This window comes from Bubalus kerabau, chromosome 19 (genome assembly GCF_029407905.1).
Source record: "Bubalus kerabau isolate K-KA32 ecotype Philippines breed swamp buffalo chromosome 19, PCC_UOA_SB_1v2, whole genome shotgun sequence".
Lineage (NCBI taxonomy): Eukaryota > Metazoa > Chordata > Mammalia > Artiodactyla > Bovidae > Bubalus > Bubalus kerabau.
Window position 1 is genome coordinate 254,744 of NC_073642.1, and position 71,193 is coordinate 325,936.

Sequence of the window (71,193 nt, forward strand, 5' to 3'; positions counted from 1 at the left end):
GAAAAACCCGCCGATTCCACTCACAGCTCCAAATGTGGACTGTCACCCCGTGAACAACTCGAGAGGCAAGTGAAGTTGCATTCCTTCACACAAGACGAGGCCTTACTCTCCTGTCCCAACTCTTCAGGGACCCTGCGATCGGAGTCAGAAATGGAAAGGAACCCTGAGGTTCCTGCCTCCAATCAAGATGAGGCCCTCTTTCATTTCGTCAAACCTAGCAGAGTCCCGAGAGGCCCCTCTAACTCCTCAGTATCCCTCACCACTCAGAGGCACCTGGAAAGTTCCCTAAGGTCCCCGGTAGAGGTCGAGGGAAACGAGTGTTTCCCGCCCCAACCCAAGAAAAACCTGGAGAGTCCTTCTTAAATGCGTCTTGAGGTCCTAGTCCCTCCCATGACTCGAGAGCAATGACGCGATCTGCCTGGCCACACGCATGGAGGCCTGACTTCTCTGGCGCTGCACGAGAGGCTCCCTGAGCTCCCCATCATATCTCGTGAGAAACCCCACACTGGCGCCGCAGCTCGAGAAAACCCATGAGACGCCCCCGTCATCACGAGAGGAGGGCCATCTTTAACTGCATGGTATGCAGATCAAGCGTGAACCTTCTGTCCAAGCTACACAGGACGCTTGAATCCCTTTAGGCCACTCATATGGCTCCAAGAGTTACGCGTCGGGACTCGAGAGGATAGTGGAGTCCTTTGCTTCCACTCGAGACGAGGCGTGACCCACCGGGTGAGACTGGAATGCGACCCCGATATCCCTGTCGCCCCTGGAGAGGAACATTACGTCCTGGACCCAAGCCTAGATGAGGACTCTTTGCCTTGAAGTGACTCGAGAGCAACCCCCAGCTCTCTCTGACAAGTTGAATGGAAGATTGGACTTCCTGGGCCAACACAAGAGGAAGCCTGAATTCCCCGTCGTAACTCGAGAATCCCGCCTCAACTCGAGAAAAACCACGTGTTTCCCTCGTCATCGCAATATGAGGCCCTTCCCCGCTAGAGCATCTCCAGAGAATTCCCACGTTCAGTCTTGAAGTGCGAAACTGTACTTGGCACCCTTGATGCGACCTCAAAAGTGCCGTGACATACCGGTCTCACACGAGGGGACCACCGAGGTTCCCGGCACCACTTCATCTGAGCCCCTTCTCCCCTTCTGATCGCGACCGGTGGGTCGATTCCCCTGCTTTGTCTGCAAGGGGTTCCCAACCTTCCCGGCGCACCTCAGGATGAGGCCGGTCTCCCGAGGAAATTCGAGACATAGCCTCGTGGGTGGTACCACATGCTGAAAGACCCCAATTTTCTGGTACGCTCTTGAAAAGAAGCCGATGCCCAGACACCTCTTTGAAGGCAACCCTTTGGATGAAGGCACAACACGAAGGGGCACTGACACCCCCGTGCATCGTCCGGAAAAACCCGCAGGTTCCAAACACAGGTCAACAAGTGGCCTGTCACTCCGTGAACAACTCGAAAGGCAAGCGGAGATCCATTCCTCCACAGAAGACGAGGCGTGACTCTCTTGTCCATACTCTGCAGGTAGCCTGCGACCCGAGTCAGAAATGGAGAGGACCCATGAGGTTCATGCCTCCATTCGAGATGAGGCCCTCTTCGATTGCACCAAACCCAGTTGAGTAACGAAAGGCCCCTCCCAAATCCACAGTGTCCCTGACTTCTCAGAGGCACCCTGAGAAGTTGCCTGAGGTCACCGACACAAGTTGAGGGAGCCCAGGGTTCCCTGCCGCAACCCGAGAAAGACCTCGTGAGTCCTTCTTCAATGCGTCTTGAGGCCCGACTCGCCTACTATGACTCGAGAGCAATCACGCACTCCCCTTCACCACACGCACGGAGACCTGACGTCCCTAGCACCACACGAGAGGCTCTCTGAGCTCCCCGTCATACCTCGTGAGAAATCTGATACTGGCGCCACAGCTGGAGAAAACCCACGAGACGCCCCCGTCATCGAGAGATGAGGGCCTTTTTTCCTGCATGGCCAGGAAAACAATCCCGAGTCATCTCTCCAAACTCCATAGGAGACTTCACTCCCTTTAAGCCACGCAGTGGGCTCCAAGAGATACCCGTCGCGACTCGACAGGAGAGCGGAGTCCTTTTTTTCCCCTCAAGATGAGGCCTGACTCTCCGGGTGAGTCGAGAATGCAACCCTGAGATCCCTGTCGGCCCAGTAGTGGAACACTAGGTCCTGGACACAAGCGTAGATGATGTCTATTTTGCCCTGCAGTGACTGGAGAGCAATCCCCAGTTCTAACTTGAAACTCGAATGGAATACTGGATTTTCCTGGCGCCACACAAGAGGCTCCCTGCGATCCCCATGGTACTTCATGAGACACCCCACACTGGCGCCGCAGCTCGAGAAAACCCACGAGACGCCACCGTCATCTCGAGATGAGGGCCTTCTTTTCCTGCATGGCCTGGAGTCCAATCCCGAGTCCTCTCTCCAAACTCCACAGGAGGCTTGACTCCCTTTAGTACACACAGTGGGCTCCAAGAGATACCCATCGCGACTCGAGATGAGAGGGGAATTCTTTGCTTACCCTCGAGGTGAGAACTGACTCCCCGGATGAGTCTGGAATGCAAACCCGAGATCCCTGTCGCCAGTGGAGAGCAACGTTAGATCCTGGACACAAGCCTAGATTAGGTCTCTTTTGCCCTGCAGTGACTCTAGCGCAATCCCCAACTCCCCCTCGCAACCTGAATGGAAGATTGGATTTCAAGGCCAACAAGAGGAAGCCTAAATTCCCGGTCACGACTCGAGAATCCCGACGCAACTCGAGCAAAACCACGTGGTTCTCCCGTCATCGCAAGATGAGGCCCTTGCCCGCTACAGCGTTTCAAAAGATGTCCCAGGTTCCGTCTTGAAATGCGAAACGGTACTTGGCACCCTTGATGCGACCCCAAAAGTCCCCCAACACGTCGGTCTCACTCAAGGGGAACACCGAGGTTCCCGTCACCACTTTCATTTAAGCCCCTTCTCCCCTCCTGATCGTGACCGGTGGGTCGATTCCCCTGCTTTGTCTGCAAGGGGGCCCGACCTTCCCTGCAGAACTCAGGATGAGGCCGGTCTCATGGGGAAATTTGATACGTAGCTTTGTGGGTGGTGCCACTTGCCGAAAGACTCCAATTTCCCGGTCCGCTCTTGATAAGAATCCGATGCTCGGACACCTCTTGGAAGGCAGCCTTGAGTATGAAGGTACAACACGAAGGGGCACTAACACACCTGTGCATCATCCGGAAAAATGGGCAGGTTACACACACAGCTCGGCAAGTGGCCTGTCACCTCGAGAACAACTCGAGAGGCAAGAGGAGTCCCATCCTCCAGAAAAGACGAGGCCTGACTCTCCTGTACCAACATGCAGGGACCTTGCGATCTGAGTCAGAAATGGAGAGGAACACTGAGGTTCCTGCTTCAACTCGAGATGAGTCCCTCTTACATTCCACCAAATGCAGAGGAGTCTCGAGAGGCCCCTCCCAACTCCACAGTGACCCTGACTTCTCAGAGGCACTCTGAGAAGCTCCCTGAGGTCACAGGCACAAGTCAAGGGAACCCTGGGTTTCCTGCTGCAACCCAAGAAAGACCTCGAGAGTCCTTCTTTAACATGTCTTCAGGCCCAATTCCCCTACCATGACTCGAGAACAATGACGGGCTCCCTCTCACCACGTGCATAGAGACCTGACTGCCCTGGCACCACGTGAGAGGCTCACTGAGCTCCCATTCTTACTTTGTGAGAAACCCCACACTAGCGCCACAGCTCGAGAAAACCTACGAGACGCCCCAGTCATCGGGAGATGAGGGCCTTCATTTCCTGCATTGTCTGGAGAGCAAACCCGTGTCCTCCCTCCAAACACCAGAGGAGGTTTGACTCCCTTTAAGCCACTCAGTGGGCTCCAAGACATACCCGTCTGACTCGAGAGGAGAGCAGAGTCCTTTGCTTCCCCTCGAGACGAGGCCTGACTCCAAGGCGAGTCTGGAATGCAACCCCGAGATTCCTGTCGCCCCTTGACATGAACATTAGATCCTGCACACAAGCCTTGGTAGGGTCTCTTTTGCCTTCAGTGACTAGAGCGCACCTCCAGATCTTCCTCGAATCTCGAATGGAAGATAAGACTTTTGTGGGCCAACACAAGAGGAAGCATGAATTCGCTGTGGTAACTCAAATATCCCACCGCAACTCGAGAAAAACCAAGTGGTTCCCCAGTCATTCCAAGATGAGGCCCTTGCCCGCTGGAGCACCCCAAGAGAAGTCCAACGTTCCATTTTGAAGAGCGAAACGGTACTTGGAACGGTTTATGCGACCCCAAAAGTTACCCGACATACCTGTCTCACTTGAGGGAAACACCGAGGTTCCCAGCAGCACATCATCTGAGCCACTTCTCCCCTCCTGATCGCCACAGGAGGGTCGATTCCTCTGCTTTGTCTGGAAGGGTTTCATGACCTTCGCGGCACACCTCAGGATGAGGCCGGTTTCATGAGGAAATTCGAGACAACCCACGTGGGTGGTGCCAAATCCTGAACGACCTCGATTTCCCGGTCCGCTCTTCATAAGAACTCGATGCCCGGACAGCTCTTCGAAGGCAACCCTGTGGATGAAGACAAAAACGAAGGGTCACTGACACCCCCGTGCATGGTCTGGAAAAACCTGCAGATTCCACACACAGTTTTACAAGGGGCCTGAAACACCATGAACAACTCGAGAGGCAAGCGGAGTTCCATTCCTCAGAAAAGACGTAGCCTGACTCTCCTGTCCCAACTCTGCAGGGACCCTGCGGTCGGAGGCCGAAACGGAGAGGAAGCCTGAGGTTCCTGCCTCCCCTCGAGGTGAGGCCCTCTTCCGTTGTGCCAGACCCAGCGGAGTCCCGAGGGGCCCCGCCACCTCCACAGGATCCCTCGCCTCTCAGAGGAACCCTGGCAAGTTCCCTAAGGTCCCCGGCATAAGGCGAGGGACACGAGGGTTTCCCGCCGCCCCCCGAGAGAGACCTCGAGTGTCCTTCTTCAACGCGTCTCGAGGCCCTAGTCCCCTCCCGTGACTCGAGAGCCAGGACGCGCTCCCCCTCGCCACGCGCATGGAGACCTGACTTCCCTGGCGCCGCACGAGAGGCTCCCTGAGATCCTCGTCGTGCCTCGGGAGAAAACCCCCACGGGCGCCGCAGCTCGAGGAAACCCCTGAGACGGCCCCGTCCTCGCGAGCTGAGGGCCTTCTTTTCCTGCATGGCCTGGAGAGCAATCCCGGGTCCTCTCTCCAAACGGAAGAGGAGGCTGGACTCCCTTGAGGCCGCTCAGGGGGCTCCAAGAGACCCGCGTCGCGACTCGAGAGGAGAGCGGAGTCTTGGCTCCCCCTCGAGACGAGGCCTGACTCCCCGGGGGAGCCTGGAATGCAACCCCGAGATCCCTGCCTTCCCTGGAGAGGAATATTAGGTCCTGGACACACGCCTAGGTGAGGTCTCTTCGGCCCTGCAGTGACTCGAGCGCAACCCCCAGCTTTCCCTCGCAACTAGAGGGGAAGATTGGGCTTCCCAGGGCCAACCCAAGAGGGAGCCTTAGATCCCCGTCGTAACTCGAGAATCCCGCCGCAACTCGAGAAAAACCATGTGGTTCCCACCTCATGGCAAGATGAGGCCCTTGCCCGCGACCGCGTCTCAAGGGAAGTCCCCTGTTCCGCCCTGAATGGCGAAAAGGTCCCTGACAGCCTTCCTGCGACCCCCAAAAGTTCCCCGACACGCCGGGTTCCCTCGAGAGGAACACCGAGGTTCCCGGCATCACCTCATCTGTGCCCCTTCTCCCCTCCTGATCGAGAAAGGAGGGTCGATTCCCCTGCTTTGTCTGCAAGGGGTTCCGACCTTCCCGACGCACCTCAGGATGAGGCCGGTCTCACTAGGAAATTCGAGACGTAGCCTGGTGGGTGGTGCCATATGCGGAAAGACCCCGATTTCCCGGTCCGCTCTTAATAAGAACACGATACCCGGGCACCTCTTCGAAAGCAAACCTGTGGATGAATGCACAACACGAAGGAGTACTGACATCCCCATGCATAGTACGGAAAAACACGCAGATTCCAAACACAGATCGACAAGTGTCCTGTCATCCCTTGAAGAACTAGAGCGGCATGTGGAGTTCCGTTCCTCCACACAAGAGAAGGCCTGACTCTCCTTTCCCAACTCTGCAGGGACCGTGCGATCGGAGTCAGAAATGTAGATGAAACCTGACGTTCCTGCATCAACTCGAAATGAGGCCCTCTTCCATTGCGCCATACCCAGTGGAGTCCCGAGAGGCCCCTCCCAACTCCACAGTATCCCTGACTTCTCAGAGGCACCCTCAGAAGCTCTCTGCGGTCACTGGCACAAGTCGAGTGAACCCAGGGTTTCCTGCTGCATTCTGAGAAAGACCTCGAGAGTCCTTCTTTACCGCGTCTTGAGGCCCGATACCCTACCATGACTGGAGAGCAATGACGCATTTCCCTCGCCACGCCCATTGAAACCTAACTTCCCTGGCGCCACACGAGAGGCTCCCTGCGCTCCCCGTCCTACCTCATGAAAACCCCACACTGGCACCTCCGCTCGAGAAAACACATGAGACGCCCCCGTCATCGTAAGATGAGGGCCTTCTTTTCCTACATGACCTAGAGAGCAATCCCGAGTCCACTCTCCAAACTCCACTGGAGGCCTGTCTCCCTTTAGGCCACTCAGTAGCCTCCAAGAGATACACGTCGCTACTCTAGAGGAGAGCGGAGTCCGTTGCTTCCCCTTGAGCTGAGGCCTGACTACTTGGATGAGTCTGGAATGGGATCCCGAGATCCGTGTCGCCCCTGTAGAGGAAAACTCGGTCCTGGACACAAGCCTAAATGAGGTCTTTTTTGTCCTGCATTGACTCAAGTGCAATCCCCAGCTCTCCCTCGCAACTCGAATGGATGATTGGACTTCCCTGGGCCAACACAAGAGGAAGCCTGTATTCCCCGTTGTAATTCGAGAATCCCGCGGCAACTGGAGAAAAACAATGTGGCTCCTCCGTCATCGAAATATGAGGCCCCTGTCAGCTATAGCGTCTCCAGGGAAGTCCCATGTTCCATCTTGAAGTGTGAAACGGTACTTGGCACCCTTGATGCGACCCCCAAATTTCCCTGACACCCCGGTCTCACTCGAGAAGAACATGGAGGTTCCCAGCACTGCTTCAGCTGAGCCTCTTCTCCCCTCCTGATGGCGACAGGAGGGTCGATTCCCCTGCTTTGTCTGGAAGGGGTTTCCAGACTTCCCGGCGAACCTCAGGATGAGGCCAGTCTCACGAGGGAATTTGGGACGTAGCCTCGTGTGTTGTGCCACATGCTGAAAGACCCCGATTTCCTGGTCCGCTATTGATAAGATCCCGATGCCCGGTCACCTCTTCGAAGGTAACCCTGTGGATGAAGGCACAAAACGAAGGGGCACTGACACCCCTGTGCATCGTCCCCCAAAACCGCAGGTTCCACATACAACTCGACAGGTGGCCTGTCATCCCGTGAACAACTCGAGAGGCAAGCGGAGTTCCATTACTCCACACAAGACGAGGTCTGACTCTCCTGTCCCAACTCTGCAGGGACCCTGCTCTCCGAGTCAGAAATGGAGAGGAACCCTGATATTACTGCCTCAATCCGAGATTAGGTCTTCCTCAATTGCACCAGTCCCTGTGAAGTTCCGAGAAGCCCCTCTCAACTCCACAGTATCCCTGACTTCTCAGAGGAACCCCACTAAGCTCACTGAGGTTATGGGCACAAGTCAAGGGAACCCACGGTTTCCTGCCACACCCCAAGAAAGACCTCGAGAGTTCTTCTTCGAAGCGTCTTGTGGCTCGATTCCCCTACCATGACTCGAGAGCAATGAGGCGCTCCCCCTCGCCACGTCCATGGAGACCTGACTTCCGTGGCACCACAGGAGTCTCCCTGAGCTCCCCGTCCTATCTCGTGAGAAACCCCAACCAGGCACTGCACCTTGAGAAAACCCACGAGATGCCCCCTTCATCGTGAGATGAGGGCCTTCTTTTCCTGCATGGCCTAGAGAGCAATCCCGAGTCCTCTGTCCAAACTCCACAGGAGGCTTAACTCCATTTAGGCCATTCTTGGTCTCCAAGGGATACCCGTCGTGACTCGAGGGGAGAGCGGAGTCCATTCATTCCCTTCGAGACGAGGCCTGACTCCCCGGGTGAGTCTGGAATGCAACCCCGAGATCCCTGTCGCCCCTGGAGAGAAAAACTCGGTCCTGGACACAAATCTAGATGAGCTCTATTTTGCCCTGCAGTGACTCGAGAGCAATCTCCAGCTCTCACTTGCAACTCGAATGGAAGATTGGACTTCCCTGGGCCAACACAAGAGGAAACCTGTATTCCCCGTCGTAACTCAAGAATCCGGCCGCAACTCGAGAAAAAACACGTGGGTCCCCCGTCAGCGCTAGATGAGGCCCTTGCCCACTACAGCGTCTCAAGAGAAGACCCAGGTTCCGTCTTGAAGTGCGAAACGGTACTTGGCACCCTTGATGCAACCCGAAAAGTTACCCGACTTACCAGTTTCACTCAAGGGGAGCACCGAGGTTCCCGGCACTACTTCATCTGAGCCCTTTCTCTCCTCCTGATCCCGAAAGGAGGGTCGATTCCCCTGCTTTGTCTGGAAAGGGTTCCCGGACTTTCCTGCGTGCCTCAAGATGAGGCCAGTCTCCCGAGGAAATTCGAGACGTAGCCTCGTGGGTGGTGCAACATGCTGAAAGACCCCGATTTCCCGGTCCGCACTTGAGGAGAACCCGATGCCCGGACACCTCTTCGAAGGCAACAATGTGGATGAAGGCACAACAGGAAGGAGCACTGACACCCCCGTGCATCTCCGAAAAACCCGCAGGTTCCACACACATCACGAAAAATGGTGTCATCATTGAACAACTTGAGATGTAAGCGGAGTTCCATTCCTCCGCAGAACACGAGACCTGACACTTCTGAGCAAACTCAGCAGAGACCCTGCAATCTGAGTCAGATCCGGCTCCAGGAAGTCAGGAGCAGAACCCTGAGGTTCCTGCCTCAACTCGAGATGAGTCTCTCTTCCATTGCACCAAACCCAGAGGAGTCCCGAGAGGCCTCTCCCAAATCCACAGTATCCCTGATTTCTCAGAGGCACCCTGAGAAGCTCCCTGAGGTCACCGGCACAAGTCAAGGGAACCCAGGGTTTCCTGCTGCAACCCTAGAAAGACATCGAGAGTCCTTTTTCAACCCGTCATGAGGCCCGATTCCCCTACCCTAACTGGAGAGCAATGACGCGCTCCCCCTTGCCCCGCCCATGGAGACCTGACTTCCCTGTTGCCACACGAGAGGCTACCTGAACTCCCCGTCGTACCTCGTGAGAAACCCCACACTGGCGCCACAGCTCGAGAAAACCCACGAGACGCCCCCATCATCTCGAGATGTGGGCCTTCTTTTCCTGCATGGCCTGGAGAGCAATCCCGAGTCCTCTCTCCAAACTGAAGAGGAGGGTTGATTCCCTTTAGACCACTCAGTGGGCTCCAAGAGATATGCGTCGCAACTCGAGAGGAGAGCCGAGTCCTTTGCTTCCCCTCGAGACGAGGCCTAACTCCCCGGGTGAGTCTGTAATGCAAACCCGAGATCCCTGTCGCCCTTGGAGAGGATCATTGGGTCCTGAACACAAGGCTAGATGAGGTCGCTTTTGCCCTGCAGTAACTCGAGAGCACTCCCCAGCTTTCCCTCGCACCCAAATGGAAGATGGACCTCCCTGGGCCAACACAAGAGGAAGCCTGAATTCCCAGTAGTAATTCGAGAATTCCGCCTCAACTCGAGAAAAACCACTTGATTCCCCCGTCATTGCAAGATGAGGCCCTTGCCCGCTCCAGCGTCTCAAGAGTAGTCCCACGTTCTGTCTTCAAGTGCGAAATGATATTTGGCACCCTTAATGCTACCCCAAAAGTTCCCCGACATACGGGTCGCACTCGAGGGGAACACCGAGGTTCCTGGCACCACTTCATCTGAGCCCCTTCTCCCCTCCTGATCGCGAAAGGAGGGTCGATTCCCCTGCTTTTTCTGCAAGGGGTTCCCGACCTTCTCCACGCACCTCAGATGAGGCTGTCTCGTGAGGAAATTCGAGACGTAGCCTCGATGGTGGTGCCACATGCCGAAGGACCGCGATTACCCGATCCGCTCTTGATAAGAAGGCGATGCCCAGACACCTATAAGAAGATAGTGTGGATGAAGGCACAACACGAAGGGGCACTGACAACCCCGTGCATCGTCCAGAAAAGACCGCAGGTTACTCTTACAGCTCAACAAGTGCCTGTCACCCAGTGAACAACTCGAGAGGCAAGCGGAGGTCCATTCCTGCACACAAGACGAGGCCTGACTCACCTCTCCCAACTCTGAAGTGACCCTGCGATCGGAGTCCGAAATGGAGAGGAACCCTGAGGTTCCTGACTCCACTCGAGATGAGGCCCTCTTCCATTACACCAAAAACAGTGGAGGCCCGAGAGGCCCCTCCCAAATCCACAGTATCCCGACTTCTCAGAGGCACCCTTAGAAGCTCCCTGAGGTCACCGGCACAAGTCGAGGGAACACAGGGTTTCCTGACGCAACCCGAGAAAGACCTCGAAAATCCTCCTTCAACGCGTCTTGAATCCCGATTCCCCTACCATGACTCAAGAGCAATGACGCGTTCCCCCTCGCCACTCGCATGGAGACTTGACTTCCCTGGCGCCACACGAGAGGCTCCCTGAGCTCCCCGTCATACCTCGTGAGAAATCCCACACTGGCTCCCCAGCTCGAGAAAACCCACGAGACGCCTCCGTCATCGCGAGATGAAGGCCTTCTTTTCCTGCATGGCCTGGAGAGCATCTCGAGGCCTCTCTTCAAACTCCACAGGAGGCCTGACTCCCTTTAGGCCACTCTGTGGGCTCAAGAGATACCCGTTGGGACTCAAGAGGAGAGCGGAATTCTTTGCTTCCCCTATATACCAGGCCTGACTCCTCAGGTGAGTCTGGAATGCAACCCCGAGATCCCTGTCGCCCCTGGAGAGGAACATTAGGTCCTAGACACAAGCATAGATGAGGTCTCATTTGCCCTGAAGTGACTCGAGAGCAATCCCCTGCTCTCCCTCGCACCTCGAATGGAAGAATGGACTTCCCTAGGACAACACAAGAGGAAGCCTGAATTCCCCGTCGTAATTCGAAAATCCCGCTGCAACTCGAGAAAAACCACGTGGTTCCCCCGTCATCGCAAGATGAGGCCCTTGCCAGCTACAGCGTCTCAGGAGAAGCCCCACGTTCCATCTTGAAGTTTAAAACGATAATTGGCAACCTTGATGTGACCACAAAAGTTCCCCGACACCCTGGTCTCACTCGAGGGGAACACCAAGGTTCGGTGCACCGCTTGTTCTGAGACCCTTATCCCCTCCTGATCACGACGGGAGGGTCGATTACCCTGCTTTGTCTGGAAGGGGTTCTGGACCTTCCCGGCGCACCTCAGGATGAGGCCGGTCTCACGAGGAAATTCGAGACGTAGCCTTGTGGTTGGTGCCACACGCCGAAAGACCCCGATTTCCGTGTCTGCTCTTGATAAGAACCCAATGCTAGGACACCTCTTCGAAGGCAATCCTGTGGACGAAGGCACAAAACGAAGGGGTCTGACTCCCTCGTGCATCGTTGCAAAAGCCCGCAAGTTCCACATACAGATCGACAAGTGGCTTGTCACCCCATGAACAACTCGAGAGGCAAGAGGAGTTCAATTCCTCCACACAAGACGAGGCCTGACTCTCCTGTCCCAACTCTGCATGGACACTGAGATCCGATTCAGAAATGGAGAGGAACCCTGAGGTTCCTGCCTCAACTCGAGATAAGGCCCTCTTCTACTGCACCAAACCCAGTGGAGTTCGGAGCGGCCCCTCCCAACTGCACAGTATCCCTGACTTCTCAGAGGCACCCTGAGAAGCTCCCTGAGGTCACGGGCATAAGTCGAGGGAACCCAGGGTTTCCTGCCATAACCTGAGAAAAACCTCGAGAGTCCTTCTTCACGCGTCTTGATGCCCGATTCCCCTACCATGACTGGAGAAAAATGACGCGCTCCCCCTCGCCACGTGCATGAAGATCTGACTTCCCCGGCACCACATGAGAGGCTCCCTGAGCTCCCCATCGTACCTCGTGAGAAAGCCCACACTGGCGCCGCAGCTCGAGAAAACCCACGAGACGCCCCTGTCATGGTGAAATGAGGGCCTTCTTTCCTGCATGACCTGAAGAGCAATCCCGAATCCTCTCTCCAAACTCCAAAGGAGGCTTGACTCCCTTTAGGTCACTCAGTGGGCTCCAAGAGATACCCGTCGATACTCAGGAGGAGAGCGGTGTCCTTTGCTTCCCCTCGAGATGAGGCCTGACTACGAGGGTGAGTCTGGAATGCAACCCTGGATCCCTGTCGCCCCTGGAGAGGAACCTTAGGTCCTGGACAAAAGCCTAGATGAGGTCTCTTTGGCCTTGCAGTGACTCAAGCGCAACCCCTAGCTTTCCCTTGCAACTCGAACAGAAGATTGGCCTTTCTGGGCCAACACAAGAGGAAGCCTGAATTTCCAGTCGTAATGCGAGAAACCCGCCGCAAATCGAGAAAAATCATGTGGTTCCCCGTATTGCAAGATGAGGCCCTTGCCCCCTACAGCGTCTCAAGAGAAGTCTCACATTCCGTCTTGAAGTGCAAAACAGTATTTGGCACCCTTGATGCGACCCCAAAAGTTCCCCTATATACCGATCTCACTAGAGGTAACACCGAAGTTCCCGGCACCACTTCATCTGAGGCCTTTCTCCTCTCCTGATCGCGACAGGAGGGTCGATTCCCATGCTTTGTCTGCAAGGGGTTCCCGACGTTCCCCTCGAACCTCCAGATGAGGCCGGTCTCATGAGGAAATTCGAAAAGTAGCCTCATGGTTGGTGCCACATGCTGAAAGATCCCGAATTCCCGGTCCACTCTAGATAAGAACCTGACGCCCGGACATCTCTTCGAAGGCAACCCTGTGGATGAAGGCACAACACGAAGGGACACTGACATCCCCATGCATTGTCTGGAAAAACCCGCCGATTCCACTCACAGCTCCAAATGTGGACTGTCACCCCGTGAACAACTCGAGAGGCAAGTGAAGTTGCATTCCTTCACACAAGACGAGGCCTTACTCTCCTGGCCCAACTCTTCAGGGACCCTGCGATCGGAGTCAGAAATGGAGAGGAACCCTGAGGTTCCTGCCTCAACTAGAGAAGAGGCCCTCTTCCATTGAACCAAACTCAGTGGTGTCCCGAGAGGCCCCTCCCAACACCACAGTATCCCTGAATTCTCAGAGGCTCCCTGAGAAGCTACCTGAGGTCACTGGCACAAGTCGAGGGAACCCAGAGTTTCCTGAAGTAACCCGAGAAAGACTTGGAGAGTCCTTTTTCAACGTCTCTTGATGCCCGATTCCCCTACCATGTCTCCAGAGCAAGGACGTGCTCCCCTCGCCACAAGCACGAAAACTGACTTCCCTAGTACCACACAAGAGGCTCCCTGAGTACCCCATCGTACCTCGTGAGAAAACCCACAGTGGCGCCGCAGTTCGAGAAAAACCACAAGATGCCCCCATCAAGGAGAGATGCGGGCTTTCTTTTCCTGCCTGACCTGGAGAGCAATCCCTGGTCCTCTCTCCAAACTTCACAGGAGGATTGACTCCCTTTAGGCTACTCAGTTGGGTCCAAGAAATACCCGGTGCGACTCGAGAGGAGAGCGGAGTCCTTTGCTTCCCTGGAGACGAGGCCTGACTCCCCGGGTGAGTTTGGAATGCAACCCCGAGATCCCTGTCGCCCCTGGAGTGGAACATTATGTCCTAGACACAAGCCTAGATGAGGTCTATTTTGCCCTACAGTGACTCGAGAGCAACCTCCATCTCTCCCTCACAATTTGAATGGAAGATTGGTCTTCCCAAGGTCAACACAAGAGGAAGTCTGAATTTCCCATCGTAATTCGAGAATTCAGCCTCAAGTCTTAAAAACCATGTGGTTCCCCCTTCATCGCAATATGAGGCCCTTGCCAGCTAGAATCTCAAGAGAAGTCCCACGTTCCATCTTAAAGTTCGAAATGCTACTTGGCATCCTTGATGCGACCCAAAAGTTCCCCAACATACTGGTCTCACTCCAGGGGAACACCGAAGTTCCCGGAGTCTCCAGGGAAGTCCCATGTTCCGTCCTTAAGTGCGAAACGGTAATTGACAACCTTGATGCGACCGCAAAAGTTCGCCAACACACTGGGTTCCCTCGAGGGGAACACCGAGGGTCCCGGAACCACTTCATCTGAGCCCCTTCTCCCCTCCTGATCGCGACAGGAGAGTCGATTCCCCTGCTTTCTCTGGAAGGGGTTCCCGGCCTTCCTGGTGCACCTCAGGATGAGGCCGGTCTCAGGAGGAAATTCGAGACTAGCCATGTGTGAGGTGCCATGTGCCGAACAACCCCGATTTTCCGGTCCGCTCTTGATAAGAACCCAATGCCGGGACACCTCTTCGAAGGCAACCCTGTGAGTGAAGACACAACACGAAGGGGCACTGACACCCCCGTGCATCATCCGGAAAAACCCGCAGGGTCTACACACAGCTCGACAAGGGGCCTGAGACTCCCGGAACAACTCGAGAGGCAACCAGAATTCCATTCCTCAGACAAGACGAGGCATGACTCTCCTGTCCCAACACTGCAGGGACCGTGCAGTCGGAGTCAGAATCGGAGAGGAAGCCTGAGGTTCCTGCCTCCCCTCGAGATGAGGCCCTCTTCCGTTGCGCCGAACCCAGCAGAGTCCCGAGAGGCCCCGCCAACTCCACAGCATCCCTCACCTCTCAGAGGCACCGTGGGAAGTTCCCTAAGGTCCCCTGCAGAAGTCGAGGGAAACGAGGGTTTCCCGCCGCCACCCTAGAAAGACCTCGAGAGTCCTTCTTCAACGCGTCTTGAGGCCCTAGTCGCTTCCCATGACTCGAGAGTGATGACCAGCTCCCCCTCGCCATGCGCATGGAGACATGAGTTCCCTGGCACCGCACGAGAGGCTCCCTGAGGTCCTCGTCATGCCTCGTGAGAAAACCCCCACGGGCGCTGCAGCCTGAGGAAACCCATGAGACGCCCCCGTCATCGCGAGCTGAGGGCCTTCTTTTCCTGCCTGGCCTGGAGAGCAATCCCGAGTCCTCTCTCCAAACTGAAGAGGAGGCTCGACACCCTTGAGTCCACTCATTGGGCTCCAAGAGATCCGTGTCGCGACTTGAGAGGAAAGCGGAGTCCTCTGCTTCCCCTCGAGGTGAGGCCTGACTCCCCGGGGGAGTCTGGAATGCAAACCCGAGATCCCTGTCTTCCCTTGAGAGGAATATTAGGTCCTGGACACACGCCTCGATGAGGTCTCTTTGGCCCTGTAGTGACTCGAGCAGAACCCCCAGCTTTCCCTCGAAACTCCAGGGGAAGATTGGGCTTCCCAGGGCCAACCCAAGAGGAAGCCTGAAATCCCCGTCGTTTTCGAGAATCCAGACGCAACTCGAGAAAAACGACGTGGTTCCAACGTCTTCACAGGATGAGGCCCTTGCCCGCTACAGCGTCTCCAGGGAAGTCCCATGTTCCGTCCTGAAGTGGGAAACGGTACTTGGCTCCCTTGATGCGACCCCTAAAGTTCCCTGAAACGCCGGGTTCCCTCGAGTGGAACACCTAGAGTCCCGGCCCCACTTCATCTGAGCCCCATCTCCCCTCCTGATCGCGACAGGAGATTCGATTCCCGTGCTTTGTGTGGAAGGTGTTCCCGGCCTTCCCGGCGCACCTCAGGATGATGCTGGTCTCACGAGGAAATTCGACATGAGCCACGTGTGTGGTGCCACATGCCGAACGACCCCGATTTCCCGGTCCGCTCTTGAAATGAACCCGATACCCGGACACCTCTTTGAAGGCAACCCTGTGGGGAAGACACAAAATGAAGGGGCAATGACACCCCCGTGCATCTTCTGGAAACACCCGCAGGTTCCACACACAGCTCGACAAGGGGCCTGAGACCCACTGAACGACTCGAGAGGCAAGCAGAGTTCCATTACTCAGACAAGATGAGGCCTGACTCTCCTGTCCCAACCCTGCAGGGACCCTGCGGTCGGAGTCAGAAATGGAGAGGAAGCTGAGGTTCCTGCCTCCACTCGAGATGAGGCCCTCTTCCATTGCACCAAACCCAGTGGAGTCCCGAGAGGCCCCTCCCAACTGCACAGTATCCCTGACTTCTCAGAGGCACCCTTAGACCTTCCTGAGATCACCGGCACAAGTCGAGGGAACCAAGGGTTTCCTGCCCCAACCCGTAAAAGACCTCGAGAGTCCTTCTTCAACGCGTCTTGAGGTGCGATTCCCCTACCATGACTCGAGAGCAATGACGCGCTCCCCCTAGCCACGCGCATAGAAACCTGACTTCCCTGGCGCCACAGGAGAGGCTCCCTGAGCTCCCCATTATACCTCGTGAGCAACACCACACTGGAGCCGCAGCTCGAGAATACCCACGAGACACCCCAGTCCTCACGAGATGAGGGCCTTCTTTTGCTGTATGGCCTGGAGAGCAATCCTGAGTCCTCTCTCCAAACTCCACAGGAGGCTTGACTCATTTTAGGCCACACAGTGAGCTCCAAGATATACCCGTCGCAACTTCACAGGAGAGCGGTGTCCTTGGCTTCCCCTCGAGATGAGGCCTGATTCCCCGGGTGAGTCGAGAATGCAATGCCGTGATAGCTGTCGCCACAGCAGAGGAACATTAGGTCCTGGACACAAGCCTAGATGAGCTCTATTTGGCCCTGCAGTGTCTCGAGAGCAATCCCCAGTTCTAACTCGCAATTCGAATGAAAACTGGACTTCCCTGGGCCAGTTGAAGAGGAAGCCTGAATTCCCCGTCGTCACTCGACAATCCCGCTGCAACTTGAGAAAAAACACGTGGTTCCAACGTCTTCGCAAGATGAGGCCCTTGCCCACTATGGCGTCTCAAGGGAAGTCCATTGTTCCGCCCTGAAGTGGGAAACGGTACCTGACACCCTTCGTGGGAACCCCAAAAGTTCCCCGACACCCCGGGTTCCCTCGAAGGGAACACGGAGAGTCCCGGCACCGCTTCATCTGAGCACCTTCTCCCCTCCTGATCACGACAGGAGAGTCGATTCCCCTGCGTGGTCCGGAAGGGGTTCCCGGCCCTCCCGGCGCACCTCAGGATGAGGCCGGTCTCACGAGGAAATTCGAGACGAGCCACGTGGGTGGTGCCACATGCCGAACGCCCCCGATTCCCCGGTCCGCTTTTGATAAGGACCCGAGGCCCGGACCCCTCTTCGAAGGCAACCCTGTGGGTGAAGGCACAACACGAAGGGGCACTGGCAACCCTGTTCATCGTCCGGAAAACCCCGCAGGATCCACATACAGCTCCACAACTGGCCTGTCACCCCTTAAACAATGAGAGAGGAAAGCGGAGTCCCCTTCCTTAGACAAGACGAGGCCTGAGTATCCAATCCCAACTCTGCAGGCACGCTTCGATCTGAGTCAGAAATGGAGAGGAAACCTGAGGTTCCTGCCTCAACCCGAGATGAGGCCCTCTTCCATTAAAACAAACCCAGTGGAGTCCCGAGAGTCCCCTCCCATCTCCACAGTATCCCTGACTTCTCATAGGCATTCTGAGAAGCTCCTTGAGGCCACCGGCAAAAGTCGAGGGAAATAAGGGTTTCCTGCCACAACCGAAGAAAGACCTCGAGAGTCCTTCTTCAATGTGTCTTGAGGTCAGATTCCCCTACCATAGCTCGAGAGCAATAATGCGCTCCCCCTCGCCACGCACATGGAGACCTGACTTCCCTGGCGCCACACGAGAGGCTCCCTGAGCTCCCCGTCGTACCTCGTGTGAAACCCCACACTGGCGCCGCAGCTCGAGAAAACCCACAAGATCCCTCCGTCATCGCGAGATGAGGGCCATCTTTTCCTGCATGGCCTGGAGAGCAGTCCCAAGTCCTCTCTCCAAACTTCACAGGAGGCTTGACTCCCTTTAGGCCACAAAGTGGGCTCCAAGAGGTGCCCGTCGCGACTCGAAAGGAGAGCGGAGTCCTTTGCTTCCCTTCGACATGAGGCCTGACTCCCTGGGTGAGTCTGGAATGCAAACCTGAGATCCCTGTGGCCCTTGGAGAGGAACATTAGGTCCTGGACACAAGCCTAGATGAAGTCTCCTTTGCCCTGCAGTGACTCGAGCGCAACCCCCAGCTCTCCCTCGCAACTCGAATGGATGATTGGACTTCCCTGGCCCAACACAAGAGGAAGCCTGAAATCCCCGTCGTAACTCGAGAATCCCGCCGCAACTCGAGAAAAACCACGTGGCTCCCCCGTCATCGCAAGATGAGGCCCTTGGCCGCTACAGCGTATCAAGGGAAGTCCCACGTTCCATCCTGAAGTACAAAACGGTACTTGGCACCCTTGATGCGACCCCCAAAGTTCCCTGACATACCGGTCTCACTCGAGGGAAACACCAAAGTTCACGGCACCACTTCCTGTGAGCCCCTTCACCCCTCCTGATCGGGACAGAAGGGTCGATTCCCATGTTTTGTCTGCAAGGGGTTCCCGACGTTCCCCGCGAACCTCTGGATGAGGCCGGTCTCATGAGGAAATTCGAAAAGTAGCCTCATGGTTGGTGCCATATGCTGAAAGATCCCGAATTCCCGGTCCACTCTAGATAAGAACCTGACGCCCGGACCTCTCTTCGAAGGCAACCCTGTGGATGAAGGCACAACACGAAGGGACACTGACATCCCCATGCATCGTCTGGAAAAACCCGCAGATTCCACTCACAGCTCCAAATGTGGACTGTCACCTCGTGAACAACTCGAGAGGCAAGTGAAGTTGCATTCCTTCACACAAGACGAGGCCTTACTCTCCTGTCCCAACTCTTCAGGGACCCTGCAATTGGAGTCAGAAATGGAGAGGAACCCTGAGGTTCCTGCCTCAACTAGAGAAGAGGCCCTCTTCCATTGAACCAAACTCAGTGGTGTCCCAAGAGGCCCCTCCCAACACCACAGTATCCCTGAATTCTCAGAGGCTCCGTGAGAAGCTACCTGAGGTCACTGGCACAAGTCGAGGGAACCCAGAGTTTCCTGAAGTAACCCGAGAAAGACTTGGAGAGTCCTTTTTCAACGTCTCTTGATGCCCGATTCCCCTACCATGACTCCAGAGCAAGGACGCGCTCCCCTCGCCACAAGCAGGAAAACTGACTTCCCTAGTACCACACAAGAGGCTCCCTGAGTACCCCATCGTACCTCGTGAGAAAACCCACACTGGCGCCGCAGTTCGAGAAAACCACAAGATGCCCCCGTCAAGGAGAGATGGGGGCCTTCTTTTCCTGCCTGACCTGGAGAGCAATTCCTGGTCCTCTCTCCAAACTTCACAGGAGTATTGACTCCCTTTAGGCCACTCAGTTGGGTCCAAGAAATACCTGGTGCGACTCGAGAGGAGAGCGGAGTCCTTTGCTTCCCTGGAGACGAGGCCTGACTCCCCGGGTGAGTTTGGAATGCAACCCCGAGATCCATGTCACCCCTGGAGTGGAACATTATGTCCTAGACACAAGCCTAGATGAGGTCTATTTTGCCCTACAGTGACTCGAGAGCAACCTCCATCTCTCCCTCACAATTTGAATGGAAGATTGGTCTTCCCACGGTCAACACAAGAGGAAGTCTGAATTTCCCATCGTAATTCGAGAATTCAGCCTCAAGTCTTAAAAACCATGTGGTTCCCCCTTCATCGCAATATGAGGCCCTTGCCAGCTAGAGTCTCAAGAGAAGTCCCACGTTCCATCTTAAAGTTCGAAATGCTACTTGGCACCCTTGATGTGACCCCAAAGTTCCCCAACATACCGGTCTCACTCCAGGGGAAGACCGAAGTTCCCGGTGTCTCCAGGGAAGTCCCATGTTCCGCCCTGAAGGGCGAAACGGTACTTGACACCCTTGATGCGACTGCAAAAGTTCCCCGACACGCTGGGTTCCCTCGAGGGGAACACCGAGGGTCCCGGCACCACTTCATCTGAGCCCCTTCTCCCCTCCTGATCGCGACAGGAGAGTCGATTCCCCTGCTTTCTCTGGAAGGGGTTCCCGGCCTTCCTGGCGCACCTCAGGATGAGGCCGGTCTCAGGAGGAAATTCGAGACTAGCCACATGTGCGGTGCCACGTGCCGAACGACTCCGATTTTCCGGTCCGCTCTTGATAAGAACCCGATGCCCAGACACCTCTTCGAAGGCAACCCTGTGGGTGAAGGCACAACACGAAGGGGCACTGACACCCCCGTGCATCATCCGGAAAAACCCGCAGGGTCTACACACAGCTCGACAAGGGGCCTGAGACTCCCGGAACAACTCGAGAGGCAACCAGAATTCCATTCCTCAGACAAGACGAGGCATGACTCTCCTGTCCCAACACTGCAGGGACCGTGCAGTCGGAGTCCGAATCCGAGAGGAAGCCTGAGGTTCCTGCCTCCCCTCGAGATGAGGCCCTCTTCCATTGCGCCGAACCCAGCAGAGTCCCAAGAGGCCCTGCCAACTACACAGCATCCCTCACCTCTCAGAGGCACTGTGGGAAGTTCCCTAAGGTCCCCTGCAGAAGTCGAGGGAAACGAGGGTTTCCCGCCACAACCCGAGAAAGACCTCGAGAGTCCTTCTTCAACGCCTCTTGAGGACCTAGCCGTTTCCCATGACTCGAGAGTGATGACCAGCTCCCCTCGCCATGCGCATGGAGACCTGACTTCCCTGGCGCCGCACGAGAGGCTCCCTGAGGTCCTCGTCTGCCGGGGTCCAGCCCCGGCTGATCCAGGGTCTTCGAAGGAGAGACGGCTAGGCGGCCTATTCAAATGTTAATTAGATATAATAAAGAGGAATAGAATGAGGATAGCTCAGTAGGAAAATTCAGTGGAGAAAAGAAGCTGAGTGGCTTGGTTTACGCGGAAAATCAATATAACCCGTGACACCAGGTTAGCTCTGACCACGGAGGCCGCAGGCGCCCTCTCGAATAGCAGAAGGTGCCCCACCTTAGACACCTTCTCGAGTGGGTCTTAGAAGCCCAGGCAAATAAATGGTCGCAGAGGACATCCACGCTCCAGATGGACACTCAGCTAGAAGTTAAAGGGAAGAATGACATGGGGAGACCAAGCGTTGGTGAGCAAGGCCCATAGCTTTATTTTCAACAGGGGCTTTTATACCCTAAGTTACACATAGAGGACAATAGGGGATGCAAAATTAGCAGTCTTTGATGCTTATCAAAAGCCAGGGTTTCTTTCCTGCAGATTTATCGTATACAAATGGTTTAGGTGATTTACATCATCTTCTGGCCAGAGGCCTATTAACATTTTATGACTCTTGACAAGCACTTACCAACAAAGACTTATTTTCTCTAAGAGTAATTATTTTAAGGTTTGGCGCCATCTTCCGAAGATAAGATTACGTTCCTATAGGGTGGATGTGTAATGGGTTTACAAAGGAAAGAATTTACTACCTTAAGGGTCTAAAGTTACTAACACCAGGCCACTACTTATTTTTTCTACATACCAACTATATTAATTAATGCACATTCAAGGATACAATTCAGGGGATGTGAAAACTTGGCAACAAACATTGGCTCATCAATGAAATCTTTTACTAGCTTTATTCTGACAGTTTCTAATTCTCTGAGAGGCTCTAAGCTATTTGAATATCTTAAGCTTCCTGTGCCTCTGGAGGCTGGGAGACTGTAAACAATCCTATGCATAGCTGTAGGTGTCCGGGTAAACTTGTCAGGCGAGTTAGAGAGCCATCTGAGGGGTTTGGATTTAAACACTCCTAATTGCCCAGGAACTTTATTAATTGGAGCTGTAAGTTAACTCTTTGACAGAGAGAGTGAGATGGTGGTGGGGGACAGCCCCCAGTAAAGTCAGAGGTGAGAGCACAAAGCAATAAAGTAGGCAGACTCTGGTTTTTTGGGGGGTAGATGCTCGAGAATATCCGGGGGCACTCCCGAGGCTCGATCCCGCCTTTGCGTATGCCGAGCCCCCTTCCTCATGACCTTTGTCACGAGTGGAATGTCTCTTGCCGGCTCCCGGCACTCGTCGTGCCTCGTGAGAAAACCCCCATGGGCGCAGCAGCCTGAGGAAACCCATGAGACGCCCCCGTCATCGCGAGATGAGGGCCTTCTTTTCTTGCCTGGCCTGGAGAGCAATACCGAGTCCTCTCTCCAAACTGAAGAGGAGGCTCGACACCCTTGAGTCCACTCAGTGGGCTCCAAGAGATCCGTGTCGCGACTTGAGAGGAAAGCGGAGTCTTTGCTTCCCCTCCAGGCGAGTCCTGACCCCCCGGGGGAGTCTGGAATGGAAACCCGTGATCCCTGTCTTCCCTTGAGAGGAATATTAGGTCCTGGACACACGCCTCGATGAGGTCTCTTTGGCCCTGTAGTGACTCGAGCAGAACACCCAGCTTTCCATCGCAACTCGAACTGAAGATTGGGCTTCCCAGGGCCAACCCAAGAGGAAGCCTGAAATTCCTGTCGTTTTTGAGAATCCCAATGCAACTCGAGAAAAACGACGTGGTTCCAACGTCTTCACAGGATGAGGCCCTTGCCCGCTACAGCGTCTCCAGGGAAGTCCCATGTTCCGTCCTGAAGTGGGAAACGGTACTTGGCTCCCTTGATGCGACCCCTAAAGTTCCCTGAAACGCCGGGTTCCCTCGAGTGGAACACCGAGGGTCCCGGCACCACTTCATCTGAGCCCCATCTCCCCTCCTGATCGCGACAGGAGAATCGATTCCCCTACTTTGTGTGGAAGGTGTTCCCGGCCTTCCCGGCGCACCTCAGGATGATGCTGGTCTCACGAGGAAATTCGAGATGAGCCACGTGGGTGGTGCCACATGCCGAATGACCCCGATTTCCTGGTCCGCTCTTGAAATGAACCCGATGCCCGGACACCTCTTTGAAGGAAACCCTGTGGGGGAAGGCACCAAACGAAGGGGAACTGACACCCCCATGCATCTTCTGGAAACACCCGCAGGTTCCACACACAGCTTGTCAAGGGCCCTGAGACCCCCTGAACGACTCAAGAGGCAAGCAGAGTTCCGTTACTCAGACAAGACGAGGCCTGACTCTCCTGTCCCAACTCTGCAGGGACCCTGCGGTCGGAGTCCAAAATGGAGAGGAAGCCTGAGGTTCCTGCCTCCAATCGAGATGAGGCCCTCTTTCATTTCGTCAAACCTAGTGGAGTCCCGAGAGGCCCCTCTAACTCCTCAGTATCCCTCACCTCTCAGAGGCACCTGGGAAGTTCCCTAAGGTCCCCTGTAGAGGTCGAGGGAAATGAGTGTTTCCCGCCCCAACCCAAGAAAGACCTTGAGAGTCCTTCTTAAATGCCTCTTGAGGCCCTAGTCCCTCCCATGACTCGAGAGCAATGACGCGATCTGCCTGGCCACACGCATGGAGTCAGGCTTCTCTGGCGCCGCACGAGAGGCTCCCTGAACTCCCCATCATATCTCGTGAGAAACCCCACACTGGCGCCGCAGCTCGAGAAAACCCATGAGACGCCCCCGTCATCACGAGAGGAGGGCCATCTTTAACTGCATGGTATGCAGATCAAGCGTGAACCTTCTGTCCAAGCTACACAGGACGCTTGACTCCCTTTAGGCCACTCATTGGGCTCCAAGAGTTACGCGTCCCGACTCGAGAGGATAGTGGAGTCCTTTGCTTCCACTCGAGACGAGGTGTGACCCACCGGGTGAGACTGGAATGCGACCCCGATATCCCTGTCGCCCCTGGAGAGGAACATTACGTCCTGGACCCAAGCCTAGATGAGGACACTTTGCCCTGAAGTGACTCAAGAGCAACCCCCAGCTCTCTCTGACAAGTTGAATGGAAGATTGGACTTCCTGGGCCAACACAAGAGGAAGCCTGAATTCCCCGTTGTAACTCGAGAATCCCGCCTCAACTCGAGAAAAACCACGTGTTTCGCTCGTCATCGCAATATTAGGCCCTTGCCCGCTACAGCATCTCCAGAGAATTCCCACGTTCCGTCTTGAAGTGCGAAACTGTACTTGGCACCCTTGATGCGACCTCAAAAGTGCCGTGACATACCGGTCTCACTCGAGGGGACCACCGAGGTTCCCGGCACCACTTCATCTGAGCCCCTTCTCCCCTTCTGATCGCGAGCGGTGGGTCGATTCCTCTGCTTTGTCTGCAAGGGGTTCCTGACCTTCCCGGCACACCTCAGGATGAGGCCGGTCTCCCGAGGAAATTCGAGACGTAGCCTCGTGGGTGGTACCACATGCTGAAAGACCCCAATTTTCCGGTACGCTCTTGAAAAGAACCCGATGCCCGGAAACCTCTTTGAAGGCAACCCTGTGGATGAAGGCACAACACGAAGGGGCACTGACACCCCCGTGCATCGTCCGGAAAAACCCACAGGTTCCACACTCAGCTCAACAAGTGGCCTGTCACTCCGTGAACAACTCGAAAGGCAAGGGGAAATCCATTCCTCCACAGAAGACGAGGCGTGACTCTCTTGTCCATACTCTGCAGGTACCCTGCGACCCGAGTCAGATATGGAGAGGACCCCTGAGGTTCCTGCCTCCATTCGAGATGAGGCCCTCTTCGATTGCACCAAACCCAGTTGAGTAACGAAGGGCCCCTCCCAAATCCACAGTGTCCCTGACTTCTCAGAGGCACCCTTAGAAGTTGCCTGAGGTCACCGACACAAATCAAGGGAACCCAGGGTTCCCTGCCGCAACCCGAGAAAGACCTCAAGAGTCCTTCTTCAATGTGTCTTGAGGCCCGATTCGCCTACTATGACTCGAGAGCAATCACGCACTCCCCTTCACCACACGCATGGAGACCTGACGTCCCTAGCACCACACGAGAGGCTCTCTGAGCTCCCCGTTGTACCTCGTGAGAAATCTGATACTGGCGCCGCAGCTGGAGAAAACCCACGAGATGCCCCCATCATCGCGAGATGAGGGCCTTTTTTCCTGCATGGCCAGGAAAACAATCCCGAGTCATCTCCAAACTCCATAGGAGGCTTCACTCCCTTTACGCCACGCAGTGGGCTCCAAGAGATACCCGTCGCGACTCGACAGGAGAGCGGAGTCCTTTTTTTCCCCTCAAGACGAGGCCTGACTCTCCGGGTGAGTCTAGAATGCAACCCTGAGATCCCTGTTGGCCCAGTAGTGGAACACTAGGTCCTGGACACAAGCGTAGATGAGGTCTATTTTGCCCTGCAGTGACTGGAGAGCAATCCCCAGTTCTAACTTGCAACTCGAATGGAATACTGGATTTTCCTGGCGCCATACAAGAGGCTCCCTGAGATCCCTGTGGTACTTCATGAGACACCCCACACTGGCGCCGCAGCTCGAGAAAACCCACGAGACGCCACCGTCATCTCGAGATGAGGGCCTTCTTTTCCTGCATGGCCTGGAGTCCAATCCCGAGTCCTCTCTCCAAACTCCACAGGAGGCTTGACTCCCTTTAGTACACACAGTGGGCTCCAAGGGATACCCATCGCGACTCGAGACGAGAGCGGAATTCTTTGCTTACCCTCGAGGTGAGAACTGACTCCCCGGATGAGTCTGGAATGCAAACCCGAGATCCCTGTCGCCCCTGGAGAGCAACGTTAGATCCTGGTCACAAGCCTAGATTAGGTCTCTTTTGCCCTGCAGTGACTCTAGCGCAATCCCCAGCTCCCCCTCGCAACCCGAATGGAAGTTTGGATTTCAAGGCCAACAAGAGGAAGCCTAAATTCCCGGTCATAACTCGAGAATCCCGCCGCAACTCGAGCAAAACCACGTGGTTCTCCCGTCATCGCAAGATGAGGCCCTTGCCCGCTACAGCGTTTCAAAAGATGTCCCAGGTTCCGTCTTGAAATGCGAAACGGTACTTGGCACCCTTGATGCCACCCCAAAAATCCCCCAACACGCCGGTCTCACTCAAGGGGAACACCGAGGTTCCCGGCACCACTTCATTTAAGCCCCTTCTCCCCTCCTGATCGTGACCGGTGGGTCGATTCCCCTGCTTTGTCTGCAAGGGGGCCCGACCTTCCCTGCACAACTCAGGATGAGGCCGGTCTCATGGGGAAATTCGATACGTAGCTTTGTGGGCGGTGCCACTTGCTGAAAGACTCCAATTTCCCGGTCCGCTCTTGATAAGAATCCGATGCTCGGACACCTCTTGGAAGGCAGCCTTGAGTATGAAGGTACAACACGAAGGGGCACTAACACACCTGTGCATCATCCGGAAAAACGGGCAGGTTACACACACAGCTAGACAAGTGGCCTGTCACCTCGAGAACAACTCGAGAGGCAAGAGGAGTCCCATCCTCCAGAAAAGACGAGGCCTGACTCTCCTGTACCAACATGCAGGGACCTTGCGATCTGAGTCAGAAATGGAGAGGAACACTGAGGTTCCTGCTTCAACTCGAGATGAGTCCCTCTTACATTCCACCAAATGCAGAGGAGTCTCGAGAGGCCCCTCCAAACTGCACAGTATCCCTGACTTCTCAGAGGCACTCTGAGAAGCTCCCTGAGGTCGCAGGCACAAGTCAAGGGAACCCTGGGTTTTAGGCAGTGACCCGAGAAAGACCTCGAGAGTCCTTCTTCAACCCGTCTTGAGGCCCGATTACCCTACCATGACTCGAGAGCAATGACGAGCTCCCCCTAGCCATCTCATGGGGACCTGACTTCCCTGGCGCCACACGAGAGGCTCCCTGAGCTCCCTCTCGTACCTCGTCAGAAACCCGGCACTAGCGCGGCAGTCTAGAAAACCCACGAGACGCCGCCATCATCGCGAGATGAGGGCCTTCTTTTCCTGCATGGCCTGGAGAGGAATCCCGAGTCCTCTATCCAAACACCACAGGAGGCTTGACTCCTTTTAGGGCACACAGTGGGCTCCAAGAGATACCCATCGTGACTCAAAAGGACAGCGGAGTTCTTTGCTTCCCCTCGAGACGAGGCCTGATTCCCCGGGTGAGTCTGGTATGCAACCCCAAGATCCCTGTCTCCCCTAGGGACGAGCATTAAGTCCTGGACACAAGCCTAGATGAGGTCTATTTTGCCCTGCAGTGACTCGAGAGCAATCCTCAGCTCTCCCTTTAAACTCGAATGGAAGATAGGACTTCCCTGGCCCAACACATGAGGAAGACTGTATTCCCCGTCGAAACTCGAGAATCCCGCCACAACTCGAGAAACGCCACGTGGTTCCCCCGTCATCCCAAGATGAGGCCCTTGCCCCCTACAGCGTCTCAAGAGAAGTCCCACGTTCCGTCTTGAAGTGCGAAACGGTATTGGCACCCTTGATGCGCCCTCAAATGTTCCTCGACACACCAGTCTGACTCGAGGAGAACACCGAGGTTCCCGGCACCACTACATCTGGGCCCCTTCTCCCCTCCTGATCGCGACAGGAGGGTCGATTCCCCTGTTTTGTCTTGAAGGGGTTCCCACCATTCCCGGTGCATCTCAGGATGAGGCCGGTCTCACGAGGATATTCGAGACATAGCCACGTGGATGGTGACACATGCCGAAAGACCCCGATTTCCCGGTCCGCTCTTGATAAGATCCTGATGCCCGGACACCTCTTTGATGATAACCCTTTTGATGAAGGCACAACACTTAGGGGCACTGACACCCCTGGGTATCGTCTGGAGAAACCCGCAGGTACCACACACAGTTCGAGAAGTGACCTGTCACCCCGTGAACAACTGGAGAGGCAAGCAGAGTTCCATTCCTCCACACAAGACGAGGCCTGACTCTCCTGTTCGAACTCTGCAGCGAAACTGTGATCCGAGTCAGATCTGGCCCAGGGGAAGTCAGGAGAGGAAACATGAGTTTCCTGCCTCCACTCGAGATGAGGCCCTCTTCCATTGCACCGAACCCAGTGGAGTCCCGAGAGACCCCTCCCAACTGCACAGTATCCCTGACTTCTCAGAGGCACGCTTAGACCTTCCTGAGATCACCGGCACAAGTCGAGGGAACCAAGGGTTTCCTGCCCCAACCCGTAGAAGACCTTGAGAGTCCTTCAACGCGTCTTGAGGTGCGATTCCCCTACCATGACTCGAGAGCAATGACGCGCTCCCCCTAGCCACGCGCATAGAAACCTGACTTCCCTGGCGCCACAGGAGAGGCTCCCTGAGCTCCCCATTATACCTCGTGAGCAACACCACACTATCGCCACAGCTCGAGAATACCCACGAGACGCCCCAGTCCTCACGAGATGAGGGCCTTCTTTTGCTGTATGGCCTGGAGAGCAATCCTGAGTCCTCTCTCCAAACTCCACAGGAGGCTTGACTCATTTTAGGCCACACAGTGAGCTCCAAGATATACCCGTCGCGACTTGACAGGAGAGCGGTGTCCTTGGCTTCCCCTCGAGACGAGGCCTGACTCCCCGGGTGAGTCGAGAATGCAATGCTGAGATCGCTTTCGCCCCAGCAGAGGAACATTAGGTCCTGGACACAAGCCTAGATGAGGTCTATTTGGCCCTGCAGTGTCTCGAGAGCAATCCCCAGTTCTAACTCACAATTCGAATGAAAACTGGACTTCCCTGGGCCAGTTGAAGAGGAAGCCTGAATTCCCGGTTGTAACTCGAGAATCCCGCCCCAACTCAAGAAAAACCACGTGGTTCCCCCGTCATCGAAAGATGAGGCCCTTGCCCGCTACAGCGTCTCAAGAGAAGTCCCACGTTCCGTATTGAAGAGCGAAAAGTTACTTGGAACCCTTGATGCGACCCCAAAAGTTCCCCGACATACCAGTCTCACTTGAGGAGAACACCGAGGTTCCCGGCACCACTTCATCTGAGACTCTTCTCCCCTCTTGATCGCGACAGGAGGTTCGATTCCCCTGCTTTATCTGGAAGGCGTTCCCTACCTTCCTGGCGCACATCAAGATGAGGCCAGTCTCACGAGGAAATTCGAGACATAGCCTCGTGGGTGGTGCGGCATGCCAAAAGACCCCGATTCCCTGGTCTGCTCTTGATAAGAACCGGATGGCAGAACCCAACTCGAAGGCAATCCTGTGGAACAAGGCACAACACGAAGGGGCAGTGACACCCCGGTGCATCGTCCAGAAAAACCCGCAAGTTCCACATACAAATCGACAAGTGGCCTGTCACCCCATGAACAACGCGAGAGTCAAGCGGAGTTCCATTCCTCCACACAAGACGAGGCCTGACTCTCCTGTCCCAACTCTGCAGGGACTCTGCGACCCGAGTCAGATCCGGCGCATTCGAAGCCAGGAGAGGAACCCTGTGGTTCCTGCCTCAACTTGTCATGAGGCCCTCTTCCATTGCACCAAACCCAGTGGAGTTCCGAGAGGCCCCTCCCAACTCCACAGTGACCCTGACTTCTCAGAGGCACGCTGAGAAGCTTCCTGAGGTCACTGGCACAAGTCGATGGAACCCAGGGTTTCCTGCTGCAACCCAAGAAAGACCTCGAGAGTCCTTCTTTAACACGTTTTCAGGCCCAATTCCCCTACCGTGACTCGAGAACAATGACGGGCTCCCTCTCACCCCGTGCATAGAGACCTGACTGCCCTGGCACCACATGAGAGGCTCACTGAGCTCACAGTCTTACTTCGTGAGAAACCCCACACTATCGCCACAGCTCGAGAAAACCTACGAGAGGCCCCAGTCATCGGGAGATGAGGGCCTTCATTTCCTGCATTGCCTGGAGAGCAATCCCGTGTCCTCCCTCCAAACACCAGAGGAGGTTTGACTCCCTTTAAGCCACTCAGTGGGCTCCAAGACATACCCGTCCGACTCGAGAGGAGAGCAGAGTCCTTTGCTTCCCCTCGAGACGAGGTCTGACTCCAGGGTGAGTCTGGAATGCAACCCCGAGATTCCTGTCGCCCCTTGACATGAACATTAGGTCCTGCACACAAGCCTTGGTGGGGTCTCTTTTGCCTTCAGTGACTAGAGCGCACCTCCAGCTCTTCCTCGAATATCGAATGGAAGATAAGACTTTTGTGGGCCAACACAAGAGGAAGCATGAATTCCCTGTGGTAACTCAAATATCCCACTGCAACTAGAGAAAAACCAAGTGGTTCCCCAGTCATTCCAAGATGAGGCCCTTGCCCGCTGGAGCACCCCAAGAGAAGTCCCACGTTCCAATTTGAAGAGCAAAACGGTACTTGGAACGCGTTATGCGACCCCAAAAGTTACCCGACATACCTGTCTCACTTGAGGGAAACACCGAGGTTCCCAGCAGCACTTCATCTGAGCCACTTCTCCCCTCCTGATCGCTACAGGAGGGTCGATTCCTCTGCTTTGTCTGGAAGGGTTTCATGACCTTCGCGGCACACCTCAGGATGAGGCCGGTTTCATGAGGAAATTCGAGACTAGCCACGTGGGTGGTGCCAAATGCTGAACGACCCCGATTTCCCAGTCCGCTCTTCATAAGAACACGATGCCCGGACACCTCTTCGAAGGCAACCCTGTGGATGAAGACACAAAACGAAGGGTCACTGACACCCCCATGCATCGTCTGGAAAAACCTGCAGATTCCACACACAGTTTGACAAGGGGCCTGAAACCCCATGAACAACTCGAGAGGCAAGCGGAGTTCCATTCCTCAGAAAAGACATAGCCTGACTCTCATGTCCCAACTCTGCAGGGACACTACGATCAGAGTCAGAATTGGAGAGGAAGCCTGAGGTTCCTGCCTCCACTCGAGATGAGGCCCTCTTTCATTGCGACAAACCCAGTGGAGTCCCGAGAGGCCCTGCCAAATCCACAGCGTCCCTCACCTCTCAGAGGCACCCTGGGAAGTTTCCTCAGGTCCCCGGCAGAAGTCGGGGGAAACGAGGGTTTCCCGCTGCAACCCGAGAAAGACATCGAGAGTCCTTCTTCAACGTGTCTTGAGGCCCTAGTCCCCTCCCATGACTCGAGAACAATGACGCGCTCCTTCTGGCCACGTGCATGGAGACATGACTTCCCTGGAACCGCACGAGAGGCTCCCTGAGATCCTCGTCGTGCCTCGGGAGAAAACCCCCACGGGTGCCGCAGCTCGAGGAAACCCCTGAGATGCCCCCGTCCTCGCGAGGTGAGGGCCTTCTTTTCCTGCCTGGCCCGGAGAGTAATCACGAGTCCTCTCTCAAAAGTGAAGAGGAGGCTGGACTCCTTTGAAGCCACTCAGGGGGCACCAAGATATCCGCATCGCGACTCGAGAGGAGAGCGGAGTCCTTTGCTTCACCTCGAGGCGAGGCCTGACTCCCCGGGGGAGCTTGGGATGCAACTCCGAGATCCTTGTCTTCCCTGGAGAGGAGAATTAGGTCCTGGACACAGGCCTAGATGAGGTCTCTTTGGCCCTGCAGTGACTCGAGCGCAAACCCCAGCTTTTGCTCGCGACTAGAATAGAAGATTGGGGTACCCAGGGCCGACACAAGAGGAAGCCTGTAATCCCCCGTCGTAACACGAGAATCCCGCCGCAACTCGAGAAAAACCACGTGGTTCCCACCTCTTGGCAAGATGAGGCCCTTGCCCGCCACGGCGTCTCAAGGGAAGTCCCCTGTTCCGCCCTGAAGGGCGAAACGGTCCCTGACAGCCTTCCTGCGACCCCCAAAAGTCCCCCGACACGCCGGGTTCCCTCGAGGGGAACACCGAGGGTCCCGGCACCGCTTCCTCTGAGCCCCTTCTCCCCTCCTGATCGCGACAGGAGAGGCGATTCCCCTGCGTGGTCTGGAAGGGGTTCCCGGCCTTCCCGGCGCACCTCAGGATGAGGCCGGTCTCACGAGGAAATTCGAGACGAGCCACGTGGGTGGGGCCACATGCCGAACGCCCCCGATTCCCCGGTCCGCTCTTGAGAAGGACCCGAGGCCCGGACCCCTCTTCGAAGGCCACCCTGTTGGGGAAGGCACAACACGAAGGGGCACTGCCACCCCCGTGCATCGTCCGCAAATACCCGCGGGTTCCACACACAGCTCGACGAGGGGCCTGAGACCCCCTGAGCAACTCGAGAGGCCAGCGGGGTTCCCTTCCTCAGACAAGACGAGGCCTGACTCTCCTGTCCCAACTCTGCAGGGACCCTGCGGTCGGAGTCCGAAACGGAGAGGAAGCCTGAGGTTCCTGCCTCCCCTCGAGGTGAGGCCCTCTTCCGTTGCGCCAGACCCAGCGGAGTCCCGAGGGGCCCCGCCACCTCCACAGGATCCCTCGCCTCTCAGAGGCACCCTGGCAAGTTCCCTAAGGTCCCCGGCAGAAGGCGAGGGAAACGAAGGTTTCGCGCCGCCCCCCGAGAAACACCTCGAGAGTCCTTCTTCAACGCGTCTCGAGGCCCTAGTCCCCTCCCGTTACTCGAGAGCCAGGACGCGCTCCCCCTCGCCACGCACATGGAGACCTGACTTCCCTGGCGCCGCACGAGAGGCTCCCTGAGATCCTCGTCGTGCCTCAGGACAAAACCCCCACGGGCGCCGCAGCTCGAGGAAACCCCTGAGACGGCCCCGTCCTCGCGAGCTGAGGGCCTTCTTTTCCTGCATGGCCTGGAGAGCAATCCCGGGTCCTCTCTCCAAACGGAAGAGGAGGCTGGACTCCCTTGAAGCCGCTCAGGGGGCTCCAAGAGACCCGCGTCGCGACTCGAGAGGAGAGCGGAGTCCTTGGCTTCCCCTCGAGATGAGGCCTGACTCCCCGGGGGAGCTTGAAATGCAACCCCGAGATCCCTGCCTTCCCTGGAGAGGAATATTAGGTCCCGGACACACGCCTAGGTGAGGTCTCTTCGGCCCTGCAGTGACTCGAGCGCAACCCCCAGCTTTCCCTCGCAACCCGAGGGGAAGATTGGGCTTCCCAGGGCCAAGCCAAGGGGAAGGCTGAGATCCCCGTCGGAACTCGAGAATGCCGCCGCAACTCGAGACAAACCACGTGGTTCCCACCTCTTGGCAAGATGAGGCCCTTGCCCGCCACGGCGTCTCAAGGGAAGTCCCCTGTTCCGCCCTGAAGGGCGAAACGGTCCCTGACAGCCTTCCTGCGACCCCCAAAAGTCCCCGGACACAACGGGGTCCCCCGAGGGGAACACCGAGGGTCCCGGCACCGCTTCCACTGAGCCACTTCTCCCCTCCTGATCGCGACAGGAGAGGCGATTCCCCTGCGTGGTCTGGAAGGGGTTCCCGGCCTTCCCGGCGCACCTCAGGATGAGGCCGGTCTCACGAGGAAATTCGAGACGAGCCACGTGGGTGGGGCCACATGCCGAACGCCCCCGATTCCCCGGTCCGCTCTTGAGAAGGACCCGAGGCCCGGACCCCTCTTCGAAGGCAACCCTGTGGGTGAAGGCACAACACGAAGGGGCACTGCCACCCCCGGGCATCGTCCGCAAAGACCCGCGGGTTCCACACACAGCTCGACGAGGGGCATGAGACCCCCTGAGCAACTCGAGAGGCCAGCGGGGTTCCCTTCCTCAGACAAGACGAGGCCTGACTCTCCTGTCCCAACTCTGCAGGGACCCTGCGGTCAGTCCGAAATGGAGAGGAAGCCTGAGGTTCCTGCCTCCCCTCGAGGTGAGGCCCTCTTCCGTTGCCCAGACCCAGCGGAGTCCCGAGGGGCCCCGCCACCTCCACAGGATCCCTCGCCTCTCAGAGGCACCCTGGCAAGTTCCCTAAGGTCCCCGGCAGAAGGCGAGGGAAACGAAGGTTTCGCGCCGCCCCCCGAGAAACACCTCGAGAGTCCTTCTTCAACGCGTCTCGAGGCCCTAGTCCCCTCCCGTTACTTGAGAGCCAGGACGCGCTCCCCCTCGCCACGCGCATGGAGACCTGACTTCCCTGGCGCCGCACGAGAGGCTCCCTGAGATCCTCGTCGTGCCTCAGGACAAAACCCCCACGGGCGCCGCAGCTCGAGGAAACCCCTGAGACGGACCCGTCCTCGCGAGCTGAGGGCCTTCTTTTCCTGCATGGCCTGGAGAGCAATCCCGGGTCCTCTCTCCAAACGGAAGAGGAGGCTGGACTCCCTTGAAGCCGCTCAGGGGGCTCCAAGAGACCCGCGTCGCGACTCGAGAGGAGAGCGGAGTCCTTGGCTTCCCCTCGAGACGAGGCCTGACTCCCCGGGGGAGCTTGGAATGCAACCCCGAGATCCCTGCCTTCCCTGGAGAGGAATATTAGGTCCCGGACACACGCCTAGGTGAGGTCTCTTCGGCCCTGCAGTGACTCGAGGCAACCCCCAGCTTTCCCTCGCAACCCGAGGGGAAGATTGGGCTTCCCAGGGCCAAGCCAAGGGGAAGGCTGAGATCCCCGTCGGAACTCGAGAATGCCGCCGCAACTCGAGAAAAACCACGTGGTTCCCACCTCTTGGCAAGATGAGGCCCTTGCCCGCCACGGCGTCTCAAGGGAAGTCCCCTGTTCCGCCCTGAAGGGCGAAACGGTCCCTGACAGCCTTCCTGCGACCCCCAAAAGTCCCCGGACACAACGGGGTCCCCCGAGGGGAACACCGAGGGTCCCGGCACCGCTTCCACTGAGCCACTTCTCCCCTCCTGATCGCGACAGGAGAGGCGATTCCCCTGCGTGGTCTGGAAGGGGTTCCCGGCCTTCCCGGCGCACCTCAGGATGAGGCCGGTCTCACGAGGAAATTCGAGACGAGCCACGTGGGTGGGGCCACATGCCGAACGCCCCCGATTCCCCGGTCCGCTCTTGAGAAGGACCCGAGGCCCGGGCCCTCTTCGAAGGCAACCCTGTGGGTGAAGGCACAACACGAAGGGGCACTGCCACCCCCGGGCATCGTCCGCAAAGACCCGCGGGTTCCACACACAGCTCGACGAGGGGCATGAGACCCCCTGAGCAACTCGAGAGGCCAGCGGGGTTCCCTTCCTCAGACAAGACGAGGCCTGACTCTCCTGTCCCAACTCTGCAGGGACCCTGCGGTCGGAGTCCGAAACGGAGAGGAAGCCTGAGGTTCCTGCCTCCCCTCGAGGTGAGGCCCTCTTCCGTTGCGCCAGACCCAGCGGAGTCCCGAGGGGCCCCGCCACCTCCACAGGATCCCTCGCCTCTCAGAGGCACCCTGGCAAGTTCCCTAAGGTCCCCGGCAGAAGGCGAGGGAAACGAGGGTTTCCCGCCGCCCCCCGAGAAAGACCTCGAGAGTCCTTCTTCAACGCGTCTCGAGGCCCTAGTCCCCTCCCGTGACTCGAGAGCCAGGACGCGCTCCCCCTCGCCACGCGCATGGAGACCTGACTTCCCTGGTGCCGCACGAGAGGCTCCCTGAGATCCTCGTCGTGCCTCGGGAGAAAACCCCCACGGGCGCCGCAGCTCGAGGAAACCCCTGAGACGCCCCCGTCCTCGCGAGCTGAGGGCCTTCTTTTCCTGCATGGCCTGGAGAGCAATCCCGGGTCCCCTCTCCAAACGGAAGAGGAGGCTGGACTCCCTTGATCCCGCTCAGGGGGCTCCAAGAGACCCGCGTCGCGACTCGAGAGGAGAGCGGAGTCCTTGGCTTCCCCTCGAGACGAGGCCTGACTCCCCGGGGGAGCCTGGAATGCAACCCCGAGATGACTGCCTTCCCTGGATAGGAATATTAGGTCCCGGACACACGCCTAGGTGAGGTCTCTTCGGCCCTGCGGTGACTCGAGCGCAACCCCCAGATTTCCCTCGCAACCCGAGGGGAAGATTGGGCTTCCCAGGGCCAAGCCAAGAGGAAGGCTGAGAGATCCCCGTCGTAACTCGAGAATGCCGCCGCAACTCGAGACAAACCACGTGGTTCCCACCTCTTGGCAAGATGAGGCCCTTGCCTGCCACGGCGTCTCAAGGGAAGTCCCCTGTTCCGCCCTGAAGGGCGAAACGGTCCCTGACAGCCTTCCTGCGACCCCCAAAAGTCCCCCGACACGCCGGGTTCCCTCGAGGGGAACACCGAGGGTCCCGGCACCGCTTCCTCTGAGCCCCTTCTCCCCTCCTGATCGCGACAGGAGAGGCGATTCCCCTGCGTGGTCTGGAAGGGGTTCCCGGCCTTCCCGGCGCACCTCAGGATGAGGCCGGTCTCACGAGGAAATTCGAGACGAGCCACGTGGGTGGGGCCACATGCCGAACGCCCCCGATTCCCCGGTCCGCTCTTGAGAAGGACCCGAGGCCCGGACCCCTCTTCGAAGGCCACCCTGTGGGGGAAGGCACAACACGAAGGGGCACTGCCACCCCCGTGCATCGTCCGCAAATACCCGCGGGTTCCACACACAGCTCGACGAGGGGCCTGAGACCCCCTGAGCAACTCGAGAGGCCAGCGGGGTTCCCTTCCTCAGACAAGACGAGGCCTGACTCTCCTGTCCCAACTCTGCAGGGACCCTGCGGTCGGAGTCCGAAACGGAGAGGAAGCCTGAGGTTCCTGCCTCCCCTCGAGGTGAGGCCCTCTTCCGTTGCCCAGACCCAGCGGTGTCCCGAGGGGCCCCGCCACCTCCACAGGATCCCTCGCCTCTCAGAGGCACCCTGGCAAGTTCCCTAAGGTCCCCGGCAGAAGGCGAGGGAAACGAAGGTTTCGCGCCGCCCCCCGAGAAACACCTCGAGAGTCCTTCTTCAACGCGTCTCGAGGCCCTAGTCCCCTCCCGTTACTCGAGAGCCAGGACGCGCTCCCCCTCGCCACGCGCATGGAGACCTGACTTCCCTGGCGCCGCACGAGAGGCTCCCTGAGATCCTCGTCGTGCCTCAGGACAAAACCCCCACGGGCGCCGCAGCTCGAGGAAACCCCTGAGACGGCCCCGTCCTCGCGAGCTGAGGGCCTTCTTTTCCTGCATGGCCTGGAGAGCAATCCCGGGTCCTCTCTCCAAACGGAAGAGGAGGCTGGACTCCCTTGAAGCCGCTCAGGGGGCTCCAAGAGACCCGCGTCGCGACTCGAGAGGAGAGCGGAGTCCTTGGCTTCCCCTCGAGACGAGGCCTGACTCCCCGGGGGAGCTTGAAATGCAACCCCGAGATCCCTGCCTTCCCTGGAGAGGAATATTAGGTCCCGGACACACGCCTAGGTGAGGTCTCTTCGGCCCTGCAGTGACTCGAGCGCAACCCCCAGCTTTCCCTCGCAACCCGAGGGGAAGATTGGGCTTCCCAGGGCCAAGCCAAGGGGAAGGCTGAGATCCCCGTCGGAACTCGAGAATGCCGCCGCAACTCGAGACAAACCACGTGGTTCCCACCTCTTGGCAAGATGAGGCCCTTGCCCGCCACGGCGTCTCAAGGGAAGTCCCCTGTTCCGCCCTGAAGGGCGAAACGGTCCCTGACAGCCTTCCTGCGACCCCCAAAAGTCCCCGGACACAACGGGGTACCCCGAGGGGAACACCGAGGGTCCCGGCACCGCTTCCACTGAGCCACTTCTCCCCTCCTGATCGCGACAGGAGAGGTGATTCCCCTGCGTGGTCTGGAAGGGGTTCCCGGCCTTCCCGGCGCACCTCAGGATGAGGCCGGTCTCACGAGGAAATTCGAGACGAGCCACGTGGGTGGGGCCACATGCCGAACGCCCCCGATTCCCCGGTCCGCTCTTGAGAAGGACCCGAGGCCCGGGCCCTCTTCGAAGGCAACCCTGTGGGTGAAGGCACAACACGAAGGGGCACTGCCACCCCCGGGCATCGTCCGCAAAGACCCGCGGGTTCCACACACAGCTCGACGAGGGGCATGAGACCCCCTGAGCAACTCGAGAGGCCAGCGGGGTTCCCTTCCTCAGACAAGACGAGGCCTGACTCTCCTGTCCCAACTCTGCAGGGACCCTGCGGTCAGAGTCCGAAATGGAGAGGAAGCCTGAGGTTCCTGCCTCCCCTCGAGGTGAGGCCCTCTTCCGTTGCCCAGACCCAGCGGAGTCCCGAGGGGCCCCGCCACCTCCACAGGATCCCTCGCCTCTCAGAGGCACCCTGGCAAGTTCCCTAAGGTCCCCGGCAGAAGGCGAGGGAAACGAAGGTTTCGCGCCGCCCCCCGAGAAACACCTCGAGAGTCCTTCTTCAACGCGTCTCGAGGCCCTAGTCCCCTCCCGTTACTCGAGAGCCAGGACGCGCTCCCCCTCGCCACGCGCATGGAGACCTGACTTCCCTGGCGCCGCACGAGAGGCTCCCTGAGATCCTCGTCGTGCCTCAGGACAAAACCCCCACGGGCGCCGCAGCTCGAGGAAACCCCTGAGACGGCCCCGTCCTCGCGAGCTGAGGGCCTTCTTTTCCTGCATGGCCTGGAGAGCAATCCCGGGTCCTTTCTCCAAACGGAAGAGGAGGCTGGACTCCCTTGAAGCCGCTCAGGGGGCTCCAAGAGACCCGCGTCGCGACTCGAGAGGAGAGCGGAGTCCTTGGCTTCCCCTCGAGACGAGGCCTGACTCCCCGGGGGAGCTTGGAATGCAACCCCGAGATCCCTGCCTTCCCTGGAGAGGAATATTAGGTCCCGGACACACGCCTAGGTGAGGTCTCTTCGGCCCTGCAGTGACTCGAGCGCAACCCCCAGCTTTCCCTCGCAACCCGAGGGGAAGATTGGGCTTCCCAGGGCCAAGCCAAGGGGAAGGCTGAGATCCCCGTCGGAACTCGAGAATGCCGCCGCAACTCGAGACAAACCACGTGGTTCCCACCTCTTGGCAAGATGAGGCCCTTGCCCGCCACGGCGTCTCAAGGGAAGTCCCCTGTTCCGCCCTGAAGGGCGAAACGGTCTCTGACAGCCTTCCTGCGACCCCCAAAAGTCCCCGGACACAACGGGGTCCCCCGAGGGGAACACCGAGGGTCCCGGCACCGCTTCCACTGAGCCACTTCTCCCCTCCTGATCGCGACAGGAGAGGCGATTCCCCTGCGTGGTCTGGAAGGGGTTCCCGGCCTTCCCGGCGCACCTCAGGATGAGGCCGGTCTCACGAGGAAATTCGAGACGAGCCACGTGGGTGGGGCCACATGCCGAACGCCCCCGATTCCCCGGTCCGCTCTTGAGAAGGACCCGAGGCCCGGGCCCTCTTCGAAGGCAACCCTGTGGGTGAAGGCACAACACGAAGGGGCACTGCCACCCCCGGGCATCGTCCGCAAAGACCCGCGGGTTCCACACACAGCTCGACGAGGGGCCTGAGACCCCCTGAGCAACTCGAGAGGCCAGCGGGGTTCCCTTCCTCAGACAAGACGAGGCCTGACTCTCCTGTCCCAACTCTGCAGGGACCCTGCGGTCGGAGTCCGAAACGGAGAGGAAGCCTGAGGTTCCTGCCTCCCCTCGAGGTGAGGCCCTCTTCCGTTGCGCCAGACCCAGCGGAGTCCCGAGGGGCCCCGCCACCTCCACAGGATCCCTCGCCTCTCAGAGGCACCCTGGCAAGTTCCCTAAGGTCCCCGGCAGAAGGCGAGGGAAACGAGGGTTTCCCGCCGCCCCCCGAGAAAGACCTCGAGAGTCCTTCTTCAACGCGTCTCGAGGCCCTAGTCCCCTCCCGTGACTCGAGAGCCAGGACGCGCTCCCCCTCGCCACGCGCATGGAGACCTGACTTCCCTGGTGCCGCACGAGAGGCTCCCTGAGATCCTCGTCGTGCCTCGGGAGAAAACCCCCACGGGCGCCGCAGCTCGAGGAAACCCCTGAGACGCCCCCGTCCTCGCGAGCTGAGGGCCTTCTTTTCCTGCATGGCCTGGAGAGCAATCCCGGGTCCCCTCTCCAAACGGAAGAGGAGGCTGGACTCCCTTGATCCCGCTCAGGGGGCTCCAAGAGACCCGCGTCGCGACTCGAGAGGAGAGCGGAGTCCTTGGCTTCCCCTCGAGACGAGGCCTGACTCCCCGGGGGAGCCTGGAATGCAACCCCGAGATGACTGCCTTCCCTGGATAGGAATATTAGGTCCCGGACACACGCCTAGGTGAGGTCTCTTCGGCCCTGCGGTGACTCGAGCGCAACCCCCAGATTTCCCTCGCAACCCGAGGGGAAGATTGGGCTTCCCAGGGCCAAGCCAAGAGGAAGGCTGAGATCCCCGTCGTAACTCGAGAATGCCGCCGCAACTCGAGACAAACCACGTGGTTCCCACCTCTTGGCAAGATGAGGCCCTTGCCTGCCACGGCGTCTCAAGGGAAGTCCCCTGTTCCGCCCTGAAGGGCGAAACGGTCCCTGACAGCCTTCCTGCGACCCCCAAAAGTCCCCCGACACGCCGGGTTACCTCGAGGGGAACACCGAGGGTCCCGGCACCGCTTCCTCTGAGCCCCTTCTCCCCTCCTGATCGCGACAGGAGAGGCGATTCCCCTGCGTGGTCTGGAAGGGGTTCCCGGCCTTCCCGGCGCACCTCAGGATGAGGCCGGTCTCACGAGGAAATTCGAGACGAGCCACGTGGGTGGGGCCACATGCCGAACGCCCCCGATTCCCCGGTCCGCTCTTGAGAAGGACCCGAGGCCCGGACCCCTCTTCGAAGGCAACCCTGTGGGTGAAGGCACAACACGAAGGGGCACTGCCACCCCCGTGCATCGTCCGCAAAGACCCGCGGGTTCCACACACAGCTCGACGAGGGGCCTGAGACCCCCTGAGCAACTCGAGAGGCCAGCGGGGTTCCCTTCCTCAGACAAGAAGAGGCCTGACTCTCCTGTCCCAACTCTGCAGGGACCCTGCGGTCAGAGTCCGAAATGGAGAGGAAGCCTGAGGTTCCTGCCTCCCCTCGAGGTGAGGCCCTCTTCCGTTGCGCCAGACCCAGCGGAGTCCCGAGGGGCCCCGCCACCTCCACAGGATCCCTCACCTCTCAGAGGCACCCTGGCAAGTTCCCTAAGGTCCCCGGCAGAAGGCGAGGGACACGAGGGTTTCCCGCCGCCCCCCGAGAAAGACCTCGAGAGTCCTTCTTCAACGCGTCTCGAGGCCCTAGTCCCCTCCCGTGACTCGAGAGCCAGGACGCGCTCCCCCTCGCCACGCGCATGGAGACCTGACTTCCCTGGCGCCGCACGAGAGGCTCCCTGAGATCCTCGTCGTGCCTTGGGAGAAAACCCCCACGGGCGCCGCAGCTCGAGGAAACCCCTGAGACGCCCCCGTCCTCGCGAGCTGAGGGCCTTCTTTTCCTGCATGGCCTGGAGAGCAATCCCGGGTCCTCTCTCCAAACGGAAGAGGAGGCTGGACTCCCTTGAGGCCGCTCAGGGGGCTCCAAGAGACCCGCGTCGCGACTCGAGAGGAGAGCGGAGTCCTTGGCTTCCCCTCGAGACGAGGCCTGACTCCCCGGGGGAGCCTGGAATGCAACCCCGAGATCCCTGCCTTCCCTGGAGAGGAATATTAGGTCCCGGACACACGCCTAGGTGAGGTCTCTTCGGCCCTGCAGTGACTCGAGCGCAACCCCCAGCTTTCCCTGGCAACCCGAGGGGAAGATTGGGCTTCCCAGGGCCAACCCAAGGGGAAGGCTGAGATCCCGTCGTAACTCGAGAATGCCGCCGCAACTCGAGAAAAACCACGTGGTTCCCACCTCTTGGCAAGATGAGGCCCTTGCCCGCCACGGCGTCTCAAGGGAAGTCCCCTGTTCCGCCCTGAAGGGCGAAACGGTCCCTGACAGCCTTCCTGCGACCCCCAAAAGTCCCCCGACACGCCGGGTTCCCTCGAGGGGAACACCGAGGGTCCCGGCACCGCTTCCTCTGAGCCCCTTCTCCCCTCCTGATCGCGACAGGAGAGGCGATTCCCCTGTGTGGTCTGGAAGGGGTTCCCGGCCTTCCCGGTGCACCTCAGGATGAGGCCGGTCTCACGAGGAAATTCGAGACGAGCCACGTGGGTGGGGCCACATGCCGAACGCCCCCGATTCCCCGGTCCGCCCTTGAGAAGCACCCGAGGCCCGGACTCCTCTTCGAAGGCAACCCTGTGGGTGAAGGCACAACACGAAGGGGCACTGCCACCCCCGTGCAGCGTCCGCAAAGGCCCACGGGTTCCACACACAGCTCGACGAGGGGCCTGAGACCCCCTGAGCAACTCGAGAGGCCAGCGGGGTTCCCTTCCTCAGACAAGACGAGGCCTGACTCTCCTGTCCCAACTCTGCAGGGACCCTGCGGTCAGAGTCCGAAACGGAGAGGAAGCCTGAGGTTCCTGCCTCCCCTCGAGGTGAGGCCCTCTTCCGTTGCGCCAGACCCAGCGGAGTCCCGAGGGGCCCCGCCACCTCCACAGGATCCCTCGCCTCTCAGAGGCACCCTGGGAAGTTCCCTAAGGTCCCCGGCAGAAGGCGAGGGACACCAGGGTTTCCCGCCACCCCACGAGAAAGACCTCGAGAGTCCCTCTTCAACGCGTCTCGAGCCCCTAGTCCCCTCCCGTGACTCGAGAGCCAGGACGCGCTCCCCCTCTCCACGCGCATGGAGACCTGACTTCCCTGGTGCCGCACGAGAGGCTCCCTGAGATCCTCGTCGTGCCTCAGGACAAAACCCCCACGGGCGCCGCAGCTCGAGGAAACCCCTGAGACGCCCCCTTCCTCGCGAGCTGAGGGCCTTCTTTTCCTGCCTGGCCTGGAGAGCAATCCCGGGTCCTCTCTCCAAAGGGAAGAGGAGGCTGGACTCCCTTGAGGCCGCTCAGGGGGCTCCAAGAGACCCGCGTCGCGACTCGAGAGGAGAGCGGAGTCCTTGGCTTCCCCTCGAGACGAGGCCTGACTCCTCGGGGGAGCCTGGAATGCAACCCCGAGATACCTGCCTTCCCTGGAGAGGAATATTAGGTCCCGGACACACGCCTAGGTGAGGTCTCTTCGGCCCTGCGGTGACTCGAGCGCAACCCCCAGCTTTCCCTCGCAACCCGAGGGGAAGATTGGGCTTCCCAGTGCCAACCCAAGGCGAAGGCTGAGATCCCCATCATAACTCGAGAATGCCGCCGCAACTCGAGAAAAACCACGTGGTTCCCACCTCTTGGCAAGATGAGGCCTTTGCCCGCCACGGCGTCTCAAGGGAAGTCCCCTGTTCCGCCCTGAAGGGCGAAACGGTCCCTGACAGCCTTCCTGCGACCCCCAAAAGTCCCCCGACTTGCCGGGGTCCCCCGAAGGGAACACCGAGGGTCCCGGCACCGCTTCCTCTGAGCCCCTTCTCCCCTCCTGATCGCGACAGGAGAGGCGATTAGCTTGCGTGGTCTGGAAGGAGCTCCCGGCCTTCCCGGCACACCTCAGGATGAGGCCGGTCTCACGAGGAAATTCGAGACGAGCCACGTGGGTGGAGCCACATGCCGAACGCCCTCGATTCCCCGGTCCGCTCTTGAGAAGGACCCGAGGCCTGGACCCCTCTTCGAAGGCAACCCTGTGGGTGAAGGCACAACACGAAGGGGCACTGCCACCCCCGTGCATCGTCCGCAAAGACCCGCGGGTTCCACACACAGCTCGACGAGGGGCCTGAGACCCCCTGAGCAACTCGAGAGGCCAGCGGGGTTCCCTTCCTCAGACAAGACGAGGCCTGACTCTCCTGTCCCAACTCTGCAGGGACCCTGCGGTCGGAGTCCGATACGGAGAGGAAGCCTGAGGTTCCTGCCTCCCCTCGAGGTGAGGCCCTCTTCCGTTGCGCCAGACCCAGCGGAGTCCCGAGGGGCCCCGCCACCTCCACAGGATCCCTCGCCTCTCAGAGGCACCCTGGGAAGTTCCCTAAAGTCCCCGGCAGAAGGCGAGGGAAACGAGGGTTTCCCGCCGCCCCCCGAGAAAGACCTCGAGAGTCCTTCTTCAACGCGTCTCGAGGCCCTAGTCCCCTCCCGTGACTCGAGAGCCATGACGCGCTCCCCCTCGCCACGCGCATGGAGACCTGACTTCCCTGGCGCCGTACGAGAGGCTCCCTGAGATCCTCGTCGTGCCTCGGGAGAAAACCCCCACGGGCGCCGCAGCTCGAGGAAACCCCTGAGACGCCCCCGTCCTCGCGAGCTGAGGGCCTTCTTTTCCTGCATGGCCTGGAGAGCAATCCCGGGTCCTTTCTCCAAACGGAAGAGGAGGCTGGACTCCCTTGAGGCCGCTCAGGGGGCTCCAAGAGACCCGCGTCGCGACTCGAGAGGAGAGCGGAGTCCTTGGCTTCCCCTCGAGACGAGGCCTGACTCCCCGGGGGAGCCTGGAATGCAACCCCGAGATCCCTGCCTTCCCTGGAGAGGAATATTAGGTCCCGGACACACGCCTAGGTGAGGTCTCTTCGGCCCTGCTGTGACTCGAGCGCAACCCCCAGCTTTCCCTGGCAACCCGAGGGGAAGTTTGGGCTTCCCAGGGCCAACCCAAGGGGAAGGCTGAGATCCCCGTCGTAACTCGAGAATCCCGCCGCAACTCGAGAAAAACGACGTGGTTCCAACGTCTTTACAGGATGAGGCCCTTGCCCGCTACAGCGTCTCCAGGGAAGTCCCATGTTCCGTTCTGAAGTGGGAAACGGTACTTGGCTCCCTTGATGCGACCCCTAAAGTTCCCTGAAACGCCGGGTTCCCTCGAGTGGAACACCGAGGGTCCCGGCACCACTTCATCTGAGCCCCATCTCCCCTCCTGATCGCGACAGGAGAATCGATTCCCCTACTTTGTGTGGAAGGTGTTCACGGCCTTCCCGGCGCACCTCAGGATGATGCTGGTCTCACGAGGAAATTCGAGATTAGCCACGTGGGTGGTGCCACATGCAGAATGACCCCGATTTCCTGGTCCGCTCTTGAAATGAACCCGATGCCCGGACACCTCTTTGAAGGCAACCCTGTGGGGGAAGGCACAAAACGAAGGGGCACTGACACCCCCATGCATCTTCTGGAAACACCCGCAGGTTCCACACACAGCTTGTCAAGGGCCCTGAGACCCCCTGAATGACTCGAGAGGCAAGCAGAGTTCCGTTACTCAGACAAGACGAGGCCTGACTCTCCTGTCCCAACTCTGCAGGGACCCTGCGGTCGGAGTCCGAAATGGAGAGGAAGCCTGAGGTTCCTGCCTCCAATCGAGATGAGGCCCTCTTTCATTTCGTCAAACCTAGTGGAGTCCCGAGAGGCCCCTCTAACTCCTCAGTATCCCTCACCTCTCAGAGGCACCTGGGAAGTTCCCTAAAGTCCCCTGTAGAGGTCGATGGAAACGAGTGTTTCCCGCCCCAACCCAAGAAAGACCTTGAGAGTCCTTCTTAAATGCCTCTTGAGGCCCTAGTCCCTCCCATGACTCGAGAGTAATGACGCGATCTGCCTGGCCACACGCATGGAGTCAGGCTTCTCTGGCGCCGCACGAGAGGCTCCCTGAACTCCCCATCATATCTCGTGAGAAACCCCACACTGGCGCCGCAGCTCGAGAAAACCCATGAGACGCCCCCGTCATCACGAGAGGAGGGCCATCTTTAACTGCATGGTATGCAGATCAAGCGTGAACCTTCTGTCCAAGCTACACAGGACGCTTGACTCCCTTTAGGCCACTCATTGGGCTCCAAGAGTTACGCGTCCCGACTCGAGAGGATAGTGGAGTCCTTTGCTTCCACTCGAGACGAGGCGTGACCCACCGGGTGAGACTGGAATGCGACCCTGATATCCCTGTCGCCCCTGGAGAGGAACATTACGTCCTGGACCCAAGCCTAGATGAGGACTCTTTGCCCTGAAGTGACTCGAGAGCAACCCCCAGCTCTCTCTAACAAGTTGAATGGAAGATTGGACTTCCTGGGCCAACACAAGAGGAAGCCTGAATTCCCCGTTGTAACTTGAGAATCCCGCCTCAACTCGAGAAAAACCACGTGTTTCGCTCTACATCGCAATATGAGGCCCTTGCCCGCTACAGCATCTCCAGAGAATTCCCACGTTCCGTCTTGAAGTGCGAAACTGTACTTGGCACCCTTGATGCGACCTCAAAAGTGCCGTGACATACCGGTCTCACTCGAGGGGACCACCGAGGTTCCCAGCACCACTTCATCTGAGCCCCTTCTCCCCTTCTGATCGCGACCGGTGGGTCGATTCCCATGCTTTGTCTGCAAGGGGTTCCCGAGCTTCCCGGCGCACCTCAGGATGACGCCGGTCTCCCGAGGAAATTCGAGACGTAGCCTCGTGGGTGGTACCACATGCTGAAAGACCCCAATTTTCCGGTACGCTCTTGAAAAGAACCCGATGCCCGGACACCTCTTTGAAGGCAACCCTGTGGATGAAGGCACAACACGAAGGGGCACTGACACCCCCGTGCATCATCCGGAAAAACCCGCGGGTTCCACACTCAGCTCAACAAGTGGCCTGTCACTCCGTGAACAACTTGAAAGGCAAGGGGAAATCCATTCCTCCACAGAAGACGAGGCGTGACTCTCTTGTCCATACTCTGCAGGTACCCTGCGACCCGAGTCAGATATGGAGAGGACCCCTGAGTTTCCTGCCTCCATTCGAGATGAGGCCCTCTTCGATTGCACCAAACCCAGTTGAGTAACGAAAGGCCCCTCCCAAATCCACAGTGTCCCTGACTTCTCAGAGGCACCCTTAGAAGTTGCCTGAGGTCACCGACACAAATCAAGGGAACCCAGGGTTCCCTGCCGCAACCCGAGAAAGACCTCGAGAGTCCTTCTTCAATGCGTCTTGAGGCCCGATTCGCCTACTATGACTCGAGAGCAATCACGCACTCCCCTTCACCACACGCACGGAGACCTGACGTCCCTAGCACCACACGAGAGGCTGTCTGAGCTCCCCGTTGTACCTCGTGAGAAATCTGATACTGGCGCCGCAGCTGGAGAAAACCCACGAGATGCCCCCGTCATCGTGAGATGAGGGCCTTTTTTCCTGCATGGCCAGGAAAACAATCCCGAATCATCTCCAAACTCCATAGGAGGCTTCACTCCCTTTACGCCACGCAGTGGGCTCCAAGAGATACCCGTCGCGACTCGACAGGAGAGCGGAGTCCTTTTTTTCCCCTCAAGACGAGGCCTGACTCTCCGGGTGAGTCGAGAATGCAACCCTGAGATCCCTGTTGGCCCAGTTCTGGAACACTAGGTCCTGGACACAAGCGTAGATGAGGTCTATTTTGCCCTGCAGTGACTGGAGAGCAATCCCCAGTTCTAACTTGCAACTCGAATGGAATACTGGATTTTCCTGGCGCCACACAAGAGGCTCCCTGAGATCCCCGTGGTACTTCATGAGACACCCCACACTGGCGCCGCAGCTCGAGAAAACCCACGAGACGCCACCGTCATCTCGAGATGAGGGCCTTCTTTTCCTGCATGGCCTGGAGTCCAATCCCGAGTCCTCTCTCCAAACTCCACAGGAGGCTTGACTCCCTTTAGTACACACAGTGGGCTCCAAGAGATACCCATCGCGACTCGAGAGGAGAGCGGAATTCTTTGCTTACCCTCGAGGTGAGAACTGACTCCCCGGATGAGTCTGGAATGCAAACCCGAGATCCCTGTCGCCCCTGGAGAGCAACGTTAGATCCTGGACACAAGCCTAGATTAGGTCTCTTTTGCCCTGCAGTGACTCTAGCGCAATTCCCAGCTCCCCCTCGCAACCCGAATGGAAGATTGGATTTCAAGGCCAACAAGAGGAAGCCTAAATTCCCGGTCATAACTCGAGAATCCCGCCGCAACTCGAGCAAAACCACGTGGTTCTCCCGTCATCGCAAGATGAGGCCCTTGCCCGCTACAGCGTTTCAAAAGATGTCCCAGGTTCCGTCTTGAAATGCGAAACGGTACTTGGCACCCTTGATGCGACCCCAAAAATCCCCCAACACGCCGGTCTCACTCAAGGGGAACACCGAGGTTCCCGGCACCACTTCATTTAAGCCCCTTCTCCCCTCCTGATCGTGACCGGTGGGTCGATTCCCCTGCTTTGTCTGCAAGGGGGCCCGACCTTCCCTGCACAACTCAGGATGAGGCCGGTCTCATGGGGAAATTCGATACGTAGCTTTGTGGGTGGTGCCACTTGCTGAAAGACTCCAATTTCCCGGTCCGCTCTTGATAAGAATCCGATGCTCGGACACCTCTTGGAAGGCAGCCTTGAGTATGAAGGTACAACACGAAGGGGCACTAACACACCTGTGCATCATCCAGAAAAACGGGCAGGTTACACACACAGCTCGACAAGTGGCCTGTCACTTCGAGAACAACTCGAGAGGCAAGAGGAGTCCCATCCTCCAGAAAAGACGAGGCCTGACTCTCCTGTACCAACATGCAGGGACCTTGCGATCTGAGTCAGAAATGGAGAGGAACACTGAGGTTCCTGCTTCAACTCGAGATGAGTCCCTCTTACATTCCACCAAATGCAGAGGAGTCTCGAGAGGCCCCTCCAAACTGCACAGTATCCCTGACTTCTCAGAGGCACTCTGAGAAGCTCCCTGAGGTCGCAGGCACAAGTCAAGGGAACCCTGGGTTTTATGCAGTGACCCGAGAAAGACCTCGAGAGTCCTTCTTCAACCCGTCTTGAGGCCCGATTACCCTACCATGACTCGAGAGCAATGACGAGCTCCCCCTAGCCATCTCATGGGGACCTGACTTCCCTGGCGCCACACGAGAGGCTCCCTGAGCTCCCTCTCGTACCTCGTCAGAAACCCGGCACTAGCGCAGCAGTCTAGAAAACCCACGAGACGCCGCCATCATCGCGAGATGAGGGCCTTCTTTTCCTGCATGGCCTGGAGAGGAATCCCGAGTCCTCTATCCAAACACCACAGGAGGCCTGACTCCCTTTAAGGCACACAGTGGGCTCCAAGAGATACCCATCGCGATTCAAAAGGACAGCGGAGTTCTTTGCTTCCCCTCGTGACGAGGCCTGATTCCCCGGGTGAGTCTGGTATGCAACCCCAAGATCCCTGTCGCCCCTAGGGACGAACATTAAGTCCTGGACACAAGCCTAGATGAGGTCTATTTTGCCCTGCAGTGACTCGAGAGCAATCCCCAGCTCTCCCTTTAAACTCGAACGGAAGATAGGACTTCCCTGGCTCAAAACATGAGGAAAACTGTATTCCCCGTCGAAACTCGAGAATCCTGCCACAACTCGAGAAACACCACGTGGTTCCCCCGTCATCCCAAGATGAGACCCTTGCCCCCTACAGCGTCTCAAGAGAAGTCCCACGTTCCGTCTTGAAGTGCGAAACGGTATTGGCACCCTTGATGCGACCTCAAAAGTTCCTCGACACACCAGTCTGACTCGAGGAGAACACCGAGGTTCCCGGCACCACTACATCTGGGCCCCTTCTCCCCTCCTGATCGCGACAGGAGGGTCGATTCCCCTGTTTTGTCTTGAAGGGGTTCCCACCTTTCCCGGTGCATCTCAGGATGAGGCCGGTCTCACGAGGATATTCGAGACATAGCCACGTGGATGGTGACACATGCCGAAAGACCCCGATTTCCCGGTCCGCTCTTGATAAGATCCTGATGCCCGGACACCTCTTTGAAGATAACCCTTTTGATGAAGGCACAACACTTAGGGGCACTGACACCCCTGGGTATCGTCCGGAGAAACCCGCAGGGACCACACACAGCTCGAGAAGTGACCTGGCACCCCGTGAACAACTGGAGAGGCAAGCAGAGTTCCATTCCTCCACACAAGACGAGGCCTGACTCTCCTGTTCGAACTCTGCAGCGAAACTGCGATCCGAGTCAGATCTGGCCCAGGGGAAGTCAGGAGAGGAAACATGAGTTTCCTGCCTCCACTCGAGATGAGGCCCTCTTCCATTGCACCGAACCCAGTGGAGTCCCGAGAGACCCCTCCCAACTGCACAGTATCCCTGACTTCTCAGAGGCACCCTTAGACCTTCCTGAGATCACCGGCACAAGTCGAGGGAACCAAGGGTTTCCTGCCCCAACCCGTAAAAGACCTCGAGAGTCCTTCTTCAACGCGTCTTGAGGTGCGATTCCCCTACCATGACTCGAGAGCAATGACGCGCTCCCCCTAGCCACGCGCATAGAAACCTGACTTCCCTGGCGCCACAGGAGAGGCTCCCTGAGCTCCCCATTATACCTCGTGAGCAACACCACACTGGAGCCGCAGCTCAAGAATACCCACGAGACGCCCCAGTCCTCACGAGATGAGGGCCTTCTTTTGCTGTATGGCCTGGAGAGCAATCCTGAGTCCTCTCTCCAAACTCCACAGGAGGCTTGACTCATTTTAGGCCACACCGTGAGCTCCAAGATATACCCGTCGCGACTTGACAGGAGAGCGGTGTCCTTGGCTTCCCCTCGAGACCAGGCCTGACTCCCCGGGTGAGTCGAGAATGCAATGCTGAGATCGCTTTAGCCCCAGCAGAGGAACATTAGGTCCTGGACACAAGCCTAGATGAGGTCTATTTGGCCCTGCAGTGTCTCGAGAGCAATCCCCAGTTCTAACTCACAATTCGAATGAAAACTGGACTTCCCTGAGCCAGTTGAAGAGGAAGCCTGAATTCCCGGTTGTAACTCGAGAATCCCACCCCAACTCAAGAAAAACCACGTGGTTCCCCCGTCATCGAAAGATGAGGCCCTTGCCCGCTACAGCGTCTCAAGAGAAGTCCCACGTTCCGTATTGAAGAGCGAAAAGTTACTTGGAACCCTTGATGCGACCCCAAAAGTTCCCCGACATACCAGTCTCACTTGAGGAGAACACCGAGGTTCCCGGCACCACTTCATCTGAGACTCTTCTCCCCTCTTGATCGCGACAGGAGGTTCGATTCCCCTGCTTTGTCTGGAAGGCGTTCCCGACCTTCCTGGCGCACATCAAGATGAGGCCAGTCTCACGAGGAAATTCGAGACATAGCCTCGTGGGTGGTGCGGCATGACAAAAGACCCCGATTCCCTGGTCCGCTCTTGATAAGAACCCGATGGCAGAACCCAACTCGAAGGCAATCCTGTGGAACAAGGCACAACACGAAGGGGCAGTGACACCCCAGTGCATCGTCCAGAAAAACCCGCAAGTTCCACATACAAATCGACAAGTGGCCTGTCACCCCATGAACAACGCGAGAGTCAAGCGGAGTTCCATTCCTCCACAAAAGACGAGGCCTGACTCTCCTGTCCCAACTCTGCAGGGACTCTGCGATCCGAGTCAGATCCGGCGCATTCGAAGCCAGGAGAGGAACCCTGTGGTTCCTGCCTCAACTTGTCATGAGGCCCTCTTCCATTGCACCAAACCCAGTGGAGTTCCGAGAGGCCCCTCCCAACTCCACAGTGACCCTGACAACTCAGAGGCACGCTGAGAAGCTTCCTGAGTTCACTGGCACAAGTCGATGGAACCCAGGGTTTCCTGCTGCAACCCAAGAAAGACCTCGAGAGTCCTTCTTTAACACGTCTTCAGGCCCAATTCCCCTACCGTGACTCGAGAACAATGACGGGCTCCCTCTCACCACGTGCATAGAGACCTGACTGCCCTGGCACCACATGAGAGGCTCACTGAGCTCCCAGTCTTACTTCGTGAGAAACCCCACACTAGCGCCACAGCTCGAGAAAACCTACGAGACGCCCCAGTCATCGGGAGATGAGGGCCTTCATTTCCTGCATTGCCTGGAGAGCAATCCCGTGTCCTCCCTCCAAACACCAGAGGAGGTTTGACTCCCTTTAAGCCACTCAGTGGGCTCCAAGACATACCCGTCCGACTCGAGAGGAGAGCAGAGTCCTTTGCTTCCCCTCGAGACGAGGCCTGACACCAGGGTGAGGCTGGAATGCAACCCCGAGATTCCTGTCGCCCCTTGACATGAACATTAGGTCCTGCACACAAGCCTTGGTGGGGTCTCTTTTGCCTTCAGTGACTAGAGCGCACCTCCAGCTCTTCCTCGAATCTCGAATGGAAGATAAGACTTTTGTGGGCCAACACAAGAGGAAGCATGAATTCCCTGTGGTAACTCAAATATCACACCGCAACTCGAGAAAAACCAAGTGGTTCCCCAGTCATTCCAAGATGAGGCCCTTGCCCGCTGGAGCACCCCAAGAGAAGTCCCACGTTCCAATTTGAAGAGCAAAACGGTACTTGGAACGCGTTATGCGACCCCAAAAGTTACCCGACATACCTGTCTCACTTGAGGGAAACACCGAGGTTCCCAGCAGCACTTCATCTGAGCCACTTCTCCCCTCCTGATCGCCACAGGAGGGTCGATTCCTCTGCTTTGTCTGGAAGGGTTTCATGACCTTCGCGGCACACCTCAGGATGAGGCCGGTTTCATGAGGAAATTTGAGACTAGCCACGTGGGTGGTGCCAAATGCTGAACGACCCCGATTTCCCAGTCCGCTCTTCATAAGAACACGATGCCTGGACACCTCTTCGAAGGCAACCCTGTGGATGAAGACACAAAACGAAGGGTCACTGACAACCCCATGCATCGTCTGGAAAAACCTGCAGATTCCACACACAGTTTGACAAGGGGCCTGAAACCCCATGAACAACTCGAGAGGCAAGCGGCGTTCGATTCCTCAGAAAAGACATAGCCTAACTCTCCTGTCCCAAATCTGCAGGGACACTACGATCAGAGTCAGAATTGGAGAGGAAGCCTGAGGTTCCTGCCTCCACTCGAGATGAGGCCCTCTTCCATTGCGACAAACCCAGTGGAGACCCGAGAGGCCCCGCCAAATCCACAGCGTCCCTCACCTCTCAGAGGCACCCTGGGAAGTTTCCTCAGGTCCCCGGCAGAAGTCGGGGGAAACGAGGGTTTCCCGCTGCAACCCGAGAAAGACATAGAGAGACCTTCTTCAACGCGTCTTGAGGCCCTAGTCCCCTCCCATGAATCGAGAACAATGACGCGCTCCTTCTCGCCACGTGCATGGAGACATGACTTCCCTGGCGCTGCACGAGAGGCTCCCTGAGATCCTCGTCGTGCCTCGGGAGAAAACCCCCACGGGCGCCGCAGCTCGAGGAAACCCCTGAGATGCCCCCGTCCTCGCGAGGTGAGGGCCTTCTTTTCCTGCCTGGCCTGGAGAGTAATCACGAGTCCTCTCTCAAAAGTGAAGAGGAGGCTGGACTCCCTTGAGGCCGCTCAGGGGGCTCCAAGAGACCCGCGTCGCGACTCGAGAAGAGAGCAGAGTCCTTGGCTTCCCCTCGAGACGAGGCCTGACTCCCCGGGGGAGCCTGGAATGCAACCCCGAGATCCCTGCCTTCCTTGGAGAGGAATATTAGGTCCCGGACAAACGCCTAGGTGAGGTCTCTTCGGCACTGCAGTCACTCGAGCGCAACCCCCAGCTTTCACTCGAACCCCGAGGGGAAGATTGGGCTTCCCAGGGCCAACCCAAGGGGAAGGCTGAGATCCCCGTCGTAACTCGAGAATCCCGCCGCAACTCGAGAAAAACCACGTGGTTCCCACCTCTTGGCAAGATGAGGCCCTTGCCCGCCACGGCGGCTCAAAGGAAGTCGCCTGTTCCGCCCTGAAGGGGGAGACGGTCCCTGACAGCCTTTCTGCAACCCCCAAAAGTCCCCCGACACGCCGGGTTCCCCCGAGGGGAACACCGAGGGTCCCGGCACCGCTTCCTCTGAGCCCCTTCTCCCCTCCTGATCGCGACAGGAGAGGCGATACCCCTGCGTGGTCTGGAAGGGGTTCCCGGCCTTCCCGGCGCACCTCAGGATGAGGCCGGTCTCATGAGGAAATTCGAGACGAGCCACGTGGGTGGGGCCACATGCCGAACTCCCCTGATTCCCCGGTCCGCTCTTGAGAAGGACCCGAGGCCCGGACCCCTCTTCGAAGGCAACCCTGTGGGTGAAGGCACAACACGAAGGGGCACTGCCACCCCTGTGCATCGTCCGCAAATACCCGCGGGTTCCACACACAGCTCGACGAGGGGCCTGAGACCCCCTGAGCAATTTGAGAGGCCAGCGGGGTTCCCTTCCTCAGACAAGACGAGGCCTGACTCTCCTGTCCCAACTCTGCAGGGACCCTGCGGACGGAGTCCGAAACGGAGAGGAAGCCTGAGGTTCCTGCCTCCCCTCGAGGTGAGGCGCTCTTCCGTTGCGCCAGACCCAGCGGAGTCCCGAGGGGCCCCGCCACCTCCACAGGATCCCTCGCCTCTCAGAGGCACCCTGGGAAGTTCCCTAAGGTCCCCGGCAGAAGGCGAGGGAAACGAGGGTTTCCCGCCGCCCCCCAAGAAAGACCTCGAGAGTCCTTCTTCAACGCGTCTCGAGGCCCTAGTCCCCTCCCGCGACTCGAGAGCCAGGACGCGCTCCCCCTCGCCACGCGCATGGAGACCTGACTTCCCTGGCGCCGCACGACAGGCTCCCTGAGATCCTCGTCGTGCCTCGGGAGAAAACCCCCACGGGCGCCGCAGCTCGAGGAAACCCCTGAGACGCCCCCGTCCTCGCGAGCTGAGGGCCTTCTTTTCCTGCATGGCCTGGAGAGCAATCCCGGGTCCTCTCTCCAAACGGAAGAGGAGGCTGGACTCCCTTGAGGCCGCTCAGGGGGCTCCAAGAGACCCGCGACGCGACTCGAGAGGAGAGCGGAGTCCTTGGCTTCCCCTCGAGACGAGGCCTGACTCCCCGCGGGAGCCTGGAATGCAACCCCGAGATCCCTGCCTTCCCTGGAGAGGAAAATTAGGTTCCGGACACACGCCTAGGTGAGGTGTCTTCGGCCCTGCAGAGACTCGAGCGCCACCCCCAGCTTTCCCTCGCAACCCAAGGGGAAGATTGGGCTTCCCAGGGCCAACCCAAGGGGAAGGCCGAGATCCCCGTCGTAACTCGAGAATGCCGCCGCAACTCGAGATAAACCACGTGGTTCCCACCGCTTGGCAAGATGAGGCCCTTGCCCGCGACGGCGTCTCAAGGGAAGTCCCCTGTTCCACCCTGAAGGGTGAGACGGTCCCTGACAGCCTTCCTGCGACCCCCAAAAGTCCCCCGACACGCCGGAGTCCCCCGAGGGGAACACCGAGGGTCCCGGCACCGCTTCCTCTGAGCCCCTTTTCCCCTCCTGATCGCGACAGGAGAGGCGATTCCCCTGCGTGGTCTGGAAGGGGTTCCCGACCTTCCTGGCGCACATCAAGATGAGGCCAGTCTCACGAGGAAATTTGAGACATAGCCTCGTTGGTGGTGCGGCATGCCAAAAGACCCCAATTCCCTGGTCCGCTCTTGATAAGAACCCGATGGCAGAACCCAACTCGAAGGCAATCCTGTGGATCAAGGCACAACCCGAAGGGGCAGTGACACCCCGGTGCATCGTCCAGAAAAACCCGCAAGTTCCACATACAAATCGACAAGTGGCCTGTCACCCCATGAACAACGCGAGAGTCAAGCGGAGTTCCATTCCTCCACACAAGACGAGGCCTGACTCTCCTGTCCCAACTCTGCAGGGACTCTGCGATCCGAGTCAGATCCGGCGCATTCGAAGCCAGGAGAGGAACCCTGAGGTTCCTGCCTCAACTTGTCATGAGGCCCTCTTCCATTGCACCAAACCCAGTGGAGTTCCGAGAGGCCCCTCCCAACTCCACAGTGACCCTGACTTCTCAGAGGCACGCTGAGAAGCTTCCTGAGGTCACTGGCACAAGTCAATGGAACCCAGGGTTTCCTGCTGCAACCCAGGAAAGACCTCGAGAGTCCTTCTTTAACACGTCTTCAGGCCCAATTCCCCTACCATGACTCGAGAACAATGACGGGCTCCCTCTCACCACGTGCATAGAGACCTGACTGCCCTGGCACCACGTGAGAGGCTCACTGAGCTCCCAGTCTTACTTCGTGAGAAACCCCACACTAGCGCCACAGCTCGAGAAAACCTACGAAACGCCCCAGTCATTGGGAGATGAGGGCCTTCATTTCATGCATTCGCTGGAGAGCAATCCTGTGTCCTCCCTCCAAACACCAGAGGAGGTTTGACTCCCTTTAAGCCACTCAGTGGGCTCCAAGACATACCCGTCTGACTCGAGAGGAGAGCAGAGTCCTTTGCTTCCCCTCGAGACGAGGCCTGACTCCAAGGTGAGTCTGGAATGCAACCCCGAGATTTCTGTCGAGCCTTGACATGAACATTAGGTCCTGCACACAAGCCTTGGTGGGGTCTCTTTTGCCTTCAGTGACTAGAGCGCACCTCCAGCTCTTCCTCGAATCTCGAATGGAAGATAAGACTTTTGTGGGCCAACACAAGAGGAAGCATGAATTCCCTGTGGTAACTCAAATATCCCACCGCAACTAGAGAAAAACCAAGTGGTTCTGCAGTCATTCCAAGATGAGGCCCATGCCCGCTGGAGCACCCCAAGAGAAGTCCAACGTTCCATTTTGAAGAGCGAAACGGTACTTGGAACGCTTGATGTGACCCCAAAATTTACCCGACATACCTGTCTCACTTGAGGGAAACACCGAGGTTCCCAGCAGCACTTCATCTGAGCCACTTCTCCCATCCTGATCGCCACAGGAGGGTCGATTCCTCTGCTTTGTCTGGAAGAGTTTCATGACCTTCGCGGCACACTTCAGGATGAGGCCGGTTTCATGAGGAAATTCGAGACAACCCACGTGGGTGGTGCCAAATGCTGAACGACCCCGATATCCCGGTCCGCTCTTCATAAGAACCCGATGCCTGGACACCTCTTCAAAGGCAACCCTGTGGATGAAGACAAAAAACGAAGGGTCACTGACACCCCCGTGCATCGTCTGGAAAAACTTGCAGATTCCACACACAGTTTGACAAGGGGCCTGAAACCCCATGAACAACTCGAGAGGCAAGTGGGGTTCCCTTCCTCAGACAAGACGAGGCCTGACTCTCCTGTCCCAACTCTGCAGGGACCCTGTGGTTGGAGTCCGAAAAGGAGAGGAAGCCTAAGTTTCCTGTCTCCCCTCGAGATGAGGCCCTCTTCCATTGCGCCAAGCCCAGCGGAGTCCCGAGAGGCCCCGCCAACTCCACAGCATCCCTCACCTATCAGAGGCACCATGGGAAGTTCCCTCAGGTCCCCGGCAGAAGTCGAGGGAAACGAGGCTTTCCCGCCGCAACCCCAGAAAGACCTCGAGTGTCCTTCTTCAACGCGTCTGGAGGCCCTAGTCCTCTCCCATGACTGGAGAGCCATGACGCGCTCCCCCTCACCACGCGCACAGAGACCTGACTTCCCTGGCACCGCACGAGAGGCTCCCTGAGATCCTCTTCTTGCCTCGTGAGAAAACCCCCACGGGCGCCGCAGCTCGAGGAAACCCCTGAGAAGCCCCCATCCTCGCGAGGTGAGGGCTTTCTTTTCCTGCCTGACCCAGAGCACAATCCCGAGTCCTCTCTCCAAACTGAAGAGAAGGCCTGACTCCCTTGAGGCCACTCAGTGGGCTCCAAGAGATCTGCGTCGCGACTTGAGAGGAGAGCAGCATCCTGGGCTTGCCCTCGAGGCGAGGCCTGACTCCCCGGGGGAGTCTGGAACGCCACTCTGAGATCCCTGTCTTCCCTTGAGAGGAACGTTAAGTCCCGGACACAGGCCTAGATGAGGTCTCTTTGGCCCTGCAGTGACTCGAGTGCAACCCTCAGCTTTCCCTCGCAACTCGAATGGAAGATTAGGCTTCCCGGGGCCAACACAAGAGGAAGCCTGAAATCCCCGTCGTAACTCTAGAATCCCGCCGCAACTCGAGAAAATCCACATGGTCCCAACGTCTTTGCAAGATGAGGCCCTTGCCCGCTACGGCGTCTCAAGGGAAGTCCCAGGTTCTGTCCTGAAGTGCGAAACGGTACCTGACTCCTTTCATGCAACCCCCAAAAGTCCCCCACACGCCGGATTCCCTCGAGGGTAACACCGAGGGTTCCGTCCCCACTTCATCTGAGCCCCTTCTCCCCTCCTGATGGCGACAGGAGAGTCGATCCCCCTGCGTTGTCTGGAAGGGTCCCCGGCCTTCCCAGCACACCTCAGGATGAAGCCGGCCTCACTAGGAAATTTGAGTCTAGCTCCGTGGGTGGTCCCACATGCCGAAAGACCCCGATTTCGCTGTCCGCTCTTGAAAAGAACCCGAGGCCCGGACACCTCTTCGAAGGCAACCCAGTGGGTGAAGGCACAACACGAAGGGGCACTGTCACCGTCGTGCATTTCCGGAAACACCCGCAGGTTCCACACACAGCTCAACAAGGGGCCTGAGACCCCCTGAGCACCTCGAGAGGCAATCGGAGTTCCCTTCCTCAGACAATACGATTCCTGACTCTCCTGTCCCAACTCTGCAGGGACCCTGCGGTTGGAGTCCGAAACGGAGAGGAAGCCTGAGGTTCCTGCCTTCCCTGGAGATGAGGCCCTCTTCCATTGCGCCAAACCCAGCGGAGTCCTGAGAGGCCCCGCCAACTCCACAGCATCCCTCATCTGTCAGAAGCACACTGGGAAGTTCCCTAAGGTCACCGGTAAACTTTTATTGCACAAGGTCCCCATGAAAAGGCCCACGCAGCAGGACAGCCACAGATTCTGTCTGCCATTAAAGGGCAGTAAGGTGCCCTCCCCCCTTCTTTGCTGCCTCGGCGGCCACCAGGGTGCAATTCGCGTACCCTTCCCTTTCCCATCCTAGCAGGTGCTCCAGGGCCCGCTGGCCTACAAAGTGCCAGAAGCAGGGCTGGGCCAGCCGGCCAGAATTCAGGGTTCTGTCCCTTGGACTTCCAGCGGACACTAGGCTGCTTGGGAAAACCGCGCAGACTCTGAGGTTTTTCAGCAGAGGGGTGGAGCGGTAAAGGCCTTGACCCCAAAGACGAGGCCTTTCTGCGACCGCCAGGTTGGGGAGCTCTGAGACTGTGCCAACACAGGGCGGAATACATGGTTCCCTGCTCCAGGCAGTCCCCGTTTCCTTACCTGTGTTCTGCACCCCTCCGCTGTGGCCAATGGATGCCGATCCTTGGGGATCCAGGAGTTCACGAAATAGGCATTCCCAGCCGCAATGGCAACCCCCAACAGCACATCTGGAAAGCCCTCCCCCACCCCCACCAGGAGCCGACCCCCACTGCGAACGGAACCCCACCCCGCCCCGCGCCGCCAGGTTTCGCCCTGGCCCTGCTGGGCTCCCGGCGGGTTCCCAGCCATATTGGCGACCCCCGGGAGCACAACAGGGACCGACCCCCCACCCACAGCGAGCGGAATCTCGACCTGTGCAGCCCAGGTTTACCCCACCCTGGCTGCGCTCCCGGCGCGTTTCCAGCTGCAGTGGCCATCTCCGAGAGCACAACTGGGAAGCCCTCCCCTACCCCCTCCAGGAGCCGACACCCGCCCTGCGCCGCTCGGGTTCGCCCCGCCCCTGCCGCGCTCCAGGGGCGCTGCCCACCTTCACCAGTGGCTCTCGGTGAGCCCCGTCCCCACGCCCGGTTCCAGGAGAGGCTCTCGGACCTCGCTGCTGCCGCCAGGTCAAACATGAGGACAATACATACACCCCACAGAGACAATCCAAGCTGTCTATGATTTAGGGATAAAACGAGGACTACAGAAAGGCAAGATGACCTGACCTAGGAGGGCCATGATATTCTATAGAACCAGACAAAGTTGGTTACCAAGGAAACTTTTTTCCTTGGAACCCGGAAAGCTGGTTCTTTGCATATGCAATGACCAACAATTAGCTTGTTACCCAAGCCTGCCTTACTGCCACCCCCATCCCCCCACTCCCCAGAAGACTGGCTCAAAGAAATATTTTAAATCTCAGGCGGAAACCTGGAAGATGTCTTGTCTGTCTGTTTGGATTACGGTATGTGTCAGTGTGAGCCCTGTGTTTTTTGATAATATTGCTCAAGTTCTGTGTTCTGATTTCAATGGTCTCAAGACAATGCAGCCCTTCCAAATCAAACTGCTGGAAATACAAGAAAACATTGACCTAAATGAATGTCAGAGTCCCGTGAACTGGGAGCTACTCAATATTAAATATCTAGTATTTTTGGTTTTGCTCCTCCATTATAGACATGTCTAAGAGTCAACAACATTAAGCACAACATGTTCATAGTGCCTAGGTTTCTTTTGAGGTAAAAATTGCTCTATTGTTATATCTGTCACAAGTTTGTCAGCAAGAAACTACCTGAAAACGACAACAACAAAAGTAAAAAATCTAAATGTGATATGAGCTTTTAGACAAACTCTTTACAATAATTATACTCTAAAATATCTGCCTCTCATAGTCTTGATTGAAGGCAGAGGAGAAGGGGATGACAGAGGATAAGATGGTTGGATGGCATCACTGACTCGATGGACATGAGTTTGAGCAAGCCCCTGGAGCTGGTGACGGACACGGAAGCCTGGCGTCCTTCAGGCCACGGGGTCCCAAAGAGTCAGACACGACTGAGCAACTGAACTGAACTGAACTAACAAACGTTTCTCCAGGTGTTTTGGTTACCCGAGTTTCTATCCTTGTGACGACAGTGTATTGAATAGCTAGGTCATTTCCAAATAAATGAAAGTTCTGAAACATTCACGACTTGAAAGGACCTCCCTTTTACACAGAAACAAAAGAGATTTTGGACTCTCCATCAATAGTGTCTGGCACCATCCTGACATGTTAAATGTAAGAAAGCAATTGTTTTGTTTTGTTTTGTTTTGTTCTGTTCTTGGGGGTAGGGGGAGGGGGGCGGGCTATAGCGAATGCCAATATAAAAGTCAGTTCTTGGTTGTTGAAGGGAAATGTATGACTTGTTATTACAAGAAAGTATGTGGAATGCAATGGCACTTGAGGAAGGAAAACAAAGTAGTTCTGTCTTACAGGTGGCCGTTTCAGGATGGGAGAAACAAAGGAATGGGTACAGAATGGGATAAGGAGGTTGTAGGGAAATTGGACCCCCAGAAAAGAGTTTTGTGCCTAGCACAAGTTTTCTTGAGATGTCGAACTGCCTTTGCTAATGGAGTTTAAGTTTCTTTACCTCTTAAGTGATCTCTTCTAGGTTGACCTAGAACAGAAATCTTTTGTTAGCTTTGGCTAAGTGGAGAAGTAGTGTTTCACGGTGACATATGTGATCCTTCCTGACTGTTTGCAGCCCTTTTGATATCGATGCACTGCTTCTGCTGCTGCTGCCGCCGCTGCTGCTGCTAAGTGGTTTCAGTCGTGTCCGACTCTGTGCGACCCCATAGACGGCAGCCCACGAGGCCCCGCAGTCCCTGGGGTTCTCTAGGCAAGAACACTGGAGTGGGTTGCCATTTCCTCCTCCCATGCATGAAAGTGAAAAGTGAACGTGAAGTCGCTCAGTGGTGTCCGACTCTTAGCGACCCCATGGACTGCAGCCTACCAGGCTCCTCCATCCATGGGATTTTCCACGCAAGAGTACTGGAGTGGGGTGCCATTGCCTTCTCCCATATCTATGCACAAGCATGCCTAAATAATTGACTTCTAGCTAGCTTTGGGATCCCAATGACCATCCACCCTTACAAGGCAACAGAGAAGAGAAAAACACTTACCACAGGAGGTCCTGGTAAGGAACGAGGAACTAACAAGCTCCCGCCAACCAGGATTCTGCAGAGGTCAACAAGAGGTCAGTAAGAGATGGAAGACTGCAGTCCAGAGGTCCTAGCAACTTCCATCTTGCAGCAGAGACCCAGCATAGTCAAAACGAATTCAATGTTGCAAAAAAGAAGTAAACAAATAAAGGACAGAAGTTCTTTGAACACATGACTGAGATTAGGGGTGAGGCAGTACATGTACGGTGCCCGGAAAATCTTAAAGTATGAGAAAGGAAAGAAATTAAAGACAACTATCAAGCTGTCCAAACTGATAAAAACGAAAGATTACACAGTTTTTTCTGTACTTATTACCAGATAATAATCTTAAAAGGAATTAAAAAAAATTCCCTTTCAATAATGTCAACATGAATACAGCACTTTGCCATGGATGTAACGAGGATGACAAGACTGGCACACTGGAACTTATACACCCTGGCTGAAAACTATCCTGAATACATGGACAGGTATTCCATAACAATGGAAAGACTTAAGATGGCAATACCATGGAATGCATCTTCAATCTGAAATGAAGATTTGATATGATTTGATCGCTCAGAGCTTTTGTGTCATCAATTGTTATTAAAGTATAAATGAGATAGAGAAAGCTGCTGACTTAGACTTGAGGCGGGGTGTACGCCCTGCTGGTCTCTAGCCAGATATTCTACAGGCACTAGCAGTCAGCTCAGGAAAGAAAGGCACTGTCTCGGGAATGGCACCAGGCCCCTCCCACACGACATGCCTTGAGGTCACATTGGCAGCAGGTGAGTCATCCTGGGCCAAAAACTGATTGACATGAATCTTGAAGAAAGGCAGTATTCCAGGCAAATATATCATTTCCTTAACATAGATTAGGAGAACAAGGTACGAGGAAAACATACTGTTTTGTTCAAGTCGCTTCTGAGCCTATTGGGGGAACCGACCTGAAGCCAGAGTCCAGCAGATATACATAGGATATTTACATCGCTTAAGACAAACATTTCCTCAGGAACAAATGCACTGCTTAGCTCAAGGTTTGTCTGCGAAATTCTTACACATCAGGAGATGGCTCCGAGCTGGGTTTCTACACACAAGAACATGAATGCAAAGGACAAGCCTGCACAGCCCATCTGCCCCCCTCCCCCACAGCCAGCAGCATTTCCAAGTGACCTCCTAAGGCCTTTCCCAAAATACAGGGGCACCTCTGGGTTTCCTGTTTCCCTCACTTCGAACACTTTTCTTAAAAAAAAAAAAATCCTGCACACTTCTTGATAGAATGCCACAGTGCAAGGAAAACAGGCCTTCAATACTTAAACCTCCCTGTGCCAAACACTTGGGGCTTGGTTTTGTTTTGTTTTGTTTTTTAATTACACCACCACATAATTTAAACTTTTTACAATTTCTAATTATTCAGTACCAAAACACCAAACTTTTATTGCACAAGGTCCCCATGAAAAGGCCCACGCATCAGGACAGCCACAGATTCTGCCATGAAAGGGCAGCAAGGTGCCCTCCCCCCTTCTTTGCTGCCTGGGCGGCCACCAGGGTTTGAAATCCATGCACCCTACTAAGTTTCTAGGGTGCAATCCGTGGACCCTTCCCTTTCCCATCCCAGCAGGTGCTCAAGGGCCCGCTGGCTTACAAAGTGCCAGAAGCAGGGCTGGGCCAGCCGGCCAGAGTTCAGTGTTCTGTCCCTTGGACTTCCAGGGGACACTAGGCTGCTTGGGAAAACCGTGCAGACTGAGATTTTTCAGCAAAGGGGTGGAGCGGTAAAGGCCTTGACACCAAGGGCGAGGCCTTTCTGCAACCGCCAGGTTGAGGAGCTCCGAGAATGTGCCAACAGAGGGCGGAATACTTGGTTCCCTGCTCCACGCAGTCCCAGTGCCCTTACCTGTGGTCCGCAGCCCTCCACTGCACCCACGGGATGGCGATCCTTGGGGACCCAGGAGCGGACGAAATAGGCGTTCCCAGCCGCAGTTGCAACCCCCGAGAGCGCAACTGGGAACCCCTCCCCATCCCCCCCATGAGCCGACCCCCGCCCCGCGCCCCCAGGGTTAGCCCTGCCCCTGCCGCGCTCCCGGCGTGCTCCCAGCCGCAGTGGCGACCCCCGGGAGCACAACTGGGACCGACCCCCACCCAAAGCCATCGGAATCTCGACCCGCGCAGCCCGGGTTTACCCAGTCCCGGGTGCGCTCCCGGCGCGTTTTCAGCCTCAGTGTCCACCTCCGAGAGCACAACTGGGAAGCCCGCCCCCACCCCCGCCAGAAGCCGACCCCCGCCCCACGCCGCCCGCGTTCGCCCCGCCCCTGCACGGTCCAGGTACCTTCCCAGCTTCTAGCGTTCACGCCCGGGTAGGAGCAGGATGTAGGAGTATGGGAGATGTGTCTGGAGCCTGACAGCCTCAGCTCCGCTCTGGCCTGCCCTTTGGACCTAGGAGCCAGGCCAACTTGCAGAGGGCTTAGGGCCCCATTGTATGCAAACTACAAAGGCCTACCGCAAGGAGAGCTCTGTCCGAGGGAAGGGAAGCACCCCAGGCTGCATTCCCAAGATGTTGTTTAGCCGCCCAGACTCAGCGCTGCACAGGGGTAATCAGGCTCTCTGTGGCCGCACCTTCACACACAGGTATGTCTCCGTAGGAATCAAGAAAGATCCTGACAGAGTGAGGTTCGTTAGAGCTATACTAAAGAGCAAAGGCTTGTCCATGTGGTCTTGCCTTCCCCTGTGCCTTTGTGTCTCCAGGCTCGGCCCCAGCTCCGTGGAAACAACCCCTGAGAAAATATCTTCAAGATCCACTTTTCCCAGTGTCTGGGAACCGGGGTTCGTAGGAGGAGAGAAAAGCACGCCTCCATAGGGAACGAAAAGGCAGCCCACCTGCCTGTGTTTTGAAGCCTCTATTTGGAAGGAATGGGTTAGCTTCTCCTAAAGGAGACCTCCAGATCTGCTCAGAAGTCGGTAATTCCAGAGGCAGGGTACTGGTTCCTGACTGCCCTTTGCTAGCCTTGCAAAGATATTCCTAGATTCTAGAGTTATTTTCCATGAAGGAGCAGGCTTCGGGAATGTGTCAGACGGGACTGGCTCCTTATTGACCTCAGCTCAGCTATTGCCTTTCCATTCAAACTAGGACAAGGCCCTACTTTATGAAGGGTAAGGATCTTCTTCTTTGCAAACTGCCAAGGGCTACAGCAATGAGACCTCTGTCAAGGTGAGGGAAGCCTAAGAGGATGGATTCTCAAGCAGGTGCTTTGCCACAAAGCATCAGCACCCCACGGAGAGAATCAAGCTCCCTGTGCACCAATGTTGGGAGTGTAGCTTCACACACAGAGTTGTCTCTATAGGAGCCAAGAATGTTCCTGAGAGATTAGGTTCACTAAACCTCTCCTACAGAGCATAGACCTGTCCATGTGGTTTTGCCTTCCCCTGTGAGTTGGGTCCTCGAGGTCCGCCACACCTCCGGGGAAACTGTCCCTGAGAAAAGATCTCCAGGGTCCGCTTCGCCGAGGCTGGGAAATGCTGTTCACATGAAGTAAGGCAAGCGAATCTCCTGCAGAGTAAAAGAGGCCTTACAGTCCCTGGAGGAGCAGGCTGCCAGAATGTGTGAAACCTGACTGTTGCCTTACTGGCCTCAGCTCCACCATTGCCTGTTCATCCGAGCTAGCACCCAGGCCTACTTGGAAAAGCGTTTGGGTGCAGATTTCTACAAAGTGCCAAGGGCTACAGCAGTGAGAATTCTCTCGGTGGTAAGGGAGAGCATTTTATGGATTCTCAAGCTGTTTTCTGAACGACAGGTTCAAAATGAACTGAGAGAATCAGGCTCTCTGTGCCCCTATGTTAGGTACGCAGCTTCACACACAGAAGTGTCTCTATAGGAGCCAAGAATGTTCCTGAGAGATGAGGTTCACTAGAAGTCTGCTACAGAGCATAGACCTGTCCATATGGTTTTGCCTTGCCCTGTGAGTTGGGTCCCTGAGGTCCGCCCCAGCTCAGGGGAAGGAGCCCCTGAGAAAAGATCTCCAGGGACCGCTATTCCCCCAGGCTGGCAAACGCAGTTCACAGGAGGTAACACAAGCGAGCCTCCTGCAAGGCACAACAGGCCTTAGTCTCCCTGGACGATCAGGCTGCCAGAGTGTGTGAGACCTGACTGGTGCCTTACTGGCCTCAGCTCCGCCATTGCGTGTTTCTCCGAACTAGGACCCAGGCCTACTAGGAGAAGGGTTTGGGTATGGATTTCTATAATACTGCCAAGGGGTATAGCAATGAGAACTGTGTCACGGGTAAGGAAGAGCATTGTATGGATTTTCAAGCTGTTGTTTGAACGACAGCTTCAAAGCTGCACAGAGAGAATCAGACTCTGTGTCTCCATGTTCGGTACACAGCTTCACAGACAGGGGTGTCTCCATAGGAAACAAGAACGTTCCTGACAGAGTGAAGTTCACTAGAGCTCTCCTAGAGAGCAAAGACTTGTCCATGTGGTTTTTCTTCCCCTGTGCGTTTGGGGCTCCAGGCTCGGCCCCAGCTCTGTGGAAACAACCCCTGAGAAAAGATCTTCAAGATCCGCTTTTCCCAGAGGCTGGGATGTGGGGTTCATAGGAGGCGGGAAAGCAGGCCTCCTTCAGAGAGCAAGAGGCAGCCAAGCGGCCTGCGTTTGGAAGCCTCTATTTGGAAGAATGGGTTAGCTTCCCCTAAGGGAGACCTCCAGATCTGTTCAGAAGTCAGTAATTCCAGAGGCAGGGTGCAGGCTCCTGACTGCTCTTTGCCAGCCTTGCAGAGACATTCCTAGATTACAGCGTTATTTTCCATGAAGGAGCAGGCTTCGGGAATATGTCAGAGTTGACTGGCGCCTTATTGGCCTCAGCTCAGCTCTTGCCTTTCCTTTCAAACTAGGACAAGGGCCCACTTTATGAAAGGTAAGGGTCCTCTTCTTTCCAAACTGCCAAGGGCTACAGCAATGAGACCTCTGTCAAGGCGAGGGAAGCGTAAGCTGATGGATTCTCAAGCAGGTGCTTTGCCACAAAGCATCAGCACCCCACGGAAAGAATCTGGCTCCCTTTGCCCCTACGTTGCGTGTGTAGCTACATGCACAGAGGTGTCTCGATAGGAGCCAAGAATGTTCCTGAGAGAGGAGGTTCACTGTTGGGGGCCAGAGTGAGGCACTCCGCCCATGGCAAAGGTCATGAGGAAGGAGGCTCGACATACGCAAAGGTGGGATCGAGCCTCAGGAGTCCCCCTGGAAATCCTCGAGCATCTACCCCCATAACCAGAGCCTGCCTACCTTACTACTTTGTGCTCTCACCTACACCTCTGACTTTATGGGGGGCTGTCCCCCACCACCTCTTTCGGAGAAGGAGTTAACCTAGAGCTCCAGTTGATAAAAACCCCTGGGTGTGACAAGAGTGTTTTAACCTACAAACTCCTCTGAAGGTTCTCTAGCCTGCCTGACAGGCTTGTCCGGCCACATGTGATTGCTCACAGCCTCCCAACCATGAGAGGCACGAGATGCTTTAAACCTTCTAAAAACAGGTTCCTTAGAAAAGTTAGAAAATTATTAGTATAAGTATAATGGGCTGATTAGAAATCATATTGGTGAAGGGTTTTTCATTTGTTGAGCTGATGTTTACTGCTAAGTCTCCACATCCCCTGCCCTTATACACATTAATGAATATATAGAAGAAATAAGTATTAACCTTTGATATAAATCACGTTAGACCTTAGGCTAAGTACTTTCCTTAACTAAAACCCACTACACCCTCACCCTATAGGAATGTAACTTTATTTGGGTGGCGTCTGTTTTAAGAATAATCACCCCTGGAGAAATAAGTGTCCTGGTTGACTGACCGCTGTCACAAGGAGAGGGTCGTAAATTGTCAGCAGGCCCCCCGTCCAGAAGATGATGTAACACCCCTAAGACCTCTGTATACTTTGGTATGAAGCACCTGACTTTGATAAAAGTCAGGACTGCTGACCCCACGTGACTTTTGCATAACATCTCAGTGTATAAAAGTAGACCATGGAAAATAAAGAATTGGGATCAGTTTCTCGAAATACTGGTCTCCCCATGTCTCTCTCTCTCTCTCACTCTGGTTGAGTCTCCATCTGGAGCGCGGAACCCACCAAGCTTACTAATTTTGCCTGGGCTTCTAAGATCCGACCGGGAAGGCCTCAGTGTCTCCTCTCCTTCGGGAGAACGGAAGGACGCCTGCGGCCTACGTAAGTGGTGCAAGCTTCTTGTCTTGAAGTTTTATTGGTCCCCCGCGTAAACCAAGCTACTCAGCCTCTTTTCTCCACTGAATTTTCCTACTGAGCTATCCTCATTTTATTACTCTTTATATCCTTAATTAACGTTTAATTAAGCAGTTGTTCCCTGACCCTCGCCTACGCCGTCTCTGCTTCGAATACCCTGGATCAGCTGGGGCTGGACCCCGGCAGTTCACTAGAGATCTCCTACAGAGCATAGACCTGTCCATTTGGTTTTGCCTTCCCCTGTGAGTTGGGTCCCCGAGGTCCGCCCCAACTCCGGGGAAACAGCCCCTGAGAAAAGATCTCCAGGAACTGCTTTCCGCCCAGGCTGGGAAACGCTGTTCACAGGAAGAAAGGCAAGCGAGCCTCCTGAAGGGAAATAGAGGCCTTACTGTCCCTGGAGGAGCAGGCTGCCAGAGTGTGTGACACCTGACTGGTGCCTTACTGGCCTCAGCTCCGCTATTGCATGTTCATCTGAACTTGAACCCAGGCCTACTTGGAGAAGTGTTTGTGTGCCGATTTCCAGAAACTGCGAAGGGCTACAGCAATGATAACTCTCTCAGTGGTAAGGGAGAGCATTGTGTGGATTCTCAATTTGTTGTTTGAACGACAGCGTCAAAGCTGCACAGAGAGAATCAGGTCTCTGTGTCTCTATGTTGGCAATGCAGCTTCCCACACAGAGATGTCCCCGTTGGAGCCAAGAACAGTCCCCATAGACTGAGGTTCACTAGAGCACTCCTAGAGAGCAAAGACTTATCCATGCGGTTTTCCCTTCCCCTGTGCGTGTGGGTCTCTGGGATCAGCCCCTGCTCCTTGGAAACAGCCTCTGAGAAAAGATCTCCAAGAACCTCTTATCACCCAGGCTGGGAAGTGGAGTTCACAGGAGGTGGGATAAGCAAGCTTCCTTCGGCAAGAAGAGACAGCCAACCGGCCTGTGTTTGGAAGCCTATATTTGCAAGGAATGGGTTAGTTTCTCCTGACCGAGACCGCCAGATGTGCTGAGAAGATAGAAATTCCAGAGGCAGGGTCGAGGTTCCTGACTGCCCTTTGCCAGCCTTGCAAAGACATTCCCAGATTCTAACGTTATTTTCCATGAAGGAGCTGGCATTGGGAATATGTCAGACTTGACTGGCGCCTTACTGGCTTCAGCTCAGCTACTGCCTTTCCATTCAAACAAGGACAAGGGCCTACTTGGTGAAGGGTAAGGGTCTGCTTCTTTCCAAACTGCCAAGGACTACAGCAATGAGACCTCTGTCAAGGTGAGGGAAGCCTATGCGGATGGATTCTTAGCAGGTGCTTTGCCACAAAGCATCAGCACCCACGGAGAGAATCAGACTCCCTTTGCCACTATGTTGGGTGTGTAGCTTCATGCACAGAGGTGTCTCTGTAGAAGCCAAGAATGTTCCTGAGAGATGAGGTTCACTAGAGCTCTCCTACAGAGCATAGACCTGTCCATGTGGTTTTGTCTTCCTCTGTGAGTTGGGCCCCCGAAGTCCGACCCAGGTCCAGGGAAACAGCCCCTGAGAAAAAATCTCCAGGAACAGCTTTGCGCCCAGGCTGGGAAATGCAGTTCACAGGAGGCAAGGCAAGCGAGCCTCCTACAGGGAAAAAGAGGCCTTACTGCTCCTGGACGATCAGGCTGCAAGAGTGTGTGAGACCTCACTTGTGCCTTACTGGCCTCAGCTCCGCCGTTGCCTGTTGTTCCGAGCTAGGACCCAGGCCTACTTGGAGAAGGGTTAGGGTGCGGATTTCTACAAACTGTCAAGGACGACAGCAATGAGAATTCTCTTAGCAGTAAGGGAGAGCATTGTATGGATTCTCAAGCTGTTGTTTGAATGACAGCTTCAAAGCTACACAGAGAGAATCAGGCTCTCTGTTCCCCTATTTTGGCTGTGCAGCTTCACACACAGAATTTGACTCTGTTGGAGCCAGAAATATTCCTGAAAGACTTAGGCTCACCAAAGCTGTCCTCCAGAGCAAAGACATTGGATGTGGTTTTGACTTCCCTTGTCAGTATGGGTCCCCTAGCTTGGCCCCAGCTCCGGGGATACAGCCTCTGAAAAAAATCTTCCAAGAAGCGATTTTCCTCCAGGCTGTTAAGCGGAATTCGCAGTTTGCAAGTTAAGGAAGCCTGCTTCGTGGAAGAGCAAGCAGCCAACTGGCCCTGTGTTAGGAAGCCTGTATTTGAAAGGAATGGGTTAGCTTCTACAGCGGGAAAACCTCAGATCTGCTCAGGGGACTGAAATACTAGAGTCAGGGTCGAGGTTCTCCCTTGTCCTTTGCGCACCTTGCAAAGACATTCCTAGCTTCTAGCGTTAGTGTCCCTGTAGTAGCAGGCTGCAGGAGAGTGTGATAAATGACTGCCGCGATCCTGTCCTCAGCTCCGCTATTGACTTTCTATTCGAACTAGAACCCAGGCCTACTTTGAGAGGGGTTATGGTCCAGTGTTTTCAAAGTGCCAAGGGCTACGGCAATGTGAGCTCTATCAGAGGTAAGAAAAGAGCAATTGGTTGGATTCTTCAGCTGCTGCGTGGCTGCACAGCTTCCGCGCCGCATGGAGAGCATGAGGCTCCTTGTGGCCCTATTTTGGGTATGCAGCAACATGCACACAGAATGTCTGTGTTCACTTATGTACAGGCTTATGAACACTAGAGCTCTCCTACAGAGCAAAGACCACTCAGTGGGCTCCAAGAGATACGTGTCGCGACTCGAGAAGAGAGTGGAGTCCTTTGCTTCCCCTCGAGATGAGGCCTGACTCCCCGGGTGAGTATGGAATGCAACCCCAAATCCCTGTCGCCTATGGAGAGGAACATTAAGTCCTGGATACAAGCCTAGATGAGGTCTAGTTTGCCCTTCAGTGAATGGAGCCCAATCCCCAGCTCTTCCTGGCAACTCGAATGGAAGATTAGACTTCCTGGGCCAACACAAGAGGAAGCCTGAATTCCCCGTCGTAATTCGAGAATCCCACCGCAACTCGAGAAAAACCACGTGCTTCCCTCGTCATCGCAAGATGAGGCCCTTTGTCCGCTACAGCATCTCAAGAGAAGTCCCACGTTCCATCCTGAAGTGGGAAACGGTACTTGGCACCCTTGATGCGACCCCAAAAGTTCCGCGACATACCAGACTCACTCAAGGGGAACACCGAGGTTCCCGGCACCACTTCATCTGAGCCCCTTCTCCTCTCCTGATTGCGACAGGAGGGTCGACTCCCCTTCTCTGTCTGCAAGGGGTTCCCGACCTTCCGGGCGCACCTCAGGATGAGGCCAGTCTCATGAGGAAGTTCGAGACGTAGCCTCGTGGGTGGTGCCACATGTCGAAAGACCCCAATTTCACTTTCCACTCTTGAGAAGGACCCGAGGCCCGGACCCCTCTTCGAAGGCAACCCTGTGGGTGAAGGCACAACACGAAGGGGCACTGCCACCACCGTGCATCGTCCGCAAAGACCCGCGGGTTCCACACACAGCTCGACGAGGGGCCTGAGACCCCCTGAGCAACTCGAGAGGCCAGCGGGGTTCCCTTCCTCAGACAAGACGAGGCCTGACTCTCCTGTCCCAACTCTGCAGGGACCCTGCGGTCGGAGTCCGAAACGGAGAGGAAGCCTGAGGTTCCTGCCTCCCCTCGAGGTGAGGCCCTCTTCCGTTGCGCCAGACCCAGCGGAGTCCCGAGGGGCCCCGCCACCTCCACAGGTTCCCTAGCCTCTCAGAGGCACCCTGGGAAGTTCCCTAAGGTCCCCGGCAGAAGGCGAGGGAAACGAGGGTTTCCCGCCGCCCCCCGAGAAAGACCTCGAGAGTCCTTCTTCAACGCGTCTCGAGGCCCTAGTCCCCTCCCGTGACTCGAGAGCCATGACGCGCTCCCCCTCGCCACGCGCATGGAGACCTGACTTCCCTGGCGCCGCACGAGAGGCTCCCTGAGATCCTCGTCGTGCCTCGGGAGAAAACCCCCACGGGCGCCGCAGCTCGAGGAAAACCCGGAGACGCCCCCGTCCTCGCGAGCTGAGGGCCTTCTTTTC